Source organism: Papaver somniferum, chromosome 2 (assembly GCF_003573695.1).
Source record: "Papaver somniferum cultivar HN1 chromosome 2, ASM357369v1, whole genome shotgun sequence".
In the NCBI taxonomy this organism is placed as follows: Eukaryota; Viridiplantae; Streptophyta; class Magnoliopsida; order Ranunculales; family Papaveraceae; genus Papaver; species Papaver somniferum.
Window position 1 is genome coordinate 140305693 of NC_039359.1, and position 71002 is coordinate 140376694.

At 36.8% G+C, this 71002-nt stretch overlaps 7 protein-coding genes and 2 long non-coding RNA genes across 17 annotated transcripts in view; 2 read left to right on the plus strand and 7 right to left on the minus strand.

Moving 5' to 3' along the window:
- Nucleotides 1-9536: 9536 nt before the first annotated feature.
- Nucleotides 9537-10680, minus strand: LOC113352080 (zinc finger BED domain-containing protein RICESLEEPER 2-like). Its single transcript, XM_026595951.1, has 3 exons — nt 10015-10680; nt 9678-9939; nt 9537-9556 (listed from the first exon to the last, which is right to left on the minus strand). The coding sequence occupies exons 1-3, from the start codon at nt 10678-10680 to the stop codon at nt 9537-9539; spliced, it is 948 nt and encodes a 315-aa protein (XP_026451736.1).
- A 1600-nt stretch (nt 10681-12280) lies between these two features.
- LOC113349278 lies at nt 12281-17685 on the minus strand. 9 transcript variants are annotated; one of them, XR_003360044.1, is made up of 10 exons: nt 17543-17685; nt 17180-17375; nt 16947-17023; nt 16569-16748; nt 15964-16091; nt 15697-15758; nt 14953-15035; nt 14548-14714; nt 13957-14160; nt 12281-12844 (listed from the first exon to the last, which is right to left on the minus strand). It is a non-coding gene; the product is annotated as an uncharacterized LOC113349278 (long non-coding RNA). The 9 variants fall into 9 exon arrangements; XR_003360043.1 differs by having other exon boundaries at nt 12281-12883; XR_003360042.1 differs by lacking the exon at nt 12281-12844 and adding an exon at nt 13585-13850.
- Nucleotides 17686-21513: 3828 nt separating this feature from the next.
- On the minus strand, nt 21514-22045 carry LOC113354024 (pathogenesis-related protein 1-like). Its single transcript, XM_026597477.1, has one exon. It carries the CDS (start codon nt 22027-22029, stop codon nt 21529-21531), a length of 501 nt encoding a protein of 166 aa, XP_026453262.1. The 5' UTR covers nt 22030-22045; the 3' UTR covers nt 21514-21528.
- Nucleotides 22046-23385: 1340 nt separating this feature from the next.
- Nucleotides 23386-24779, minus strand: LOC113354025 (profilin-2). The gene is made up of 3 exons (XM_026597478.1): nt 24578-24779; nt 24105-24242; nt 23386-23748 (listed from the first exon to the last, which is right to left on the minus strand). The coding sequence occupies exons 1-3, from the start codon at nt 24698-24700 to the stop codon at nt 23614-23616; spliced, it is 396 nt and encodes a 131-aa protein (XP_026453263.1). The 5' UTR covers nt 24701-24779; the 3' UTR covers nt 23386-23613.
- A 7996-nt stretch (nt 24780-32775) lies between these two features.
- On the plus strand, nt 32776-33384 carry LOC113354026. Its single transcript, XR_003361646.1, has 3 exons — nt 32776-32862; nt 32955-33057; nt 33167-33384. It is a non-coding gene; the product is annotated as an uncharacterized LOC113354026 (long non-coding RNA).
- A 5843-nt stretch (nt 33385-39227) lies between these two features.
- Nucleotides 39228-41786, plus strand: LOC113352081 (wall-associated receptor kinase-like 5). The gene is made up of 5 exons (XM_026595952.1): nt 39228-39674; nt 39816-39841; nt 39925-40163; nt 40435-40506; nt 40618-41786. Exons 1-5 carry the CDS (start codon nt 39228-39230, stop codon nt 41784-41786), a joined length of 1953 nt encoding a protein of 650 aa, XP_026451737.1.
- Nucleotides 41787-61364: 19578 nt separating this feature from the next.
- LOC113352082 lies at nt 61365-62538 on the minus strand. Its single transcript, XM_026595953.1, has one exon. The coding sequence runs from the start codon at nt 62358-62360 to the stop codon at nt 61365-61367; it is 996 nt and encodes a 331-aa protein (XP_026451738.1). The 5' UTR covers nt 62361-62538.
- Nucleotides 62539-65309: 2771 nt separating this feature from the next.
- Nucleotides 65310-67284, minus strand: LOC113349279 (putative ribosome biogenesis protein C8F11.04). The gene has a single exon (XM_026593227.1). It carries the CDS (start codon nt 67217-67219, stop codon nt 65648-65650), a length of 1572 nt encoding a protein of 523 aa, XP_026449012.1. The 5' UTR covers nt 67220-67284; the 3' UTR covers nt 65310-65647.
- Nucleotides 67285-67682: 398 nt separating this feature from the next.
- The window catches only part of LOC113349280 (derlin-1-like), a 3684-nt gene continuing 364 nt past the window's right edge, over nt 67683-71002 (minus strand). Inside the window, exons 2-7 of the mRNA XM_026593228.1 lie at nt 69977-70109; nt 69578-69651; nt 69327-69420; nt 69070-69198; nt 68755-68915; nt 67683-68087 (exon numbers count right to left, since the gene is read on the minus strand). Of these exons, the coding sequence (XP_026449013.1) occupies nt 67961-68087; nt 68755-68915; nt 69070-69198; nt 69327-69420; nt 69578-69651; nt 69977-70109 (718 nt within the window). The 3' untranslated portion in view covers nt 67683-67960. The remainder of the gene's footprint in view (nt 68088-68754; nt 68916-69069; nt 69199-69326; nt 69421-69577; nt 69652-69976; nt 70110-71002) is intronic.

Genomic DNA, 71002 nt, shown 5'->3' on the forward strand with positions numbered 1-71002 from the left:
ATAACATTGATGAAGCGAAAATACTTATGCAAGATATTGATTGGCATTCTGGTAAGAATACAACTCCTCGCCAATCCAAAGATGATAAATGGTGTGTTTTTCCTTTGATGCTAAGAGGGCCTTATATTGCTGGATCAAATATTTTTCCTGAGAATCTCGCTACCTATCAACCTTGGGTATTCTCTTGGCCCGAGAAGGAGAAAGAGTTATGTTTCTTCCAATTTCGCTCACTTTATATTTCTTTATTCTTTTGTTCGCTGACCCTTGCGATATTCTACAGATCCAAAAACTGAAAGATAGTTATAACAGGACTGGGAGGACTAGTACCTTGTTAGCTCTTCGCTCATACACATATGAGGTAAGAAATTTTCTCTCATGATTTTAAAAAGTATATTGTTGCTTCAATTTCTTATTTCTATCTGTGTGTGAAGATTATTGCTGAAATAGAAGAACCTGCCAATGTTGCGAAGACTGGTGATAAAGGCAAAGGTGCTCTTCGCAGGGAAAAATCAACTGCTCCTCCTTCAAAGAAAAGAAAAGTTCGTTCTTCTTCTCCTTCAAATATTCCTTCTCTGAAAGTGACAAGGATGATGAGGATAATGATGACCTTGCCGCAAGTGAAGATTCTCCACCTGAATCTTCTATGGCTAAGCTCTCTGGCCTCTTTTCTGATTCTTTGCAAGGAATGGGAGATAGCCAATTCGCCAATACCTGCAAATCTCTCGCTATAATTTGCGATGTCCCTTTACTGGATGGTGATAGTTCTCTTCTTGGAGTTTCTAGATCAGTGACTCCCGATTTCCTGCATTCTCTTAATAGTCTGGTATACTTTCATCCTTTTACTTCTTCATTGTCATAACTTAAAATATCTTTTTATTAATACTTTTTATATTTTCTCGCAGGCCGGAAAAGCTTCTTTCGCTGTTGCCTTAGATCTAGAGAGGAGACGCGAAAATCTTGAAAAGAAGAATCTTCAATTTCGCACAAAGAATGAAGAATTGGAAGCTGAAGTCAAATGTCTTCGCGAGAAAAACACACAACTAGAAATTGATTCTTCTTCATATAAGAACAAAATCTCTAGTCTTCAGCAAGCTAATAATCAGCTTTATGGTACGTTACTTTTCTCCTTTCTCTTCATTCATTCATTCATCCTGTTATTTTATCTTATTTAATTGATCCTTTTTGCAGACATTTATGGTCTTTCTGATGAAGATACCATTCTTCGTTCATTTCCTAATGCCTTGGATAATGATACCCTTCTTGAGCGTCTTAATAATTCTTTAAATAGTTTCTCAAATGATAGAATTTCATCTTTTTCTCTGAATGAGCTTAGATCTAAATTTCGCCTCTTAAAAATTAACCATAGATCTAGTTTAGGTTTAGCCAACCGATTTAAGCGTCTCCTTCTTGATTCTAAAGAGAAAATCAATGAGTTAAGAACTAAAATTAGAGGTCTCACAGATGATAAGGATCGCATCTCTGATCAAGGTGCTAAGGCTCTGGCGAAATTCCAAGAGACTCTTCTTGAAGTTCAACTTGAACGAGATGAAGCTAGCCGCAAGAACATCGAGCTCTGCGAAAGAGAAAACCAAATTCGTTCTCGTCTTTTTATAAGTAATGAGGATGAATTTGCTTGGGCTGCGAAAATCTTAGATGATGCCAGAAAAGATATAGGTGTAAATGTTAGTCTCCAAATTGAGCATATAGCCTTGATTAGAGATATGATTTCTGACAGAGAAGGTTATTAACTCTTCTTCTTTACTAATCTTTTGTTTCTTATGAATTTTCATCAAGTTATTAATTAATTGTCTTTTGCTCGCAGATTCTGAAAGTAGATATCGTGAAAAGATTGAGGAACTTGAATCTGAGAAAGAGTAACTTGCAAAGAATCTTTCTTCTCGCAACGACAAGTATTCTAGATTAAAGAATCAAATCAAGATCACTGTTGCGAACTTTAAGAATGATGCTATGCATTTTCGCAATCAAACTATCCAAATGTTTTGTGACGACCATAGTATCCCTCATTCTGATTATCCTTGTCTCTTGGAAGAGATCCCACATAATACTCCCAGTCTGATTATTTCTGATAGCGAATCTGATGATGAAGAATCTGATGGTGATGAAGGTTCTGATGGTGATAAAGGTTCTGATGGTGATGAAGATTCTGACGCAGACGAAGAAGGGAACAAGTCTGATGAAAATGATGAAGGATCAACTAAGAAGTAGTCTTTGTTTCTTTCTTTGATCCTCTGTAATACTTGTACATTTATTCCTTCTTTCTGTATATTTGTGTTTCTTTCATTTTGACCTGCATTCATTAAAACAATTCTTCCTTGCAATACAGTTAATCAATATAATCATTAATTTTTGAATTTTTGTGTAAATCTATCATATGGAGACAAATAACATTTTATAATTTCATTCATTCCCATACTTGCCTCTGTTATTTGTATCCAAATGACATATTTTACAAATTTTTCTTATTTTGTGCCTCAATTTCGCAGTTAATTATGTATAATTTCGCAATCTTATGCGAAGTGAATTTTGATTCTTTTAAAAATCTCATTCCTGTGTGGTCTTATTTTGCCTTCCTAATTAAAGGTCTTATTATGCCACCTCTTGTCATCGCGACAAAATCGCAGGACGTCCTTGCACTTTCATGCAAAAACCCATTGATCTTGCCTTAACTTTTTCTTTTGTATTGTGGCCTCTTCAGGAATTTTGCGACAATATGACAGGCCTAAATATTCTTGCGAAAATAAAGCCCCATGACATTGCCGTCTTGCGACGAAATCGCAGGACGTCTTCGAAATTTCATGCGAAAACCCATTGATCTCGTCTTATCTTTTTCTTTTGTATCATTGCCTCTTCAGGATTGTTGCACAAATATGACAAGCCTTAATACCCTTGCGAATAAAAAGCCTCATGAAATTTGCGTCTTAAGACACTTATCAGCTCCCTAATGGAGGGTGCCGCCCTTATCTCCCCCCTGGTTGCCCCTTCAAGGAGGCGTACTTCTACCATACAAGGTTAGCTCCTCGCATCCAGTCTTAACAACAAACAGTTGTTTTCGCATCCTCTTATCCCTTTTACCTATAGGGCTTATGGTTACGAGACTGCACCCTAAATGGGGTTTTCTTCAGGCCGAGTGCAGTATAAGCCAAGACTTGTCAAGAATGGCAAGGTACGCTTCAAACGCCCCTGGCACTCTTGACTCAACCGTGTACCTCGGCGCCTTGATCAGATTTTCACTCCTTGGGAGAGTCCTTATTACCTTAGTCGCCCAACCTAAGTCATATGCTTAAGATGAGAATCCAAGATGCCTCTCCTGGATGGGCTTTATTGACCCCAAATCTCCATGACTCAGGTTTCGGTGGCGGTGTAGCCTTTCCCTGAGCCATGCAACAGGTACCCCCTTATATGACGTACTTTAGGTCTTACATTTTCCTCTTGCGAAATTGTATTCGCGAACTAGGGTGTACGCCATAAGGGTTCGCCCCTTTCTCTTTTGTCATTTTTCTCTGATTGTCTTCTGTAAAATTCATTATCTCTGCGAGAGTCTCACACATCATCATATTGTATTTGCATTTCGCAATCTCAATTTTTCCATTCAATAAAATGTATTTTCGAGAATTTTACTTATTGCGAGAATGTCGCAACAAATTAATCATTCATACATTTCTTGTTTTTATTACCTTTGCCATCCTCTGCTTCTTTATTATTTTCTTCTACTGCTTCCTTGATAGTGGTATGTTCATCATTTTTATTCTGAGCTAGCATTAGTTTCGCAACATCTCTTCTTCTTTTCTTTCGATTGCATCCACCATCAACCTCTCACTTCTTTGTGTCTCTTTGATTTTGTGTCGCGAATTTTCCTTCTTGTTTGCTCCTCCTTCGCAAGATTCTATCTCAGTTTCGTAACACCTCTTTCCTTCAACCCAATCTCCCTTTACGATTCCTACACCGCTTGGGTGAGGAAATTTGATGCACTGGTGGAAAGTTGAAGCTACACCTAGAATCCCAGATAGCCAAGGTCGACCAATTAATGCATTGTAGGGTGATTCTACATCAACGACACATAATAAGATTTCTAAAGATATTCCCTTCAATAGAATTCGCATAGTAACCTCCCCTTTAGGCTTGTTAGCAGTACCATTAAAACCATATATCTTATATGTTGATGGTATAAGATCATCATCTCTTCCTCCCATAGTTTTATAAGTATGATAAAATAAGATGTTCACAGAGCTTCCAGTATCGATTAGAATTCTATTAATTGCCCATGAATCTTCAGCTTTATTATCCTCATCTTCTTTCGCTTTTGGATTAATTTCTAATTTTACTACCAATGGATTATCATGAACCTCTTCACCTTCGGGGATTTCTTCTGTGGTAAAAGAAATGATCTGTTTCCGCCATTCCTCAAGTGGCGAGATTTGCGCAATATTCATAATTTTTCTTCCATCGTTATCTCTTGCGAACACTCTACTCAAAACATTTTCATGAAAATCTTCAATTGTCTTGTATGAATGTACGATAGAGTGACAAGATAAATTCTTTGCTTTTGCACCAACTTCTATGAAGAATGTTTCCTTCTTTTTCATCGTGTTTACTTTGTGATGCTCTGGTGGTGGTGGCAATGGTTGAGATTGTGGGTGCCCTACCAAAAAGTGGTTTAGTTTTTCTTGATCTATCATTCTCAGAATAATTCTTTTTACATTTCTGCAATCATTTGTTGTATGTCCATGAAAGTGATGATAAGAACAAAACTCATGACTTCTATGGTTTGGAGGTGGTTCCGTTCCCATGTTCCATGGTGTTGGTATATTCTCCATCAAAATTATAGCTTCCCATATTTTCTCACACTTGCATTTAGAGGTGGCATTTTGATTTCTTCCCATACTACCTTGTGATCTCATTGTCCTCTATTATAGTTTTGTCTTTGACCTCCATAAGTTTCTTGTGGTTGGTCGAGTCTTTGAATCTTGCTTTTTCCATCACAATTGTAGAAATTTATTTCTTCTTCATACTCCTCTTGATCTCGGCTTCCCATAGCCGCCAGTTTCTGTTGATTGTTACCCGTCACTTTCTCTTGTTGTACTTGCGAAGTATTCTCTACTGTGTTTATTAGCTTGGGTAATAAGCTTGCATTCGCTGTTTGTGAGCTGGTGTTCGCAACTGGGTATGATTCCATTTCATTTTGCCTTTCCTCTAGACTAATGTATTCTTATTGAAGTTCTCGCAATTCAGTCATTGTGATCGTATTCTTGACTCTGAAAATTTGGACATACAATAGGTCGGTTGCAAACATAGCATTGATAAATGATAATATAAGATATCTATTATCTACACGTCCAGCCATTTCGCTACACATAGTTCTCCATATTTTAGTCAGGTGCTTCAAACTTTCGCCAATCCTTTGTTTTAATCCAAACACGTCTTCTATACCAGGTCGCGAAGAATTATTACTTATATATGCCCCTAGGAATATAGTCTGCAAATGATTGAAGGATGTTATTGTATTCGTTTGGTAGACCTTCGAACCATTTTAACGCCTCCCCTGTTAAGCTGGATGCGAAATACTTGCATAATACAACATCATGATTTTCCCATTGCAACATGCACCTCACGTAGGCTTTAATGTGTTGAATTGCACAAGTTGTTCAATCAAAGATGCTGGTTAATGCGGGCAAATTGAATTTTGGTGGTATTCCTCCTAATTGTACTTCCCTTGTAAATGTAGTTTTCGCAGCTTCTTCTATAGCTTCATCCAATTGTCTTCTGCCTACTTCTCCTTTATTATTTAGAATTCCTCTCATTTCTTCTAACTCTTTCAAGATTTGTTTATTTACACCTGGATTTTGATCCATTGGTCTTTTTAATTTCGCCTATCTTCTTCTGCGTTCATGTCTTTCTTCTCTCGCGAAATTTTGCATTTCTTCTTCATTATCCTCATCTCGTCTTCTTCTGCGAGTTTCTTCTTCATCTCTATCTTGAATTCACATATGATTATGTCTCTCATTTTCCCCTTCATGATTTTGTTCATTTCTTATTAATTCCATTCGCTTACTTTCAGCCGTCCTCTGTATTCTATCGTACTCTTCATTGATATTACCGTTATTCCGGTTTTGTGTACGCCTTCTTTCTCGATTGTCGTGATTGTTCTGGCGAATTGTCTCCTGAAGCTCTTGTTCTTCCATTTCCGCTCTCAATCTTTCACGTTCGCAAATTAAACGTGCTTGTTCAGCATAATATTGTCTTTCAATTTCTTCTTCAATTGTTTGTTGATTTCTTTGAGTTTCTCTCTCATGTAAAATTCTCCTTCCTTCCTCTCGATTTCCTTCGCCATCTTGATCATTTCGTCCCTGAAGTTGTCCATTCTCTTGATTTCTACCATTTTTCATATCATCAAAAGTTTCGTTTTGTGGAACATAACGATCATCAGTTCTTTCTCTATTTTCGCGATATTCTTCCTTAGGATTTGATATTTCTTCTTGAATATTGTTTCCAGCATTAATTGTGGGTGAGTTTCGCCTCATCTATCTTCTAGTCGATCTTGAATATGATTTTGTAATACTTCTCGATCTTCTACTCTGTAGTCTCATATTTTCCATCCTCAATTCGTGATTTTGCCTTGTTAGATTTGCACGTTCTTCTGCCTCAGCTCTTCTTTCTTCATGTATTCTTTGTCTCAACGTTTCTAACGCTCCAATTTCCTCATCTCCATGAATTATTCCTTCATCTGCTTCTTGATTTCTCTCTACCTGTCTATGGTTTCTGGTTTGCTGCTATTCTTCTACTTGTTCTGGGGAATTCGATTGCCAAGTGTGTATGCTCACCCTATCATAATCTATATTCCTTCCTTGTACTAGTGTTTGTTGAACTGGTGGTTGAATTTGATTTTCTCCATTATTTCTCATTCTAGTAGATTCTCCTATTTCACTTCTTTCTCTCCCAGCAATTCTCTTGCTTCTTCTAATAGTAGTTGGTTGTTCTGATGTAATTCTTCTTCTAGCCATTTCTTCAATGTTAACGAATTGCAAGAAATTATGTAAAATTCTTAATCAATTACTCCAAATCTTCACAAATCTCAATGTTAATCTTCAATTTTTTCTAGAATAATCTTCAATAGTCCCTGTTTCTAGCGCCATTATGTAGTTGCAGGAAATCCTACACTACACCCCTCATATGATTTCATTAACATTCAACTCATTTTTAGATTTACAATCTTAATTTTATTGATGAATCTTTGAATATTCTTACAAGAAAAGATAAAAGAATCAAGAATAAACTCTGCTCTAGACTTTCTCTCTCCTATTTACTTATTTCTTACACAAAAAATATCTCTCTCCCTTTCCTCATAGCTGAACGACTATTTATAGGGAAATACATAGTGGATGACAGCTAATTTGTCCTTTATTTTCGGATATAGCTTGCGACATTCTCGCAACCTTACATGTTAATCTCGCAAACTCTCTAATTTTCGCAGGATCATCACATCTTTCTCATGATTTTAGCTGACGTCGTTTATTATATCGTTTCTAAAATTATTCTGCCGACGTTGTTGTGTTGTTGATAATTTCGCTGAGATATTACAGCTGCGAGATTCTGATCCTACAAAGAACTAGTTTGTAACTTAGGGATTCAGTTTTTTAAGTTATTATTGCCTGTAAACATATAGTCAAAGAGGGGGTAATTAGGATTTCTTAAAGTTTATATGGGTGGTAAATATGATAAGTGGAGGTGGTAATTTATGTGAGTGGTGAATAGAAAAAGTGTGGGTGGAAAATAGGAAAAACCATAAAATGAAATCAAAGACCTATTGTTGCAAAATAACGAAGATTAACAGTAGAAGAATCCTTTTATATTTTTTTTCTCTTTTATCTATTTGTAACCAAGATTTTTGAGGCATCATAGTTTTTTGCATTTTTAGTGATTTGCTTTTAGCTTCTCTACGGTTCTTTATGATGATTTTATCTTTTTGATTGATATTGCAAAGGAATGAAAGACAAAAATGACTCTCAGATCTCTTTTTCTGAGATGAAAGAATTTTTCAGAACAATTTTCTTTATTTTAAGCAACCGGGTGGATCGTCGAAAACCCAGCTGGGTCAGTGGGTTAGCCGTTTGGACCGACCGAGTCACCGGGTTCACTGGATTTTTGAGCCGATTAGTGGATCAAGGGTGACCCAACCCTTTTTTCCTACTGGTTCACCGGTCGAACCGGTCGGTCCGGTCCGTGTTTTAAAACACCGAGTCTACCATGCATATTCCTTGGTCTCCTTGCAAAATCTGAGCGGAGTTTGGTTTCTGATAAATGTTCAACATCAGCATTTCCAAAACCATACATTGGTTCAGTGGATTAGATTCTTGCTGCAACTTTATCCGTAAAAGGATTCTTCTGGCAGATCAGATATTTTCCCTCTTATTGCATGCTTACTTTGGTCTATATGGACAAACATAAATAGTATTGTCCATAAAGGAAAGGATGAAGAACCTAGTGTGATTTTGGCTAGAGACAAATCCATGATGTTGAATCCTGATAAGCCATTTGATTTCAATAGTATCTCGGTAATTGTAGCTCCAAATCAACAGTCAGACTGGATAGCTCCTCTTGTAGGGTCGATAAAAATCCATACATATGGGGCTTGGAATCTTAACTCTCATATCGTGGGTGGCTTTCCTAATTATAGATTCCTATAATATTTTCATATATGCAGACCCCACTCATCTTGGATGTCTTTCAGCAGAAGAAGCTGAAGTGTGATTCATTAGAGACGCTTTGAAGATAGCGTGGGAGAGAAAGGATGAGAAGATTGTTATTGGGAGTGATGTAGCCGTCATCATCGAAAAAATCAAGACGAAACAGTTTTTGGGAGACCAGAGAACCCATTTCCTCTTTCAAGACATTAGAAATCTAATTCCGAAATTTCAATTTCTTGGCTTTGAATCTGTTAATCGAACTTAGGGATGGTCATGGGGCGGGGATCTTGTATCCCAGTCACTGCCCCGTTCAAAAAAAAAAACCCACACCCTCCCCATTACCCGTTTGATCTGGGACAGGAAGGGTATGGGAAAACCCGTACGGGGCGGGTTTTTTACGGGTTATCTAAACATTAAGCTCAAATATGATGAGTTAATTTAATAATCAATACCTAAGTTCAACCAATAATAATAATAATAATTTAAAATTTCAAACTCATAAATTCATCGTAAAACAAGCAAAGAAAAACAAATTGGTTTATAAACGAGCATCACTCATTTTAGTTCTTAATTATTTCTTATCAAGTATCTTCCTCCATGTTGATCACCTCATCGTCTGCTTCAATTTCTTCCCAAAATGTTTCACCATCGAATTTTGATCCACCTAGCCAAAATAAGAAAGTGTATCATATAACCATAATGATGTATTAAATGTTAAAAAAAAACATTTCAATAAAAAGAGAATTTCATTACCATTCAGCATATCCCATAGCCAGTCTTGAGCGCACATCAAAGCTTCCAACGTTTTTGGATGAAGTCTATTACGCTGGACACTCACAAATCTACCTCCGGTACTAAAAGCTGATTCGGAAGCTACCGTTGAAACTGGAATCGCTAAAATATCTCTAGCCATACACTGCAAGACTGGATATTTAATCCCATTTGTATTCCACCGTGCTAGTATGTCAAAATTACCAATCCTAGGTAAAAGATCTTCTTCTAAGTAATTGGTTAATTCTGACTTAACAGTACTAGTAGGAGCAGTATTAGAGACAAACATATCAAACTTTTCCAAAGGATCTACGTCATCGTTAAAACCATGCATCTCTGAAGTGAAAGACAAATCATTTTGGCTAACAGATGTTTCAGCAAATTTTACTTTCAGTTCATACTCCGTCGCCAAATCAACGCATAAATCGCGTACTCGATCAATTTCGATTTTTGAAAAAGCTTGACCCTAAATTTGTGGAAAATAAAACTCAATTAATTTCATCTTAAACCTTGGATCTAACATAATTGCTACGACCATTACTCCATTGATCACAAACCAATACATTTCAAACTTCTCTATCATTTCATATGCCATTTCCTTAATCACACCAACTTTAGATTTATTCCACTCATTTAATGACAATCTAATATCACAAAAATTTGGAAAGAAAAGGTTGGTGGTAGGATATTTTACTCCGTAAAAATTCTCTGTGAAGGTATAGAATATCTTAAGTTTGTCGCACATTTCCTTTGCCAACAACCAATCTTCATCATCTGGCAAACAATCATACTGTGTCTCACGTTGCTTTAGTCGAGCAAAAACATTCTGATACTTAATAGCAGTATTAAGCATCAGGTATGTTGAGTTCCATCTTGTCTCACAATCAAGAACTAACTTATTTATACTCGAAATATTTAGTTGACGGGCGGCCTCTTCAAATTTCTCAACTCGTTTTGGTGTTGCTTTCCAGTAAGCAACACTATTACGAATCAATTCGATTGCTCCTTTGATCCCCTCTAATCCTTTCTTGACTATAAGAGCTAATATGTGTGCACAACAACGCATATGAAAAATATCTCCACCCGACAGTAAGTTACTTGATAATTTTTCTAGGAGAAGTTGGATCATAAGATCATTAGTGGAACAATTATCTACAGTAAGAGTGGATACTTTACCATCGATATTCCAGTCTAGCAGACACTCCATCATGGCACATACATAAACCTAATACAAAATAAAATTCAGATGGTTGATTAGACCGTACTACGTAGAAACTAGTAATTAATCAGTAACAAAATTAATGGTAGTGATTTTTCATTTATGACGTGCATATCCAATGCCTGAAATCATTAAATGAATACGCGTACCTGATAATTCGGCTTTGCAAGATCCACGATTCATCGATGAAATGAGCCGTAATAACCATGTATCCTTTCTTTTGCTTACTAGTCCACATATCAGTAGTCAACGCAATTTTACCTTGATGTTTTTGTAGCACCTCCATTGTTTTAGTTTTTTCTTCATCATAGATTTTAAGGATATCCCTTTTAATTGTGCTCCGAGATACCACCTTAAACAACGGTTGAAGCGGATTTGAATATCGTCTAAATCCGGCATGTTCAACGATGGAAAGCGGATACTCGTGTATGATTATCATATAAGCAAGTTCCTTCCTAGCGAACGATTGATCAAAACTGTACGTGTTAAGCTGACTTCTTCCGTCACTTTTTTTACTCGGAGTGATTATTGATTGTCTTATGTCTTGATGTTTACGTCGAGGACATCTTTTCATGTGTGTGTGTAGATGCTTAGTCACATTTGTGCTTTTTCCTCCTAATGGTTTATGACAATATTTGCAAACTGCTTTGTCTTCCCCTTTTATCTTTTTCTTTTCAAAGTGGTTCCACACTATGGATCTTTTCTTCCCTGAAACTATAGCAATTTCACCTTCGGCATTATCACAATCACGTGTAATGTTTGCCTCGGCAGTTTCACCATGGTCATCATCCATTGGAGAACTTGGAATTCTCTCGACATGATGTTCAGACTGTTCGGATTCACCTCATGTGGATATAGTTGTCATTTTGGGATCACTGTGTAATATACACATAAAGTAATATAATATATATAATAAAGAAAGAAAGCTTAAATAATATAATATAATTAATACAATAATTATATAATATAATATAATATAATTTCTTAGTTTAAATATAATATAAATAATTAATGATGTCTTATACTTTTACGTTTTCTTTTATAATATAATATAATATAATTTCTTAGTTTAAATATAATATAAATAATTAATGATATCTTATACTTTTACCTTTTCTTTTATAATATAATATAATATAATTTCTTAGTTTAAATATAATATAAATAATTAATGATATCTTATACTTTTACCTTTTCTTTTATAATATAATATAATATAATATCTTAGTTTAAATATAATATAAATAATTAATAAAAATATAAAATCCTAAAATGGGAACGTACGGGGCGGGTATGGGGCGGGGACCTAGAATACCATCCCCGCCCCATCCCACTTCACTAATTTTGGGTATTACCCATATCCAACCCCAACTCCGTTTGTACGGGTAAAACCCTATCCAATAGGGGCGGGTACCCACGGGGATGGGTTTGGGTGGGGCAAATGGCCATCCCTAATCGAACTGCAAATAATGCAGCTCATGAACTTGCCAATGGGCTAAGAGAAACAAAAGCCATATGATGTGGTCTGTTCCACCAGACTGGCTTATTCCTTCCATATGTGCTGATCACAGAGGAAATGAGATGTCTAGGCTGTAAGTTCAATCTTTACTTAAAAAAAATAATCTCCGCCAAAGTGGAGATTCTGGGTGCAGATCTTTAGTAAACGAGGCAACCGATAGTTTTCTTTTTTCCGGGTTGTCCTGGACCCCAAAAGAATGACATTCTAAAGAATTTTAGATTTGGGTCATTTGGACGAAATGTGAGCAAGTTGTGTTAGAGTAGCATGCGGCTAATCACAATTATATTTTACTAGATTTTGTGCCCGTGTCTTTTAGCCATATTTTTTATTAGGTGTCGTGGGGTTGCGCCTCGCCCCATCATGATATATTTTTGATTGGGTGTGGTTCGGCTTCGCCTCGCCCAGTCTCAATGCATTTTTTATTTGGTGTTGCATGGCTTTGCCCCGCCCTTCGTGATCCTTGTTGATTAGGAGTGGCTTCGTCCCGCCTCGCCTCGCCCCGTCCTGATTTGGTAAATCTCGGGTTCGTCTCGCCTCGCCCCGTCCTGATTTGAATTGGTAAAGTTCGGCTTCGGCCTCGCCACGTCCCGATTTGATGTCGTAAAGCTCGGCGTCGCCTCGCCTTCCCCCATCCTGATTTGATTTAGTGTGGCGATGTGACACTTAGGATTTCTGATTTGGTTGACCATATTATATATGAAGATAAGATTTAAATTTAAACATGAAGATAAAATTGAGGTGTAAGAGATGCACAATACCAAAAATGTATACGATTAGGTTCCATCATAATCGTATTTATACGGTTCAATGGTGATTAAAAATGTACAACCATTGATAAGTCATGATTTCTTTATTAGTAATATAGATTTGAGAGCATAATTAAGAGTATATTGGTCATAGGTAGTGGTTGAACTTAGGGTGAGTTAATCTTCCAGCCCGTGAATATGACTTCCACTAATCAAAAGTTCAAAATTTATCCACCGCCCAATTCACCATCAGCCATTAAGAAATGAGTTGATAATACTTATATTTAACCTCAACCCGTTCCACATGTATCATGCCCAATAAGGTTTACACGGTCATCTGAAATGCAACTGAGGATTTATCCGGGGTGTATGTAACACCACTAATTGTAAAGAAAAGATAACTTGGAAAGAAAAAGGTAGAAGAATAGTAATATATGTAGAAATTGTAGATTTTGGTGAAAATTTCTTTGTATATAATGGCAACTATCAGTGGCGGAACAGGGATTTGAATCTAAGAGGGGCTTCAAGAAACAAAATTCATACTCAAAAATATGTGGGCTGGCTTCACCATATTAACCAAAAGAATTTGTTTGAGGGTGGCTTAAGCCATCCCATGCTGGGCTGTAGTTTCGCCCCTGGCAACTATGTTTGCTCAAAATATTAAGTGGAAGCTTTTTTGTCTGTGCAGTCAATCCGATAGTCTAGCCTTAGAATTGGTAATTTTAACTTCCTGCCGAATTGGAATTTACATCTCAAACTAAAGGGAATCTGTCGATGTGCAATGAACTAAAATTTTAAAATATCATGCAACTACTTATACCAACTGAAAGTGATCATGGTAATCCCACTGACATGGCCTTCAGAATCCAATAACTCAGCACTACCACCAACGACTTCATTTTTGAAAATATAAAGTGAGAAAACAGAACATTAATGACAAAACATGGAAGACACTTAGTATTAACAGATAACATGCCATTACAGTGAAGGATTATATACCTTTCTTGATCTTTGTATGCACTTCATTGTTTGTTCCTCTGGATTGACCTGCCAAAGGTGTGCCTTCTCCATATTCGATGTGGAAGCAGAAGTGCTTGGGCTTATGACCTGCCAAAGGTGTGCCTTCTCCATATTCGATGTGGACGTTGACTCTGACCTAATTGGCCAGTGGGAACAAATACCTTTAGGCAGCAGTTCACAAACCTAAAAACAAAAAGAAAACAAAAAAATAACTATTGCAGTCAAAATTACACTTAATGCCATAAAATCATTTTGCAAGTAGTAGAGCACACGCTTCACTAAAAAATTAGTTGGTACTGCACTACTGCTATTTCTTTCTGAAAGTTTCAGCATGCCTGATTACTTTCTCTTCAACACAAAAAATATATATGTACTTACAAATAGAAGTTAGTAATTGTAGCCAGAAATAGCTGACATTTTTAAGCGGCTATGATGTTTTAACTTTAAGTACATGAAATTCATATAGTGTGATCAATTAAAGTATTAGATTGAGTTATTCTGAAATGATGGGTAAAGGACACAATTAAGTTGCCTCTCTAAGAATCAAAAATAATAAAAAAGATAATATACCTTGTGAAAAGTTGTTTGAGATTTCTTAGACTTCAAAATTTGAGCAAACCCAATATGTAATAGGAGATATACATATTGCTGCTTCCTGTAAACATGAATCTAAAAGTCTCAAATGGGATTGTGGAAGAAAAATCCATGACGAACCAACTTGCCACTTTGTCAGGTACCTGCAGAAGCATATGTAGACATTTTAAGATCAATTATAATATTAATATTTATCCAAACAATGACTAATTTTTTTCTACATGCGCTATTTGATTACTTAAACACAGCTGTGATTTGCATTATTTGAGTTTATGTTCTTAGAATGCATCATTGAATAGTCCCCACTTAACATATCTGCATAATGCAATGAATTTGCAGAACCTTGGGAATTCCTTGAGATACTTTTCTATTGGAACAAACCGTTGTTAATCTTCATATCGCTACTTCAAGAACCCCTAATCCATCATTGATTAGTTTGTTTGCATGATTTGTATGTCGATCTCCTGAAGAAACAGGTATACTTAAAAGAAAATATATATGAAGTGGATACCTTGTACAGGTTGCCTTATCAAAACCTCTAAAAGAGATGTGTTTGGTGTCAAAGCAGATATTGGATTAAGTTCCCTTTTTCTATGTTCCCTTTCAGCCGTCATTTGTTTAAGAATCCAAAGAAAAATATTATTTTTTGTTTCAGAATCCTATTAATATGTTTTTGTAGATAAGAAAAGCGAGTAAAGGTAAATAGAAAGCCCAGATAACACTGGTTTGATTAAGAATAATCGCCACCTTTAGGCCTAAACCTTGCTTGCATGAGGATAATCCCCCCAACACTGGATCCCATATCATTTTACATTTTTAAGAGACCCGAGAGGTAATACCAACTAAATGATTATGGAATAAGTGTTGGTAGTAAAAAACCTAGGAGAGAACCAATAAATAGGCATAAAAACTAATAGACTCTTCGATTTAATTTCTAGCCAAGGGAAATGGAAGTTTTAAGACATTCTAGAAGTTGCATATTACAAAAATGAAACAACATCTCAACTGAAATAATATCTAAACTGTCAACCTAAGTAAATGACTTGGGTCATAAAAGAACTAAGAGCAACCACTGAACTATTGATTTGCATTATATAATATACAAAAAGAAGGGATTCTACCAACCCATGGAGACTGCTTTGGAACCCATATGGAGCATTTTTTCAAGAATTGTAGCGCATATCAGTCTGTAAGCAAACATCAAGAAATTAGTAGCAGTCTATTGCATCCCTATTGTGTCTGAATACTTGACATAGACAAAGTAATAGACAATGTAGCACTTGTACTCTCAGTCAGGTAATAAGTAAATATCCTTTTATTTTATATCCCATGCATGGATTTTTCTTATACAAACACAGCCTAGAACTGAAACAAAAAAGAGGGTTTCCTAACCTCGATGCACATGATTGATTCCATCGGAAATTAGAGCAGGTTAAGAACTTGGTTTGCTCAAGTGTATGAAACAGAAAGTGTCAAATACTAATACCTAATTGCTTCACTGGATCAATTCGATTACAAACCTGAAAAATTGCAAAAAAAAAAACAAAACACAAAAAAAAAAAAATTGAGCACACCTGCTAAGCAAACAACAAACGCAAATCAGCCCGAACAATTATAACTTCAGGAGCCATCCATTATGGCTGCAGAAAATACCAAAGTATAAACTTTGATGATCCAGTAAAGAAAAGGAAAGAAAAGGAAAGAAAAGGAAAGAAAAGAACTAAGGCAGTACTGTGTTACCTCTCCTTCCCCGACAACAACATTCACATCATTATCTAATAAATCAATGAATAATTATTCTTTGGGTTACAACTTCATCAAATGTAACGCGGGACAGGGGCGCACAGTAGCGGAAGCAAACGTATGATCATTTTATACGAACCTCAATCCAAGTATTTGGGTTAAAAAAACGGGTTAACAAAATGGCCTCCTGAAAACTATAGAATGATACAAACTCGAATACGTAGCTTTTCTAACAGTAAGCTTATTGGCCATACCTCTGCTAAACTGAACTGGGCATATCTACCCCATCCTTAAGGCAAGTTCGTAGCGTACCACCATCACCTGCCAAGGATTCGAGAATGATAGATATAGATACTAAAAGAAAACCCAGATAAGTTAATGGGTGCCCAAATCTGTAGGTCTTTTCTAGGAGTGGAAAGTCTTCCAGAATCACGCTGCAAACAAAAAATGAAAACAAAAAAGATTAGCTAGAACCTTTAGTTAAACAAAGATGTACATGTATGTGCTTGCTGAACTACGGACAATGAGTTGGAGACTCAAACGTTCACGGATCAGTCAAATATTAATCCTGAACCTCTTCTATTCAAAAAGTTTTTTTCTTAGATGTAAAACAGTAGAAGTCTAAAATTTACCTTCAACTTCTTATTTATGTCTTGTGTTCCAATTCCCATCTTAGACCTACAGATTATCTCAACATGATCCCTAGGTGCTGTCAAAATATATATTTACAGGATATCATATGCATACAATGGTACAACGAAAGATCACGATACAACGAAAGATCAAAATGCAATTTCACTCCATGTTCATATCAAATGCAAGAATTAATCTTAAATTAAAACTAAAAATCTGCTTCACCATTTACCTGAATGTTACCACAATGATGCATGTGATCTCCCTTCTCCAGATTGTGCAAGAGTATCACAGACAATTATCACCTTAAATCTGGAGTACAGAACTCCCTTCTCCATATTCCTATAATATAATTGAGCACAGAACCGAATTCCAAGGACATAAACAAAACCCTCTTTTCATTATAGAGCTTACAAATTTCTATCACCCTGCAAATGAAAAAGTTCAGAAAAATTAAAGGTAATCAACCAAAAAAGTAAAATAAAGATTTCCCTAATTTTTACTCAAACCCAAAAAATCATCCTTAATTTTTGAATGAACAAAAAAAAGGAAAGATCAACAAACAGCTAAATAAGTAAAGACTTGATTTTTATACCTTAAATTTTCAGGAAATCAACGGGAAATCAAAAAATCTCAGAAGGATGATGCTATTGCACATGTTGATTTGTTGACGTCGTTTGAAGATTAGGGATAGGAAACGAATAAGAATCAGTCTTAGCTGCTCTTACCAAAACCAAACCCTAATTTCTGAAATTCTTCAATTGTCTTAACTTAATGGGCTTTTTAATAAAGTAACCACCTTTTTGAACCATATTTAATAACCCGGCCGTTTTTTTGAATCTTTATATAAACTGGCCGATATTGACATTTTCCATCCCGTTTTTTCCAAAAAACGGATTTAGGTAGTTAACTGGCTATGTGGCAGTTAACCTGCTAGATAAAAGACGACTTAACCCTCGTCTGAGTTCGCAACCAAACCAGATTGTGACGGTTTTAAATGGGTCTCAGTTAACCTACTAATAAACAACCTGCCACTTTTGATTCAACATTAATTCAAGTCTACAAAAGAAAAAAATATTGTCTTCTTAAACACAAAAAATCAGAAAACGGATCTCAAATCATTTCTTCTTAGCCTTTCCATTTCTCATTCCCTTTCCTTGTTTTATATTCTGAGATACAGATCCAATGCCAAAGAAGTTCTGATAAAGGTTATTTATTGTAGAGGGTGGAGTAGAAGATGGTGTTATAGATGGCAGACTCATAGGTGTTGTGGAAGCTGGAGTAGAAGATGGTGTTGCCAAAGGCTGACTGCCAGGCCCTGTAAAACATTCCCCAACAAATGATGCCGTTCTCTTCTTCTTGTTTGACTTAGCTGCACCCCTAACTCCGGTGGTCTGACTTGGCTCTATGTTGCTGAAGGTGAAGCTTTGTGCATCACATTCAGTCCTTTGCCTCGTTTGCAGTTGGATTAGATCCCACTTCACCACCAGCACATGTTCTTTTGTTGTGGTTAGTAACATTTCCACATTTCCCACACCTCCTTTTTGTCTTCTCAACACGAGGTTCATCATAACTTCTTACCCTCTTGCTCTTGGGTCTTCCTGGTTTCCTACTGTGAGGAGGGTTCAAGATCTTCTTGTTCATGTTTGGGTGCAAGAACAAATGATGTCGTTCCCTTCTTCTTGTAAATGCACTTATATCAATGTAGTTGAGAATATAAATAGGGCATATAGTTACAAATTTAAGAAGAAAAAGTACCTGGACCCATTCACTTTTATCATCTAGTGGTGCAAAAGTTGGTGCATATGTGGCCTTATAGTTCTCCACTGAATAGTAATCACTGCAGTACCTTCTCAAGCAGAGTATGTAAAGGTTAGTGCTAGATACATTTAAGGCCTAGAAATTGCATAAATAAGTTCTGAGACAAGGTACAGATTTAAAAAAAGAGAAATCTTACTTTCTCCATTGTGGCCTTATGCTATGCAATGCACTCACTGCATGCATACAGGGGAACCCCTTTATTGCTAGCATACATAAACCAAGGACAATCATGTTTTGTTTTAAACCTACACTCAGCCTTAATTCTAGAGGGAGCACTTCTATCCAAAATAAATTGACACTTATTAAGAACACAATAACCCCTGAGATGTTTCTTAAATGCTTCCTTATTTGCAAATCTAGTTTTTACCTCCATTTTGCTAGGATCTACTGGAGTAAAAACTTCTTCTTCAGGGAAAAGATCTACATCATGCTCACCCTTCATGTACTGACCAAAATCATCATCAAAGTCATCCATGTAAGCAGGTCTTTCATCCACATCCTTACCTGCACATTCAAGATCAACATCAGTACCATATAATAAGTTACAAATTATAATAAATGAAATCAGTTATAAATGAAATATACCTTTTTCTTTGCCTTCTTTTTCTCCTTCTTCTTCTTCTTCTTCTTCTTTCTCTTCTTGTTCTTCTTCATCTGACCCATACTCAATGTCTTCATCACTGTCATATACTGGAGGAGCTTCTGGATTCTCAATTGGGTGACATTCATCTTCTTTGGTGTTTTCCAGCTGAATATTGTCCACATCTTCAACAAACTTAACTTCATTTGTAGCTTTTGACTGACTGCAACCACTGCTACTAGCCTGAGAATGTTTGGACATGGGCACATCCATGAAACTCAGCTTTCTTGATGCACCTTCAACTGATTTATCCACACTATTTAGCCTTGGGGATCTTCTAGGGGTGGTTCCCTTACTAACTGTCTTCTTCTTTGGTGTAGTCTTTGGAGTCCCAAACACTGTGTCTTTCATCCCCATCCACAAACATATACATCCATCCTCATTTACAAAAGAATCCTCCCAAAAATTATCAAAATCATCATTGTTTAACAATGGCAGTGGTAGACATTCTTCCTTAAACCAATATAAATTAAACTTCTCTTTAACATCCATAGACAAACCCTTATACACCATATACTTAAGTGTCATCAACTCTGTTTCATCTATATGGCAATCAGGAAATACCAAAGTCTCATTCTTTGGATCCGCATATACACTGATATTACTAAATTTGAACTGACTGCAACACAAATGAAACAAAATCAAATATAAACCTATGAAAACCCAATGAAAACCTAATTAAGCAATATTACTTAAAATCAAACACCCAATCACGAAAATTAAACCCCAATTAAACAATAAAAATTTGGTTTCAAATAAACCCTAATTACAAAGGAAAAAAAACAGAAACCCTAAAAATCAATCGATCAATTAAATCAATTAACTATGAATACAATGATTTTCATCATATATTAAGTCACGGGTTTCGTTAATTTTACCTTGATTCAGACAGTTTCAATCCCGGTTTGTACCTCATCTTCATTGTATCACCACTATCTCTGAATCCCTAAATATGTAGAAATTTTCTTCCAAATACACTCTGGTCTTTCACTAACATCTATGTCTTCAACAAAAACAACTTCAATAACATCAGTTTTCTTTTTCTTTTCAAACAGCTTCAATACCTAACCCTAGTTTCAGAACTGGGAGAAGAGAACGAGGGAGAAGAGAGGACGAAATAGAAAGTGTGGTGAGAGATTACACCACACGCGTCTTTAAATGGGCAAGGGCACAGTCGTAAATTCTCGTACCGAGTTTGACTTATTCAACGCAGCTGACCGATCTGGTGGACCCAGGTGTCAACTCTAACGGAAAGGCCAGTTTCTAAAAGAATTTAAAAGCTTGGCCGGTTTATTAATTATATGGTTTGATGCAGGACACTTTATTAATTTGCCCTAACTTAATCATCAATCTCAGTTCTCAATAACCCTTATCAATTTCACCTCCGATTCCCCCTTAAGTTTCATCATCAATTTCTTCTTAAACCCTAAATCACCAAACACCGATCGAAATATCATCCATAAGAACATCAACTCTTTTGTCTATGGCATAACTGGTGGATTAGGAAATCACCGTTCAACGTGGGTTAGGAAATCACCGTTCTCAATAACCCTTTTCTCAGTTTATGACGAAGAAGAAGCAAACCCTAATGTTTTTCTTTTTCTTTGTTTTCGTTTTTTTTTATTCTTTTTTCTTTTGGGATAATAAATAAAAAAAATTCTTTATTTTGCGAAGAAAAAGTCTTGTTTTTCTCTTTTTTGAGGAAAAATGAAACGGAACAATTCTGTGAGAGGGTGACGGTCACCCTTCAACGTGGAGTCTAAAGAGCTTAGGATTTTAAAGGAGTTAGATATGGAAGGATTCTTCATTCGATTTGGTTGTCCATGGACTTTAACGGTATAGCTTTCGTGTAAAACAATATGATCCCACCTTTGGTTATAGTAACTTGTTCTTAACAAAAGACGATTCATTATAATTATAATTAGTATAAAACTATAAAGAGGAAAATGAAAACAATTTTGCAGTGTGTAATTGGTTCAGCCAGATGGATGGGGAGCTACAGGCTCGATCCAACTATCCATCGTGCGTTCCCGGTTGAGTAAAGAAATTGAACCTAGTTAATTAGGGGATCATCAATGAGCGCAAATGATGATCTTCAAGAGATCTATTGGGTTGCTTCATTAGTAAGGGTATTCACCGTCCCAGTTACCTGGAGGATCATATTCGCAAACAACAAACGTACCACCATTTGTGCAAACTATTTTAGCACAACCCACACGAACAGATTCTCTCCAAACTATCTGGGTGTAATGCCCACATTCTTTTCCAATTTTACACGTATTAGCTCCATAGTTATAGTAGGATTTCTCTGCAATCCAAAGCTTTACCAGCTCAACTGCCGTGAAGGTGGAAGTACTCCCCCAGGCAATGTTCTCACCATAGGGTCCATCTGAGTGGATGAGTTTACAATCTCCAGCTCTCAGTTTTGCATAATTCATGGCATAGGTTGCGAGGTTGTTGTCCCAAGTCACCATACCAACGCTTACATTTCCCCTGGCTGCATTATGAGCTGCAAGATAGTCTTGTGGAGTGTTTTGGGCTTGAGAAAAATGGATTAAGAAGGCTAGAGTTATGACCATGAAACTCATGAAAAAAGCAAAACCAAACTTTGTGGTACTCATTTTCTTGATTTATGAAGAGTTAAGATTATAGGTAGAGGAATGATTGTAATACTTGTTGCTGTAGTAGTAGAAGGTTTACTTGATGATTTGAATTAAGGTCATTCGGCGAGTGTATTTATAGAGGAAAGAACAAAATTTGGGTACATGCTAATATATCTTGAATGCATGAATACTGAATTGCTAGGAATTTATCACTTGATCATAACTCATGCTTTAGTGTCTGTTCATGCATTTATTCCCCTAATATTTGGACACATTTAGAGACCATGATCCGAAAAGGCCTTCGGATTCGTCAACCTTAAGACATGAAAACTTTATGAGAGCCAAGAATAGTATGTTCGCGCAGTTCTATATGTTCTATTGCTTTGCCTCATGTAGGGATAAAGTGACACAGTTAGATTAAGGAGAAAATAAACCATTTTACAAAGAGAAAAACATGATCACTTTGTTATGTAAAAGTGATAGAAAAAAATAGAAAAACTGTAATACAAGACAAGACACGTAACTGGCAAATTAAGGTGCACGGTCCAATAATAAGCTCATGGGATATATAAACCATGTTTCCACATGGTTTTTCCATGCCGTCCGTGAAGACTTTTTGTATATAAACTTGCTCAAGAGAAATAGGTTGCTTATTAGACCCAGTTTCTTTTTCTTTCTTTCTTCTACCTTTACTTTTACTCCTTCTCTTCCTTTTTACTTTTTTAGCAATTGGTATGTAAGGGAATGTAAGTGACTATAGAATATGATCGGGAACAAGTAAGACCCATAAGTCATTGGTGGTTTTATGGGAAAAATATTTGATTGCACGTTGTTTGAATATTTTTGGTCTAGCAGCATCACAATTAAGTATGTACACTACGTTTTTAATGAGGAAGGATCCCTTCACACTTTTATTATCACACTATCTCACACGTTAACGTTATTTTTGTGAATAAAAACCAAACCGTAATATATTTGAAGCTAATATTTGTGAGGATATGTTCCTCTTATCAAGTTCTACATGCCTACCAAAAATGAACACATTCTGAAATATAAAACCTCACAATCTACCGGTCTTAATTTCGACGGCCAGAAATTCGTTGATTTTCAACGGCTCATTTTTTGTAGGATCGTAGAGCTATGTAATAGTAGTATATCCCTAAAGTATTAGCTTCAAATCCGTTACGGTTTGGTTTTATTTGTAAAAATGACGTCCAACATGTGAGATAGTGTGATAATAAGAATGTGAGGGGATCCCTCTTCGTAGTTAATTTGAACAAGTTTTTAATTTATCAATTATTTTCTTTGTTGCGAGTATCATCACAACCAACCATACATATATGATGATGTTAGATCAAAAATGTTCGAACAATGTGCAAATAAGAAAACTACCATTTCATATGCTCACAAATGAAAAGGATATATTGTCTGCACAAATTCTACTGCCAATTCAATTTAATGAAGGCAGCATATATTAAGGAAGAATCTTGCAAGCTTAGAGTCGTAACATGCAACAAAATTTGAACTTACAACAAAGATTAAAAACAAAGTACATCCGAAAGACAAAAAGAACCAGAAGAAAGTATGAAATTCATAGACCACCTAAAGGCCTTGTTCAATGAGGTAATCCCCCAACCTTTCCACAACCATGTTGCATTGTCCTGGAGTCATTGGTTCGTCGTACACACCAACGATCAGAGCCTGAGTAGTCTTTTTTACGGTGATACCACCCGCACCCTTTACAAATTATAACAAAACAATACAGCGTACTGTTAGCAAATATTCGTGAGAACGTAACAAACAAACATTTGAAAAGGCTGCTCTCGATAGAAACTTGGTGTTTATCGCGGTTCAATTCAAGTATAATGGCATACAGTCGTAGTAGCATGCTAGTCTGCTCCGTTTAACATGTTGATCTATTTGTGTAAGATTCACAATACTCAGGAGTCCCAAAATCGAAGCATGGAAAATGCAACCGAGCTATAAGCTAGTATAAGAGTTTTGATGTTAAACCCTTAAAGCACGATCCAAAAGATTGTGTGCAAGGAATAGAGAAAAACGCAAATCATGTTAATGCGATTTAAATAGATCACCTTCTTTCCACGGATCACAGCTCCAGGCTCTCCTTGGATTACCATATATTTTGTGCCACCAAGGAATAAGCCGGTTGGGGCAAGGTGCCCTGGTTCATCGAAATCTTTCATTATACCTGTAATGTTCTCCGCCTTAAACTGCAAAATCAGAAAAGGGCACAAAGGATCATCCTAGGTATAACGAGCATTAAAATCATATAAAATCATCTCCACTGATTGCAACAATCCTTGTGAATCCATAGTAAACTTCCTAAATCTAATCCCAAAGATCCCAATCTAAAGTTAGATATGTACCCCATCCCCATGATTTTAATTCCAATACCCAAAACAAATTATAGACTGCAAAAAAAATAAAAAAGATAAATAAAAAAAATAAAAAACGCTATAATTCCATAGACCGTTCATAGTCTATGGAACAAAAATCTGATGAAAATTAGACCTTAAAATGAAAAGAATATAAGAAAAATGAAAACCTCGGGGAACTTTTCACTCTTAGCCCAAACACTTCCATCATGACCAATGATTGCAGCAGCTGTAAGATAATGTCCTTCTGTTTCACACATCAAGTGTTCATCTACATATGTTTGCCACGACATTTTCTCTTCTCTATCTATATATAAATTCCTCTCTCAAAATTCCTCTGTAATTTATTTCTCTTAAGCAAAATGTAGATTTGTAGAGTTCTCAAAATAAATAGCGACAAAAAACAAAAAATAGTTTTTGTTCATTCAAAGTTGAAAACCGTCCATTCAACTGATTTGAATTAGTGGCCATTCAAGTCCCGCCTTTATTTCTGGGAATTCTTACAAGTACATTTCTTAAGACCCATAAATCTTTTCATATTTACATCATCATCACGGGCAACCTACACCCTCAAAATGTTGCAAAATTATATAAAAGGATGGAACAGTTGGGGTAGTCAGGGTTTGGCCTATGTAGAAACACAACAAAAAACAATTAACTAGAAAGAATGCCGGACCAAATCTGTAGGTAAATCTCGCCATTGATTTGTAAGTATGTGGTTCAGTGTTATTCAAAGTTTAAATCAAACCACTCCCGGAAAATGGTTCAGTACTACTGCTAACTCCTAGATTTTTCGATCAAATGTTTTTGATTTAATTCCCCAGCTAAGCCTTTGGAATTCTTAAGATGACTTTGAATGCAACTTTCTCAAATACAACTTGCACCTGTACTTCCAAAATAGTATATCAAAGAGTATAAGCAATGAAATCTTTGTTATCAACATCTTTCGTCCAACTAACACGCCATCTTCGGGTTGCACCAAAGGAAAAGACTTGAGAGTCATAGATGGCTTTAGCAAAAGCACATCTCAATATCAAGTTTCAACATTCATTGTATTACAAAGAGGGCGGTTGATGTTAAATTGTATTCTTCCTTAGGGATTTCCCATGAGCTAGTTGATACTACGAAGAAACACAAATCAGAAAAAGGTCTTCTGGCCCTGAAATTAGATATGTCTAAGACCTTTGATAGGATAGAGTGGTCCTTCCTTAGGGGATTGTCTTAAAGCTCTAGGTTTCTGTGATGATTGGTGTCATTTAATCAACCAATGTGTTTCTACTGTATCTTCCTCTGTTTTGCTTAATGGTGTTCCTGGTGATCAATTTTGGCCAATTAGAGGGTTGAGACAGGGTGATCCTCTGTCTCCTTACCTCTTCATTTTGTGTATGGATGTTTTATCCAAAAATCTTATTGATGCTCAAGAAAAAAACAAGATAAAAGGTATTAAAGTGACTCAGTCTTCCCCTGTTATCTCACATTTATTTTTTGCAGATGATTGCTTAATTTTTATGAAAGCAAATATTAATGAGGTAAGAAATCTAAATACTATTCTTGATGATTTTAGTAAAGCTTCTGGTCAAGCCATTAACTTTGATAAATCTTCCATGGCCTTTAGTAAAAAAACTGATAATCAGGTGAAGCAGGAAATCATTAGAATCTTGCATATTAAAAATATGGCTTTACAAGATGAGTATTTAGGTGTTCCTTTATTGCTGCAACAGGATAAAAGTGAGTCTTTTTCAGGTATGTTTTCTAAATTTGATGGTAGATTATCTTTATGGAAATCTAAACATTTTAATCAACCTGGTAGAACTGTGCTTTCTCAAACAGTTCTTGGATCTATAACAACCCATCAAATGGTTGTCTTCCCTATGCCAAAGAAATTTTTTCTGGAACAAGGATAGTAATGGTAGAAAATGGTTCCCTAAATATTGGAATGTAGTGGCTAGCCCTAAACATATAGGCGGTTTAAATATTAGGAAAGCTGCTGAATATAACAAAGCCCTTCTTACTAAGCTTGCTTGGAGATTAGTTAATGAACATGATGCTTTGTGGGTGCAAATTATGGCCCATAAATACTTCCCTAATTTCAACCCATTGTCTGATTCCATAAGTAGTAATGGGTCTTGGATCTGGAGAGGGATTTGTCATGGCCTTGAGATAGCTAAACAAAACTCTTGCTGGGAAATTTCCAATGGTAAAGATACTAACATCTGGAAAGATGTTTGGATACCTAGTCTGAAAACTCATGTCCCTAGTGATAAATATTCTATCCATATAACTAAGGTTTCTCAATTAATAGATAATGATACCAAAACTTGGAATGCAAATCTGTTATATGCTTTATTTCCTAATGATGTGGTTGAACAAATTCTGAGGATTAGAATACCTTTTATGGGTAAAGATCAACTTAGATGGTTGGGTACTAGGAATGAAAGTTTTACTGTCAAATCTGCTTATAATATTTTATTGCAGGATTCTGAGGTAATTCTTAACACCCCCTGTTATAAATTTTCCCTGGAAAACTTTCTGGAAATTTCAGTTGCCTCCCAAAGTTCTTCATTTTGTTTGGAGGATTATTCAGAATTGTGTCTCTACAAGAGACAAACTTCACAAGGATATTAGCAATATTGAACCTACTTGTCCTATGTGTAAAAGTGTTGAGGAATTTTGTCGACATTTTCTTATGGATTGTCCTGTCTCTCAAAGAATTTGGTTTTCTATTGACCATACTATAGTACCTTTGCCTTTAAGTTATAACATTTGTTCTTGGTTAACATATTTGTTCACTGCTAACAATTTCTGGGAGGCTTCTATGCAGGCTAGAATCAGATATATGTGTTGTATTTTTTGGTGTATATGGAGAGAAAGATGTGTCATAGTTTTTGATAAGAAGCAATTAAACCTTACTAGCTTTATCCACTCTGTAAGAGACTTTATTCATGATTGTGAAAATGCAGCAATGTCAGTGACAAGGACTACTACAGTAAATGTATCAAGTACATGGAAGGCTCCAGCTGATCAATTTCTTAAATTAAACTTTGATGCTTCCTTTATATCCATAAATCAACCAATTGGCTATGGACTAATTCTCTGAAATAATGCAGGTGTCTTCTGTGGAGCAGCAGGAGAAAAGGGTAAAGCAGTAGATGAAGAGAAGGCAGAGGCTATAGCTGCTTTTGAAGTTATGAAGTGGGCTAAAGAAAAAAATATACAATCTCTGGAGTTAGAAGGAGATTGTATTAATGTGGTCAATGCCATCAATGGTAGTTTAGGAGCAATAAAATGGACAACAAATAATGTTGTTCAAAAATGCATTTCTATTTCGAAAAACTATCCAAATTGGTCATGTATTCAGGTAAAGAGAGATGCTAACAGTGTAGCAGACTGTTTAGAAAAACACTCGAGAATTCATAATGGTAGTTCATATATCAATCCTCCAAATTTCTTGCAAGAAAAACTAGATAAGGATAAAAACAATGTATCAGTTCAGTAATTTTTAATGCATTCCCTTTTCTTATAAAAAAAAAAATCAAAAATTTTCTTCTAACTTCAAAGGAAAATTTTGATCCCTGGCCGGCATTGCATTAAAACCAACCAACTTCTTTTATTTCATCATTTCTATGACATAAGTAATATGAATATATAAGCAGACTTGACAGAGACAAAGCCTACCTATCCATTTAATGGAGTCTAGTCTTGGATATAATTGACCTGGCTGAGTATAACCAGTCCCATGTCCATTCTTTTTCAGATAATATAAAAATTACAGTATAAATCAATCAAATTAAAATGAATTTTAACTTGACCAGAAATAGTGGACTGAACAATATCCAAGTAATAGACTTTATATTATCCTCTTACCTTATTTACTTTTAGGAGATTATCTCCATTTACTTCGGTTGTAAACACAAAAGATATTATCATGGTTTTATATATATTCTTGCCTAGGGGAACATTTCTCCTCAAGGGAATTATCATCAAATCCAAGATGGTATCAGCCCCTTACGATCCTATTTTCTCTAAACCATTAAAATCAATGGCGACGGAACCATTGAAGCTCACAGACATTGCTGAGGCATATACTTCTATGCATCTACATCAACCTGATGACGCTTTCTATACGGATACTGGTGCTACCTCGCATCTTACTGCTGATTCAGGTACTTTACGTAACGTTTCCAATTCTAGTACTGTACGGTCTATCTTAGTTGGCAATGGCAATAGCATTCCAGTTACTGCTAGTGGTACCAATCTCATAAACCTCCCTTATCGCACCCTTCAACTCAAAAATACTCTTGTTGTTCCCGATATTATCAAAAATTTAGTTACCGTTCGTAAGTTCACCACTGATAATCGTGTGTCTGTTGAGTTTGATCCATATGGTTTTTCTGTGAAAGATCTGAGTTCGAGGATGATTATCCTTCGGTGCAATAGTTCCGGGGAGCTCTACCCTATCACCAACTCTGTCGTGCCACCAAAAATATCGTCCCAGTCTTCCCCCATCTCTCTTGCTGTCTGTTCGCCAGATATTTAGCACAGCCGCCTTGGTCATCCCGGCAAGACTGTTTTAGATGTTCTTCGTACCAATAATTATATTCATTGTAATAAGAATCAACATTCTAAACTTTGTCATTCATGTCAAGTTAGTAAACATGTTTGATTACCTTTTTATGAATCAAATTCCAATACTTTTGCACCATTTGATATCATTCATAGTGATTTATGGACATCTCCATTACATGTTGATACCGGTTTCCGTTATTATCTTATCTTTCTAGATGATTTCACCAACTATCTTTGGGTTTATCCTTTAAAATTTAAATCCCAAGTCTATGAAAAGTTTTTGGAATTTCGTTCTCTTGTTCAAACCCAATTTGAGCGTAAAATTAAATGTTTTCAATGTGACATGGGACGTGAATTTGACAACCCTTCTTTCCATAATTTTGCTCGTACTGATGGTCTTATCTTTCATTTTTCATGCCCCCAAACTTCCTCTCAAAATGGCAAGGCCGAACGCATGATACGCCGTGTCAATGATATCACCCGCACCCTTATGTCCCACGCTTCCGTTCCACCAAAATTTTGGGTATATTCTCTACTTATGGTTGTTTATCTTCATAATATTCTTCCCACAAAAATCTTAAATTTTTCCTCTCGTGTGTCTATTCTCTATCAACGCCAACCAACATATCACCATCTTCGTACGTTTGGTTGTCTTTGCTATCCAAATCTCTCCTCACAAACTTGTCCCCGCTCCACTAAATGTGTCTTCCTTGGTTTTCCTCCCAACCACCGTGGATACCGCTGTCTTGATCTTACCACAAATAAGATCATCATTTCCGGTCATGTGACTTTTGACGAGAACGTTTTTCCCTTCACTGATCCACCAACACCCTTATCCGAAAATGAAACCTCTTCTTCTCCACTTCATTCCCCCTATATTTCATACAATCCTCCTCCCACCAATCCCACTGTCACCTCTTCCTCACCCACTTCACATCCCTACACACCGCCACACCGGCGTCTTAACACTTCCGCCTCTTCACCTTCCCCAGCTGAAACATTTTTCCACCTCCAGCTTCCACTGTCCCCCTACAGGCCACCGTCCACCTTCTTCCTCACCTACTGCACAACAACCTGTCCCCACTACCACTACATCCCAACATAACAGAGACAATCTTCCACCTCCTGCTTCCAATTTTCCCCCTACAGACCACCGTCCAACTTCTTCGTCACCTACTGTAGTGTCGCCACCTCCAGCTTCGATTCTCCCTTCCACGGACAAACGTCCACTCACTCCAATCCCACTACAGAACACCGACCACCTTCTACCAATCCCACTGCAGACCACCGTTCTTCCTCACCTACTTCACCGTACCCTGTCTCCATTCCCACTCCCATTACTTCCCAGCACAATACCCTGCCACCTCCTACTTACACTCTCCCTTCTACAGAAAATCTTCCCGCTCCCTCTAATCCAACTACCACTCCCACTACAGTGTCACCCTCAGCCACAACACCTTCGGCTCCTACCATACCTACAACTCCCACTCGACCTGTCACTCGTGCCTCCCGTGGTATTTTACGTCATATCTCTCATACTCCCCCTTCTCACTTGTATGTTCTTAGGGACATAAACTAGAATGCTGCCATGAAAGACGAGTACAATGTTATGTTGAAAACTAATACTTGGGAACTTGTACCACGACCACGTGATGCTCATGTTATTCGTTCTATGTGGCTGTTTCGCCATAAATATAACGCTGATGGATCCCTACAGCGTCACAAGGCTCGTCTTGTTGCCAATGGCAAATCTCAACAAATTGGGGTTGACTGTTTTGAAACGTTTAGTCCAGTTGTTAAACCTGCTACTATTCGTACTGTTCTCACTATTGCTACATCACGATCTTGGCCCATACATCAACTACATGTCAAGAACGCTTTTCTTCATGGTGATCTAACCGAGACAATCTATATGCATCAACCTCCAGGATTTGTTGACCCTGCTCACTCTGATTACGTATGTAGATTACGTAGATCTCTCTATGGCCTCAAGCAGGCTCACAGGGCGTGGTTTCAGAGATCTTTCAAGTTTATCACAGGTTGTGGTTTCCGTGATAGTGTATGTGATCCCTCACTTTTTGTTTATCAATTAGGATCTGAAACGACATACTTACTTTTATATGTTGATGACATTATTTTGACTGCCTCTACCGATGCTCTCCTATGCCGCTTCATTGATTTGATGAAGAGAGAGTTTGCTATGTCTGACCTTGGTCCACTACATCATTTTCTGGGTATCACTGTTACTCGTTCCTCCTCAGGATTATTTTTGTCTCAGTCATTATATGCACAGGACATCATCGCGCGTGCCTCCATGACAAAATGTAATCCAGTGGCTACTCCGGTCGACACAGATTCCAAGCTCAGTGCTACCTCTGGCCCGGTAATTTCGGATCCCACTCTATACAGAAGTCTAGCAGGTGCTCTTCAGTACCTCACTTTTACTCGTCCAGATATTGCATACGCAGTTCAGCAGGTATGTCTATTTATGCATGATCCCCGTGAGCCTCACATGCATGCTCTCAAGCGAATCCTTCGCTATCTTCAGGGCACCATCAACCACAGACTGTTTCTCTCGGTCTCCTCTATCTCTGGCTTAACAGCATACTCTGATGCTGACTGGGCGGGTTGTCCTGATTCTCGACGATCGACATCTGGTTTTTGTGCCTTTCTTGGTGACAATCTCATCTCTTGGTCCTCCAAGCGTCAAGCCACAGTCTCTCGATCCAGTGCTGAAGCTGAATACCGGGGAGTAGCAAATGCGGTTGCTGAAACAACATGGCTTCACCATATCCTTATAGAGCTCCAACTACCTCTACGACGTGCTACTATTGTTTACTGTGACAATGTAAGTGCGATATATATGTCTGGAGATCCTGTTCAACATCAACGCAGCAAACATATGGAGATTGATATACATTTTGTTCGTGAAAGAGTCCGTATTGGTGCCATTCAAGTCTTACATGTTCCCTCTGAGAACCAATATGCTGACATCTTTACCAATGGGCTTCCTCGACAACTATTTGTTCGCTTTCGTTCTAGTCTTAGCGTTTGTTCCTCGCCCGCTCAGATTAAGGGGGTGTAATAGACTTTATATTATCCTCTTACCTTATTTAGCTTTAGGAGATTATCTCCATTTACTTCGGTTGTAAACACAAAAGATATTATCATGATTTTATATATATTCTTGCCTAGGGGAACATTTCTCCTCTAAGGGAATTATCATCGAATCCAAGACCAAGTTTTCTCAATCCGAAAACTCTCGTCCTATGTTCCTTCAGGAACATCCGATGTTGCAGCTGAATTCCTATGTAGGCTTTGGAGTTTGGACCTATGGTTGGTTGCTGGTGACCTCTCATAAAGATCAGTGAGGTGGGTTTCTGAATTTATGGCACCCATTTACGCAGAAATAGTCTTGGTGACCATAACTCTAAATTCTAACCAGCACTTAGTACGGCATAGAGCTGGCAATCCGAGCCAAAACCCGCGGGTTGGCCCGTCCCGTCCCGTGAAAACCCGCACCCGTCCCGGATCGTAACTAAACAAGACGGGCGCGGGTTGTATATTTAGTGGCTTGTGAAGAAACGGGTTAACCCGGCCCGTACCGTGAAACCCGCGGGTTAACCCGGCTCATTCCCCACCGCTACGTGTCACAGTAATGTAAGCCTGTTACGTACGTGTCACAATATCTTGTTTCCCTCATATAAAAAGTTAAAAACGAAGAAGGAAACCCTAACTCCCTAAGCCTAAGCTGCTGCGGCCTTCATTCTTCCTCTAATCCTCTTCTTTTCTTCTTCCCTGCTGAGTCTTCTGAATTTGATGGCAGGTACGAATCACAGTCACAGAACAACAAATTGAAATCTAAAGATCAAAGTTTAAAGGCTAGCAGGTAACAACAACATACTTCAAAGTTTTACCCAAGATTTTTCTCTTCACTATTTCCAGATATCATTTTTTGTCTCTGAAATTTTCGTGTAACAGCAGAAGAAGATCGATCTCATGTATTTAAAGGTTCACTGTAAAGGTTAACTTCAGATCTCGTGTTTGAATTTCGGATTTCATCTTCTTACAGTTACAATCAAAAGTAAGTTTTCTTTTCTTTTCTCGTAAATATCATCAAAATAAAACATGGGTTTTGGCAATCAATTGTTAATTTCTTAAATCTAACCCCTTTACTTTTTTTATTCATCCAGTCTACCGAGAATACTCATACCAGCAGATGAAATACTAGCATTTTTTCCCCAATTCTAATTTTATTGTTGGTAATCTCTGCTGTAGTTTGCACATAGGATATTTAGATTCTTTAATTGGTAATTTTGGTTGTGTTTATCGATTTGTCCCCCACAATTTATCTGAATACTCTTGTCTCTCTGTCCTGCAACTTAATTACTGTTTAGTGATGAACAAAATCTCATCTGTAACCTTTCCATGGAACTCAGGGGGGACATCAAGCACCATCTTTGATTAAATCTACTGGGGAGAGAGTGAGTCCTTTTGCCTCCATGTGTTGTTATTGCTATCAGTTACTGCATCTTTTTCAGTTCAAGTTATTCTTCAATGTTCTGTTTAGCTGTATGATTTGGTTGGAATATTCGACTATATCAGTAGTGGAATTTGAGGTCTGAATTTCATTGACATTAGGTTTATATATGATGAACTATTAGGTACGATACTGGTAGGTCAATTTTTTCTGTGATGTCTCTTTCTCTTAGAAATCAATGATACACCTGATGAAGATAGCTTTTACACAAACAACTAATACAAGTGACAAATTCTCAATAGATTGGTAGTCTATACTTTTTAGTCACCAACACAGCCAGCAACATAAATAGCACCACCACCATCAGAGCATTATGCTTAGAAGAAGAATTGTATAAATACTTACAACAGATTTAGAATTTCTGAAATATGGTTAGGTTTCAATAGACAGTTGATTTTTTATGGTAATACAAGCCTGAGCTCCAATTGTATAAATACTTGCAAGACTTGCAAATCTGTACACAATTTGACTTCTTTATCTTTTATGGTAATTTTCATTCTTTCTGTACACAATCACCATCTGATCGTGTGTTTGGGTTGCAGGGAAGAATACCATTGCTCTTTTTTCCAGCCTCGGGAGAAGTAGCACCAATCTACAAGTACACTACACTAGTACTGGTTTGTTTGTACCTCCTGTTTATTCATCTTCTTATTAATTTCATGTACTCTTTAAGAAGATAGAGAGATCCACATATTTCTGTTTGGTTTTGTGTTTTTTTTGGCAATTAATATCATGTTCGGATCTAGGAAAATGGATATGATATTTGTTTCGGTACATTTTATCATGTTTGGATGTTGATGGTAAAGCTCATAGTTGTAGCACATCGAGTTTAGGTGCTGTAACTGCTGTTTATATTCGGCCGTCTCGGATAAACTCTCTTGTTAATTTCTTAGTTATTTTTTTGGTATCAAGGGAGAATGTAATTGTGTAGCATACGGTTGGAATGTGAACATGGTGACTGGTGATGCTTATGATATGTGCTTGCTTCCATGTAAATCATGAAAACTCTTGGAAACATGTGCATGAACATCATTATTGCAGATCTCAGAGTTAATGCATTTTTGTTGAACTATGTTTCTTATAACATTATTATTAAACAACAATATTGCAAGTTTGGTTGGTCAGGTCAATGTATCATGATGGTTGTATCTTTTCCCCCGTATAATGAAGATCAATTGGTTGTTTCCAAAACTGAGTTTAGGTGATGTTTATCTTCCTGATCATGTGAACTTAGAACCAAGGCTGTTAGTTATGGGATCTTAGTTGGCCGATTGCTATAATAGTTTTGTTGGATGTACATGTATATATATTATTCAATTTCTGTTTATATAATTTTCACGTTTCCGAATGACTCTTTGACTTGTTCTTTGTGGCTCCATCCATTTCAGGATGTCAAGTGTACAAGAACAAGAGTTACCAGAACCAGACCATTACAACGATGTTATGAGTGGTGACGGTCAAGATGATGATGATGATGCTGAGATGCTAGATTCTGTGAATGAGGATCCAACTGTTGGTTGTGCACCTACACCAGTTGCACGTGGAAAGAAAAATAGACTTAGATCCGAAGTTTGGGAATTTTTTAAACTTGTTAAGTATAAAGATGGTACAACGAAGGGGGTGTGCAAGGCTTGTAATGTAGGATATAAATATGAAAGCCAAAGAGGTGGAACCTCAGCCATGAAAAGGCATAAGTGCCTTAAACGTCAGTCTATGGATGTAGGGCAGATGATGTTAGCAGCTTCACAGAATAGCCAGTTGTCTACCCGTCTACGCAAGATTGATCAAATGAAATTACGGGATTTGTTTTCAGCTTTACTCATTGCAAGAAATGTTCCATTTGCTTTGGTGGAGTGGAAAGAATTTAGGGATATATGTGCTTATTTGAATGATGACTTTAAACCAATATCAAGGAATACTGGGAAAGCCGACGTGGTAAAGAAACATAAAGCACAAAAAGAAGTTATTCGCAACAGATTGAAACTTGCTCCAGGTATGATTCAAAATTGCCTTTTCCTAAAGAATTTATGGATATATGTGTTTCATTAATATGATGTGCTAATGTGTATGGCTTATCCTTACAGGTAGGATATGTCTAACATCAGACATGTGGACTTCTGTAACAACTACTGGATATATAAGCTTAACTGCGCACTATGTTGACCAAGATTGGATATTGCAAAAGAAGCTTCTGAATTTCTGTCCCCTTCCACCACCTCATACAGGTAAATCCCTTAATTTTATTTCTTTATTATCTTAAATATAATTTCATGTTAACTTTTCCCCTTTCTACTTCCTCAAACAGGTGAACACCTTTCTTCCAAGTTATTTGCAATGATAGAAGATTGGGGAATTGAAGACAAGGTATCCAACATCACCTTGGATAATGCTGCAAATAACGGAGCTTGTGCTGGAATTATGAAGAGTAGACTTGTTGCAAAGAAGATCTTGTTGAATGATGGAAAATACTTTCATGTGCGTTGTTGTGCTCATATCTTGGCTCTTATTGTAAAAGAAGGACTTACGAAGATTGATCCAGCTGTGCTTAAGATTCGAGCGACAGTAAAGTCCCTTAAAAAGTCCCAAGTAAGAAAACAAAAGTTCTTGGACATTGTTGGTACTTTAGGAATGTCTGGACTTAAAAGAGGTATTCGGCAAGACGTAAAGACAAGGTGGGATTCCACTTTTATTCTGTTATAAATTGTAAAGTTAGAGAATTGTATTAATGTTTTTTTAGATACTCACTGAATGTTTGTTTTATGCAGGTGGAATTCAACTTATCTTATGTTAGATAGTTGTATCTTGTATAAGCCAGTTTTCTCTCATTTGAAGTTGGTGGATTCAGACTATGAAGACTGTCCAACTAATGAAGAATGGGAACAAATTGAAGTAGTCACAAAGTTTCTCAAGGTGTTTCATGAACTCACAAAGATATTTTCTGGTAGTAAGTATCCTACTTCCAATCTGTATTTTGAAAGAATTTGTCAAGTTCAGGTGTTACTAAAGAAAGAGAGCAGAAGTAATCTTGAATTCATTAGGAACATGGTAAAAGAGATGCAAGAAAAATTTGATAGTTATTGGAAGGAGTTGAGTCCTATATTGGCTATGGCAGTTGTGTTAGATCCTAGATCGAAAATGAATTTTGTGAAATTTACTTACTCCAAGTTGTATGCTGATGAGAGAGAATTAGAACGTCAAGTTAATAAAGTCCATAATAATATAAAAGCACTTTTTAATGAGTATTACACCCTGTCATGTTCAAGAGCTTCCAACAGTTGTGCAGCTCAAAATTTGGGTGTTCAAAATGGTGGGAATTTTGTTGTCCAAGAAGGGAGTGACTTTTTTCAGGTAATTTTAAAGCTTACTTAACTCTAATTCATGTTAGTGAACTGTAATTATTTCTCTTCCTTTAGATTACATACTTTAGTGAACTGTGAGTTTTGGATTCACCGTTTTTGGGGATTCTTATGTTCTCTTGGTTAAACTTGATTACATACTTTGTTAGATGATTTTCCTTTAGATTATATACTAAGAATCGACAAGCTATTAGCTGAACGTTTAGGTTCTCGTGTCAGGAACTCCACCCATTGGAAGTGTTCCACACTTTATAGAATGTCTCAATATAGAGATATTGCCTCCTGCTCTAAACTAAGATGTATCATGTTTGTGGTCATGAGTAGGTTTTACTAATCAGTGAAATCCCTTAGGATGTAAGTTTAATGCCACATTATGACGATGAAGCTGTTTTGCTGTGCAGTCACATGAGTGCTTTACATTGTTGGATTTAGCTTGTTTTCAACTGTGGATGTAATATGTGATGGCGTTAGCTTGTTTTCAACTGTGGATATAATATGTGATGGTGTTAGCTTGTTTCTAAGACTTTTAAGACTCGTATATTCATAGTTCACCCACTTCTAGGTTGTTTCATGCAGGAATATGTTGCAACACAGGAACGTGGTGGTAATGTATTAACTGACTTGTCAGAGTTAGATGAATATCTTGGCGAGACGTACAGAGGTTGTCTAAATTCACTCGACATCCTAAATTATTGGAAGAACCATGAACAACAATATCCAGTACTTTCAAGAATGGCAGGGGATATTTTGTCAATTCCTATTTCAACCGTCGCATCGGAGTCTGCATTTAGCATTGGAGGAAGGGTGATTGATCGATTTCGCAGTTCCTTATTACCTGAAAATGCTGAGGCGTTAATAACAACTCGTGATTGGGAATATGGAATTGGTAAGAAAATCAGTAATATTGTATTTATTGAATGTCTAATTCCTATCTATAACATTGGTTGTTTTTATCCATGTAGGAAAAGAAGATATGGATGAGGACAATGTGATTGTTGAAGAAGATGTATTAGGATTTGAACCTGACGCAGTGGAGGATGGGGCAGTGGAGGATGTGGAGGAAGTAAGTTCTTATGCGTCTAGTTAGTATGCGTACTTCTTCAATATAAAGCGGGGTAATTATGCAAATTCCATGTTTTTGACTTGAATCTTTTTTTTGCTTGGTTTATTTTTTCTTGAAATTACAGATTCATATTGAATAGTTGGAGCAACTCAAAGAGAATGTTTTTTGGACAGACAGTTATTTATCACTTACCAATGTCTCCAGTTTGCATAGAAAAGAGATTGGAGATGTTTTTTTTGACAGTTCACACTTTTTTGATTAACCACACAATATATATTTTGTGCAGGAAGTGGTTATTAATATGGTACAGTCTCGGAGGTTTATTTTCATTGTTGGAAACTATGTTTATTTTCATTGTTGGAAACTTGGAAATATCATCATGATTCATGATTCATGAACTGTAAGTCTGTAAGTTGTAACTAAAGTACTTAAGTACTAAACTACTAATGACTAGTATAGTAGTATCTGTGTTTCTTTAAAGGCAAAATTAGTTTAGTTTTGTAATTTTGAGTTTTTGAATTGATATAAAAATGAATTGGATGAATGTTAGGTACTTAGGTTGTAGGAAAGGAACTTTAGATGGGCTGAATATGGCCGGAAATAGCCCAAAAATCGGTTTCTGGCGAGTTAACTCAACAAAAACCAGTTCACCCGTGAGCACCCGTGAACCCGCGAGCTTTACCCGGGACGGGCGCGGGTAGGATAAATGACCACCCGTGAAGAATTTCAACCCGCGAGCTCAGGCTGGTATTAACCCGTAACCCGCGGGTTGATCACAAGCCAGACCCGTCCCGCCCGTTTGCCAGCTCTAGTACGGCACATCTAGATATATTATGTCATGAGGCTCATTTTCTAAGTTTTTTTATTGTGTCATATATTTGTGATTTGCCAGTATCATTACCAAATTTAGTCCAGACAAACCCATTAATGCATCAAATATCTTTTTTTTTTGCTCGGTCAATGCATCAAATGTCATTGATATGGATCAATAAATGGGTTGATTTGTGCTACTCGGAATTGTCAAAATAGTCTAGTTAAGTCTAGACTTTAGACGGTGCATACTCAGTCAAGCGCAGTAAAGGTAGCTTTAATTTGTTTTGAACTTATACCGTTTAGTATTCATTTATTGCCATCCACTTCCAACTATATGATGTGAACCATAATATTGTTACCTCACATGATATATACACGATGGCCTGCATTATCATTCCACATCCACACTGACAACTAGTCCCACTACCGAGCTTCCTTCTCTGCTTGCATTCCATTTTGTCAACTAAAAAAAGTGAATCACAATGGCTAGAATGCTTTCTTCTCTTCTTATCCTTCAAGATCTTCAACGGTTCATATTTTCAGTGATGATCATATTTTTATTATCGTCTATGTCAGCTTCAGCATCAGCAGCATCGATGAGTAGTACACACACTACGAGTAATAGCAGTATTTCTAGACAGGGTTGCCAAGATAAATGTGGGCGTGTAAGCATTCCATACCCTTTTGGAATGGGTAGTCCAAATTGTTACCATGACAAAGCATTTGAGATCACATGTACCAGCCAAATTCCATTCATTAAACTAAGTCCAGCTTCAGCTCAAGTTGTAGAACTCACAATGGACTATATCCGATTCATGGGATGGTCTCTACCAAATTGTTACAATAAAGAAAGTGGAAAAAGTGAAGGCTCCATTAACCCCAGCCTTATTTGGCAGAGGATTCACCCTTCACTTTCTCAAGTAATCCCAGTAAGTTGTTAGCCGTGGGTTGTGATATCGTGGCCTACATTCCTCTGAAAAACACAAAAAATTATTCAAGCAGTACTACTGGGTGTTCATCAATTTGTAGTACTTCTTCAACTGTCGTTTTTAATTTGACGTCTTGTACAGGTGGTTACGGTTGTTGCCAAACAGATGTACCTACGGGACTCAAATCTTTTCTAATTCAAGTTGGGAGTATAAATACAATAAATAAGACTTGGACCGCTAATCCCTGCAGTCAGGCTATTGTTGTTGACAAGGAGTTTACTGGGGATATTCATGGCAAGATTAACCCAAATGGAACGACCGTACCTATGATGTTGGATTGGGTAATTGAGAATGTATCATGCGAAACAGCTCAAAGGACTTCTTATGCCTGTGGAGAAAATAGTGTTTGTATGGAGTTTATTAACGGTCCTGGCTATCGTTGCAACTGTGAAAAAGGATATACAGGAAATCCTTATCTAGGATGTCAAGGTACAAACTAACTTTACCTTTAGGTTGTTTGACTAATTTCCTTTTCACCACTTCGGCCATTTTCGAAAAGACCAAGAGTGAATCAGTGAGCCTGTGGATGATATATGATGAATATATTTTAATTTTATTTACTATATTTTTTGTAAGCTAGATTTCTAACGTGATGAATGTGGCTAAGCAGATATCAACGAATGCAAGGAAAGTACTTTATACCAAGAGGGATCCACTTGCTCTAACACACTAGGAAGTTATTTTTGCGATTGTCCTCCAGGTTACCACGGTGATGGTAGAGCACTAGGAGTGGGTTGCACACGTGACAGTGTTATTATGGTGGCATCATTAGGTTTATCATCTCTGTTAATTAATTAATTAATTATTAGCTGGGCGAAGATAATTAAGATCACCTCATAGTATAATTTTGCAGCCTCCTAAATTGCTTTCTTGGTCCTTGCAGGTGTTGGAATCGTAATCCTTGCAATGGTTTTAATTGCAATTGGATTTTGGTTGTACAATCGAGTTGCAAAAAGAAAGTACAGACATTTGAAAAGAAATGGTGGATTGCTATTGAAACAAAAGATCACTTTTAATGGTGGCAATATTGAGAACGCATCCAAAATCTTTCGTACAGATGAATTAAAGAAGGCTACCGATAATTTTAATCCCAACCGTATTATCGGCAAAGGAGGTTTTGGCACAGTTTACAAAGAAATGTTATCAAATGGTAGAATAGTAGCAATTAAAAAGTCTAAACTTGTGGATGAAAACCAAGTTGCTCAGTTCATCAATGAGGTTGTCATTCTTTCTCAGACTAACCACAGGCATATAGTAAAACTGTTAGGTTGTTGCTTAGAAACCGAGGTTCCATTGTTGGTTTATGAATTTGTATCCAATGGCACCCTTTCATACCATCTTCATGGTGGGGATAGCAATGAATCATCAATTTCATGGAAAGATCGGTTGAGAATTGCATGGGAGATTGCAGGAGCACTAGCATATTTACACTCCGACGCTTCCACACCGATACTTCATAGAGACATTAAACCAGACAACATACTACTAGATGAGAATTACAAGGCTACAGTTTCCGACTTTGGAATATCTAGATCCATTTCTATGGATAAAACCCACTTAACTACAATGGTGCAAGGAACCTTGGGTTACTTAGACCCAGAGTCCTACAATTCTGGTCAATTCACAGAGAAGAGTGATGTTTATAGTTTCGGAGTTCTTCTCGTAGAGCTTCTAACAGGCCAAAAAGCTATTTCATTAATGAGAACTGAACAAAATTTAGCATTTCATTTCCTATCATCAATGAACCAAAATCAATTGTTTAGTATCTTAGAAGACCAAGTTGTTAGTGAAGGAGATAAAGATGAGATTTTTTGTATTGCTAATCTTATAAAGAAATGCTTAAAGTTGAATATCAATGAAAGGCCAATTATGAAAGAAGTGGCAAGTAGTCTAGATGGCTTGATAAAGTTTCGAGGAGAACAAAATTGTCACCAGCATCCGACTTCCACTATCAGTGCGTTTGACGTACAAGGTTTTGAAACTGGTTCATATATCTTTAGTGGAAATTCAACGGATTTTGAGAGTGCAAATTCAATATTTAGTGCAATGTAATATATGGTATAACTAGCTATATGGAACTTATGATCATGTGTTTGGGGTTGTTTTTCTTATACCTAATTCTTTAAGCTGTAAAACAAAAACAAAACAAGAAGAATTATATGGATGTGGTTACCTCTATTAGCTAAATGAATTGTGATTTACCGCCTTGCTCCATCTATTAATATTTTAATTTTTAAACACTATGAACAAGCTTCTATATATATGAACATCAAAGGGTTTTAAATCTTCAAAACAAAAGAATCTATGTACATGATGGCAGCTGTGAGTATTATTTGTTTCTGATTTCAGCAACACCATCTCCAGGAAAGCAGCTCCCATCATTTCTTTACAGATTTTCATCTTCCAGTACTGTCTTTACTAGAAACAATTGAGCTATATATTATGATAAAGGGGGAAGGATGGTACACATTTTTTTTCTTTTTCGTGAATTGTTGAGATTTCTTATGCCATTTTGAATAAGTCCATTTTTTTTTCTGTGTAGAACATCATGGTTGAATTAGTGAACCCGGGGGGGTGATCCCTTTATTGATTGTGTGATGAATTTCGTCCCCGAACGCCTCAATCCTTCAGAAAGAAATTCATATGCTAGATTATCATCTGCTAGAGCTAGAAGTTGGGCCATTTTTGCATGTTTTTAGGGAGTTAAAGCTGATGTGCTTGTAAGAATCTCACAGCTGCCCTTAACCAAAGTTGGATCTCTCGCAAACACTGGAAGAGCCACTCATTTTTCCTTTTCTGACTAACCTCAGTTTTATTTAAAAAACCCTAAACCGACTGGAACTTAACTTCAGCCGTCCGCACACCACCAAAATTTTCTCTACCTCTTCTTTCTCTGCATGTTTGTGTATCACCATGAACAAAAAATCCCGACGCGGATCGAGTGACGAGGACCGGATCAGCAATTTGCCAGATGCATTAATTCATCACATATTTTCTTTCATCGGTACCATATATGCTGTCCGAGCTTCTGTTTTGTCGAAACGATGGAGGTATATCTGGACTTCTCTCCCAACTTTAAGCTTCAAACACCCTATAAAAAAACTGCACAGACGGAGACGACACAATTCCATTAATCGTACAGGTTTTTTCAATGTAGTCGACAAGGTAATAAATCGACAAGGTAATAAACCTCCGTGATAATGAGGTACATGATATTCAACGATTACATCTTGTGTGTGATAAACCTCATAAACTTTTCACCACTCATCTTGATAGATTGTTGGAAAAGGATTAATAAAAAAATATTTTTTTAAAGTTTTAGTAAAAAATTATAATTTATTGTTTTATTTTGTGAATGAAACTTTTTAGTCCCATATCGTGGAGTTTCCAATTTTTAGTAGTTTTAAGAAACTATATAAACCTTTTAGTCCCACATCGAGGAGTTTTTCTTCTTAAGTTGTATTTGTCAATTATATAAACAAATTCGCTATTTTTGTAAAATCTATGGGAAAGGGGTTGCTCTATATTTAGAGGGACCCCCAAGGGAAAAAAATATTTTATATTGTTGTCTCAAGCGTTCGAGATTTTCCTTTATGGTTTTTTTGGAGTTGCCAAGCTCAAGTTGAGCATCTACTACATATGCTAGTAGTAGGTGTATTAGGGTGTTTTATCCTGGAGATATCCGTCCTGTGAGGGCTATAGCATCACTCTTGAGTGTAGCCGGGCGCTAATGTCTTAAGGGAAACGTGTTGAACACGTGACTCACTCTATTTTTCCAAAGTTTTGCCTTGTTGCTGTTGCGGAGATATAGGGAGCTCATTCATTTCATCAAATCGATCACTTCCATTATAAAGGAGCTAAGTATCAATAACTTTTGCTTATTTGATTTTTACTTGTTTTTGATTATTGCACCCAACAATCTTAAGACATTAGTATTCGTAATAATAAAAAAATGGTTGGTTGGTTTGTGAATCATGGATGTTAATTGTGGAGTGAAAAACAAAAACGAATTTTTGGTCAGCTGTATAGTTTCGTGTTTATCTCTTAACCTAGAAGGAATTTCGATGAACCCTTTTGACACAAAGTAGTAGACATCCTGATAGTTACCCACGTAAAATTTCAGAAATTTTGGAGTTGTAAAAGTATTTTTTTGATATTTTACAAAACTGAGAAACGTTCCTGAAAAATTCTGACAAGCAGAATTTTGTTGTTAACTAAAGTAGTTTTTATGGGGTAACCATGAGTTTTTTGATATGGTGGTTTAAACGAAGTTTATAAATCTAGATATTATTTTCAAAACTCATATTTTATCTGAACTAAGGTTTGTGAGATATGGTGTATTAGGTGATTGGGAAATTACCGTGTTCGTGGTCAGAGTATAAACGAAGTTTGTGACATGAAATTGAAAAGGAACATGGCTACCAAGCGCATGTGGATGAACACAAGTCTTCCAAAGCTGACAAAGGCGAGAACATCAAACACAACTCTAAGCATAGTCTTCATAATAAAGGTATGTTTCGTAAAACTGAATCCGGCATTACTTTAATTAAGGGTGATTGTTATGTTTGTAAAATTCCTGGCCATATGGCAGTAAAGTGTAGACAACATAAAACCTTAATAAGTAAAAAGTTAATGCTAATTTAGTTGAAACAAAATGAACCATGATGTCGGAAGTTATTTTAATAACCAATGTGAGAGACTGGTGGGTGGACTCTGGAGCCACTAAGTATGTTTGTTGAAACAGAGACCTGTTCACCTCTTATCAGAGGATAAGGGATGTCGAGAAACTATATATGAGTAACTCATCTGCGACAGAGGTTGCATAAAAGGGAAAGGTCGAGCATAAGTTCATATCTGTAATATTCTCACACTGAATGAAGTTTTCATGTTCCGAGCATATGAAATAATATTGTATCTTGTTCTCTTGAAGATGGTAAAAGATTGAAGATCTTAATTAAATGTGGAAAACTTGTTATAACTAAGGGTATTGATTTTTTAGGCAACAGTTATAGGACTTAGGGTCTATATAAGTTTGAAGGAAAATCTGATGAAGTGAACATAGTTGATTCTTGTGCTTTCTTTTGTGTGTCTTTGAATGTTTTGCATGGTAGACTTGGAACCGTAAAATTATAAGTCAATGTATAAACTACCTAGCATAGGTTTCGTACCCAAATTTAGTTTGGATCTTGAACACAAAAGTGAAATGAATATGCTATAAAATCTTTTAGCACAAATGCTCATAGTAATACTAATCCCTTAGAATTAATTCAGTTAGGCCTAGTTGACATGAGTTCAACCCAAAACCACTATGGTAAAAGATGGTTTATAACTTCCGTAGATGATTTTACGAGGTATTATCTTGTATAATTGCTTAGGGATAAGGATGATGCCTTAGAAGCCTTAATATGTATAAACTTGAAGTTGATAACCAATTAGAAGCCTTGAACATATTAATTGTATCCTTAAGGAGATCATAATTACCATGTTGATTAGTTCAGGATTACCTGCGGTCTTGTGGGAGGAGGAAGTCCTCTTAACTAGTATATCCTGAATATAGTACCCTTAAGGATCAGATGAAACTCCATATGATTTATGGAAAGGTATATGACCTTCTTATGAATATGTCAAAGTGTGGGGGTGTTTGACTAAGATTGTCATTCCTCTTCCTAGAAGAACTAGATAGAAACCAAAAATGGTGATTGTGTCTTCATATAAGGTATGCCGAGTATACTTCTACATATAGATTTTTGGTTGTGTGTTCTGATTTTTCATACTTTTGGTGTTATTTTTCTGACTTTGTTGTGAATACTATTACATAATCTAGGGATGTTGAGTTCTTTGAACATGTTTATTCTTAAAATTGTACCTCATTAGAGATGTGTTGTTGATCCCCTAGATTTATTTTCAAATAGTCAGAACTTATCTTAAAGGAAGATGAAGTTAAAGTTGAGCCTAAGAGAAGTAAAACAATTAGACTTGAGACTTCTTATGAAGCCGACTTCATAACATGCCTAGCGTAGTCTAAGCCCTGGACTTGTAAAGAAGCCTTGATATCTACTGAAACCCCATTCTGGTAAGAAGCTTCATTTAGTGAAATGGACTCAGTCCGTCGGAACCTGACTTGGCAGGTTTATAGTTTACCTCCAGAGAGTAAGACCATGAGATGTAAATGAGTCTTTAAGAGGAAACATTAGGTATATGGAACTGTAGAAAAATATTAGGCTAAGTTGGTAGCTAAAGGCTATAAACTAAAAGAAGGTGTATATTTCCTTGATTCTTATTCACATGTGACGAGATTTACTTACGTTGAGATGCTAATTGTTATTGCTGTCATAAACAAATAGAGATACATCAGATGGATGTTAAGACAGCTTTTCTAAAATCGTGAATTAGATAAAGAAATTTACATAGACCAACCTGAGGACTTTGTAGTGAAAGGTTATGATGACAAAGTTTGTAAGTTGAACAAAATTTTGTATGGTTTATAAAATAAGCACGTAAACAGTGACATGGAAAATTTGATCATGTGATAATGTGTAGTGGATTTAAGTTAATGAATCTGAAAAGTATATTTACAAGTAACTTGTTAAGGATGCATGTGTGATTGTATGCTAGTATGTTGATGATATGCTTATACTTGATATAAACATAGATGTGATTAATTCCACTAAAAACATGCGCTGAATGAGAACGTTGACTTGAAAGACTTAGGCCCTGTTGATGTAATCTTAGGGATGAGGATTAGAAAATAATCTAACATATGTAGTCTTAGTCATTCTCATTATTTTGAATTTGTGCTTAAGAGATACAATCAGTGTGATTGTAAGCCTTCTTGTACTCCGTACGATTATTCTTGTAGACTCAAGAAAAAAGGGTAATGGAGTATCTTAACTTGAATACTCAAGAGTTATAGGATGTCTGATGAATTTAATGAACTGTAAGAGTCCAGACATTGCCTATATTGTGAGTAAGTTAAGTAGATATAATTATAGTCCAGAGCAATAGCATTCAGATGCACTGAGTAGAGTATTATGGTACCTAAAATACTCTATTACCTTTTATTTGATTTATCAAAGGTATCTTGCTGTCCTTGAGGGACTTTATGATGTAAACTGGATAGTTGACTCAGAGGAGTCTAAGTCTACGAGTGGATATGTTTCACTCTAGCATCAGTGTTTGTTTTTGGAAGATTTACAAACAAACATATATTGCTCAATTCATTATGGAATCTGAGAGTATTGAGTTAGATAAAGCACGAGAGGGGGCCGAGTGCCTAAGATGTTTTTTAGAAGACATTCCTCTCTGGCATAGACCTGTGCAAGCTATATCTATACATTGTGTTAGCCAAGATATAATAGCTAAAGCTGAAAATAACTAATCTGAATCGGCGTTATTTCCATTGATTGGATAAAGTCCAAGGAGAATATCGCGCAATCTTTGACGAAAGGTTTATCCCAAGAGATAGTTAGAAATGCATCGAGGGGGAAGGGGCTTAAGCTCATAAATTAAACTTGCCATGAAGGATAATCAACCTTGCTGACTGGAGATCCCAAGATCAAGGTTTCGAATGAGACAACTAATTTTTGGTGGGTAAAGGTAAACACTATCAGAGAATTTTATTCTCTGTCCCTTCCCTATGGTGTAGACGTGATAGTGTGACTGCATGTGAAGGATGACTTTTAAGAAGTCTTAATGAGTTCTATAGTTTCAATTTATGATTGAAGTGGGGTGTAGCAATAACACTATTTATGGAAACTCACCTATCTGAATGAGGAAGTGGGCCGCTTCCTATGAGAATATGAGCTTTGATTCTCTAGATAATTCTGAGAAACAGGATATGTCCAGGGCCAAATTGGACAAAACGACACGAGCTTGGAAGCAATCTTGGAGACCCGTGGTTGTTATCACGAATTACATCAAATGCTAGCAGTTCAAGACATAATTCACTGTCTCTACCAAGTAATTCCGGTAATATCTCACTAAGCAAAGGTTCAAGACCTCATGGACACCTCTGCCTAAAATGGTATTTCCTGCGCTTTTTATGTGATTTTCGTTTTGATGGTTTTGGTATTACTGGAACTTAGGACCTAAAGGTCACTAAGGGTTCACTAGTTCATGCTTTTTCACTTTGGTAAAAGATACCTATAGTCTCACCATGTGAGAACTAAAGATGAAAGCTCTCAATACTATTATGATTTATGCAATCCATAGTATGACTCTGGGGTCAACACACTTTTGTGTGAGGGAGAGGACGTAGAAATGACTAGTATGATTTCAACACTTGCACGATCAGTCTGTTTGGATCGTGAGGTTGGGATGTTGATTTACCAAGATCTATCTGTGTTTTCATGTTTTATTGAGTTTTCATTCATGTGGGGGATTGTTGGAAAACGATTAATAAAAAAATAATTTTTTAAAATTTTAATAAAAAAATATAATTTATTGTTTTATTTTGTGAATGAAACTTTTTAGTCCCACATCGTGGAGTTTCCAATTTTTAGTAGTTTTAAGAAACTATATAAACCTTTTAGTCCCACATCGGGGAGTTTTTCTTCTTAAGTTGTATTTGTCAATTATATAAACAAATTCACTATTTTTGTAAAATCTATGGGAAAGGGGTTGTTCTATATTTAAAGGGACCCCCAAGGGAAAAAAATATTTTATATTGTTGTCTCAAGCGTTCGAGATTTTCCTTTATGGTTTTTTCGGAGTTGCCAAGCTCAAGTTGAGCATCTACTAATGACAACTGCAAGATGAAACTTAGCTTATATAAAGACAAATCTCTTTATTGATGTTTAGAAAATCTCTCAAAACTAAACACAAGCTCTAATCTTGCTCATATGATCAACCACAACTTTGGTGATCATATATATATATAACTATGAATTCCTTTTCCTAGTCCTATTAACTTACTACATGTCTTTCCTTTTCTTAGAACTAGATGACTTCTAATTCCCTTAGGATTACATCAATTTCCTAATCTTGTCCTGACCAGCTTGTTAGTGACTTCTACGTTGAAGTTTAACCAACATTCTTCCCGTTAAGCTTCAACCTTACCCGTGACAAATCTTGTACTCCAATCAATTGTCTCATTTCTTCAAACTTGATCCTAGCTAATTCCTTTGTCAATATATCTTCTTTATGCTCAGTTCCTGGTATGTGTTCAACGTTAATGACCTCCTTCTCGATGCATTCTCGTATGAAATGATACCTTTTGTGAATGTGTTTCGTCTTCCCATGAAACACTGGATTTTTAGTGAGTGCAATTGCAGACTTATTATCAATCTTGATGAGAACTTTTTCAGGTTCTCTTCCTTTGATTTCACCCAACAGTTCTTGAAGCCATATTGATTGTTTATCTGCTTCTGTTGAAGCCATAAACTCAGCTTCACAGGATGAGAGGGCTACAATGTCTTTCTTCTGTGAACACCATGTAATATGTGCTTCTCCTAGATAAAATATATGACCAGTTGTACTTTTTCCATCATCTTGGTCAATATTATGACTGTTGTCACTATACCCAACAATTCCTTTTGATTCTCCTCGACCATACTTCAATCCATAGCTGATTGTTCCTCTTAGATATCTCAATATATGCTTTATTACATCACCATGAGACTTTCGTGGACTCTGCATATAACGGCTTGATACTCCCACAAATAAATCCAAGTCTGGTCTTGTGTGTAACAAGTATCTAAGGCATCCAACATTTCTTCTATAACTCGTTGGATCAATCTCAGCTTCTTTTTTTGCCTTTGAAACTTTAAGTCCAAACTCCATTGGTATCTTAGTTGGATTACAAGTTTCAAGTCATGCTTCTTTCAGAATTCTCCTTTCATAAGCTTCTTGTTTAATTTGAATCCCATCTACTCCTTGATGGACTTCTATGCCAAGGTAATAAGTGAGTTTTCCGAGGTCTGACATCTCAAACTTTGATGACATTTCTCTCTTGAACTCATTGATCACCTTAAGGGAGTTTCCAGTCAAAAATAGATCATCTACATAGACTGCAATCACAAGAAGTGTTCCCTTTTCTTCTCTTCTGTATACTGATGTTTCTTTAGAGCACTTAACAAATCTGATTTCTCTTAAGATTTGATCTAACTTTGTATTCCAGGCTCGAGGAGCTTGTCTTAGACCATATAGCGCTTTTGATAACTTATAAACCTTATGCTCTTGTCCTTTTACTTCAAAACCTTCTGGTTGTTCAACATACACATCTTCTCGCAATTCACCATGTAAGAATGTTGTCTTAACGTCTAAGTGGTGAATTTCCCATGAGTTTGATGCTGCTTCTGCTATTAAGAGACGAATTGTCTCTAGTCTAGCAACTGGTGCGAAAACTTCATCAAAGTCTATGCCTGATTCTTGAACGTATCCCTTAGCTACAAGTCTTGCCTTATATTTGTTGACAGTACCATCATCATTCCTTTTTATTTTGAAGATCCACTTAAGACCAATCACTTTTACCCCACCTGGCTTATCAACTAGAAACCAAGTCTTGTTTCTGTTGATTGAAATAATTTCTTCTCTGCATGCTTGTGTCCATTTAGTCGAGACCTTTGATTCCTGAAAATTCCTTGGTTCATCATTAACAGAAAGTAGCATAATCTCACATTCTTCTGCAGCTTGAAGAACATAATCCTCCAGATACTGTGGCTTTTGTATCTGTGTTGTTGATTTTCGCAGTGGAATGGGTTGAGTTATTTCATCGATCTCCTCCTCTTCTTCTTCTTCTTCTTCTTCGTTATTCTCAGTGTTTTCATTATTCTCTTCTTCTTCTTGATTAGCATCATTGTTTCCATTGGTTTTGCTGATTATGGGTCCTTTGCCTTCATCAATTACTTGACCCCATCTCATGTGAAACATTCTTGGATCCCTACTTGGTCCATCATTAGTTTCTTTCCTGTTCCAGTTTGCTTTTTCATCGAATACCACATCTCGACTCACTATTACTCTTTTCGTTGTTGGATTGAATAATCTGTAAGCTTTGGATCCAAGCTCAATTCCTAGATGCACAAGAGTCTGAGATCCATCATCCAGTTTCTTAAGAGTTGCAGAATCAACTTTTGCGTATGCTTTGCAACCAAACACTCTTAAATGATCTATGTTTGGTTTTCTCTTTCGCAAACTTTCATATGGAGTTATGTCTTTCAGAGCTTTCGTAGGTATCCTGTTTATTAGGTATGTGGAGTGTCGTACAGCTTCTCCCCATAGATAATTAGGTACCTGCATAGCCTTTAAATAACTTCTTGTCATCTCCATTAGAGTCCTGTTTCTCCTCTCCACCACTCCGTTTTGTTGTGGTGTATATGGTGTTGTGAGTTTCCTTTTGATTCCATTTGACTTACAGAACTTGTTGAACTCTAAGGAAGTGAACTCTCCTCCTCTATCAGTTCTAAGCATTTTGACCTCCTCTTTTAACTCTTTTCCTAGAGAGGTTTGCAAAAAAGAAATATGGTGTGCAGATGATAAAATTTCAGCTAAAAACATAATAGAAGTTCTATAATTGCGTGTATACTCAGGCAACTTTTGAATTGTCAAGGCATTGTGGGCTTCTTGACAATTCCAGGCCAGGTAATTCATAATGGAGGCGAGCAGTGCCTCTGGCCAGTAGCTCGCAGAGTAGTAGAAGTGGCATGTCCATCAGTCTCATCATCAAGAGATAGATGCCAAGCCGCAGTGGTCGAGTTTCCTTGGGAGGTGGTACTGGTTGTATGGATCTTTGTTTCTTGTTGGGATCGGTGTTGAGTATCTGTGCCATCATTTGGCTGAGTGGTGTGGCCAATATGGACTGAAGATTGCGGTTTCCTTGTCCTGGTAACTGGTACTTCATGAGATGGTTGGGAGGGACGGTTGGATTCCACATTCAGGTTTGTTAGGGACATGAACTTCCTGGTCTTTGGTGGGGGTGGTGAAGCTCCAAATTCGGGAGTTGGTTGGATGAGTAGATTTTTTGGTAAGCTCTTCCTCGACTTTCTTTCTTTGCGTTTATATGTTTTTACCGGTGTATTTGTTGTTGGTGCAGAGTTTTAGGCAGTAGGAGTAGTCGCTGGGGATGCAGTCGTGTTTTCTATCTCTTCCATGTAAATGTGGGTCATCTTAACATGCGGGTTCCTATTCACATCTATGATTTGTAGGTTCATAGTGGCATCATTTTTCTGCAAAAAATTCACCAGTAATTGAGAGAAACTGAGCGAGAAATAAGTGGAGAGAGGGAATAACTTGATGGATGCGGGCCCTGTTGTAGTTGGTTGCACTTTTTGTAGCTCTCTGATATGGAAAGGCGATGATGTTGGGTTTGTATCAGTTGCTTTTCCTTTGCCTTTTTCTGTAGTTGTCTTGTTGGCTCGATCAGACCCAGGCCCAAGTTCATCTTCGTCTGCAATTGGTATCGGGTGTTGTGGTGTTGGATGTGAAACTGGGTCGACAGGTTGAGCGGGTCGGGTAAAAGGTGATCTGGATGGAGGATTTGGGTGAACCGACCCGCTATCGTGGGCCATATCCAAAGAGCTTTCAAAAAAGACATTCTTTCGGCTAGCAGAGTCCTAACTTGGTGCAGAGACAAGAATAGTTGATGGTGAAGCTTCTGTGTCAGAGATAATGACAGGCTATGTAGGTTCCTTGGATTTTATTGGGAATGTAGCAGCAGTGTTTTTTTTTGGGGGGACTGGGTTCCAGTTGAGTCCTTGATGGGTCATTGCTGGGGCTAGTCTAATTGGGATCGGTCTTGAAACGGTGGTCAGAGGTGGTGGTGGTGATGGATGTGCTAATGGGTTTTGGATTGGATTTTGTGGAAGGATAGGGTATAGAGTGGGATGAGTATCATGACTGGTAGGGTATGGTTGAGTGGTAGATTTTGAAGCTCTGGATGGCATGTTTGATGGTGAAATTTGAAGGAAGTTTAGGGTTTTGGGTTGCGGGTTTTGAGCTTTCATTCTACTGTTAATACGGTGGTATGGGAATTTTGGAAACTGTGTGTCCATCAGTGCATGATCTGTACTTACAAATTTGGTACATTCTCTTGCTATGTGGCCAAGGAAACCGCAACGATAGCAGATCATGGGTAGGTATTTGTAAGCCAGTTTAATCCAAGTTGGTCTTTCAGAGTTGATGAGAATACCTGGGGTAAAAGGCTTGTTGAGGTCCATTTCTATTTTTTCTCTTGGAGGAGATGAAAGAACATCAACTTCTAGTACTGTTCTGACATTCTAAAGTAGTTGTTTAATGGAAACTTTGTCGACCCAGAATTTCGGAACATGCAAAATCTGCAGCCAAAAAATAGCAACTAGAAAACATTGATCAGGGTTAGCAATGAACTTTTCATAGTCTTCAAACAATATCACCTGTTCAGAGATGATCCTGGTTTTATGTTCAAGAATCATCTTCTTATCAACTTCGTGGTTCATGATTAGTTTGAAAGCTTCAAAATGCGAAATAGTTTCTAGGTGTTTTACTTGCATGGAGCTCTAGTGATTTCTCAGTTCTGATTGTAAGGTGGAGTACGAGAACTTTCCTGACAGAACTTTTACTGCCAAACAGTGTCTATGGTGGTCCTTCATGAGATCTTGCATCCTTTCAGTTAGTTGGAAAAGGTAGGTATCTTTGTATTTTTTCTTTGATGATGATGGTTTGCTTAAAGTTGAGGATGATGGGAGTTCTTTTGTCTGATCTTGTAAAGGTTTTTGTAGTTCTTTTTGAAGATTCTCTTGATTTGGGTGGTTGGTGTTTGGTTCTTTTTGGAGAGAGGATGAGGATGAGATAAAGGAGTTTGAGGTAGATGAAGAAGATGCTGAAAATATGATTTTGTTGATGGTACCGATGGGGGAAAGTAATGGGTTGGGCGGTTCGACGGCTGCATCATGACTACAGGGTCTTGGAATGGCTGAAATTTGTGGGGTGTTGTGAAGCTTTTCAGGCATGATGAGGCCGGATGTCAGGGTGATTGTTGGTTGTGTTGGGTTTGTTGGAGGTGAGTTATTGGGTGGTTTACGCGGTGGTTGAAGATTCATTGGATAATCAGTAATTAATTAAAAACCCTGGAGGGATAGTGGGTGAGAGCAACGAAGTTTTGTACTTAGAGGAGCAACAAAATCCCAATAAATCTAGTCTAGATTTCCTTCTTACGAGTACAACAAAACTGACATGAAGGATTCTAACACTCAGTGTATAGAATGATTCTCTAGTATTGGTATGAGTAAGAACAAGATGATATAGGTGATATGCGGATATTTGAGTGTGCCTCAAATCGGTCAAAACTCGGCCGCCAGGGTCAAAGAGAGAGGCCAACGTTACATTTCATTTTAGATGTTTATATTTTATTGCGTTTCTTGTAACACTGGAAAATCTGACATATTTATCTTAACCTCCTTTTTGTTTAGAAAACCCTAATGTTTCCGTAACTTCTGTCTACACACCACCAAAAAAATTTCTTTACCTCTTCTCGGCGCCTGATTCTGTATCACCATGAAAAGAAAATCTCGACGGAGATCGGGAAAAGAGGATCGACTGAGTAACTTACCAGTAACCAGATGCATTAATCCATCACATATTTCATTTCATCGATACGATATATGTTGTCCAAGCTTGTGTTTTGTCAAAACGATGGGGACAAATCTGGACTTCTCTCCCAACTTTATACTTCGAACACCCCAGAAGAGAACCAAACAGTTTCATTGATCGTAAATCTTTTCTCAGTGTAGTTGACAAGGTAGTATCCCTCCGTGATAATGAGGTACATGACATTCAAAACTTTTATTTTGTTTGTAAACATAAACCTCATCAACCCTTGACTGCTCATCTGGGTAGATGGTTACTTGCTGCTGTTAGAGCTAATGTCAGAGACATTGATGTTGATACTCTTGATTCTGATTATGATGATGGTGATATTGGTACCCTTGATTATGATTCTGATGGTTATATTATTGATCATATACCCAGGTTTATATTTACTTGTAGGACATTGAGAGAGTTGAGACTCAAGTGTATATTTAATTTACCCTACTCTATACATTTGCCTAGTCTGGTGCAATTGCAACTTGAATATATTTCATATGAGAAAGTAGCATCGATTAGTAGGTTACTCTTAGGTTGTCCTAATCTCGAAGATTTGGTTGTAGTTTTGAGCTATCCTAGAAGTACTCCTAGAAACCACTACGGGAAAAATATACATCTACAACTGGAGATTTACAACTCTTCACTAAACATCGTAGAAAGTCCTATGTTTTACAACTGGTTTCAAAGAAAGAGTTGTCGTATATCATCACTGCCAACCCTTAGGAAACAAGGGGTTGCGCTAAGAAAACAAACGAGAACTCCTTAAGCAAAATAGTTGTGACGACATTTAGCTATAACAACTCTGTTCCATAAAGGAAGTGACTAAGCCTATCACAATTTTTACAAGAGTTGTTGAAGAAAACCAAAATATGATGATGAAAAATAGTGTTAGAGGGGAGATTCGAACATAAAACTACTGCATGGAAGTCTAGATCATCAACTATCCTTAAAGTTCACAAGTTTTGATTTGTTTTTATTTTTTTTAATAAAAACGTATAACGACACTTATAAGTGTTGTTGAAGTAAAAATATAGAATGTTGGAAAAAATGAGGTTATAGGGGAGATTCGAACATGAATCTACTGCATGGAAGTCTAGCTCATCAACCATCCTTACTGTTCATAATTTTTGGATTTTTTTTTAATAAGAATGTATAACAACACTTATAAGTGTTGTTGAAGTAAAAATATAGAACGTTGGAAGAAATGAGGATGGGGGGACTTGATCCTCATCCTCCTGCATAAAAGTATACACCACTAACCATACCTACACTATCACATGTTCTGTTAAGTTTGTGGTTCTTTAATACACTAACTTTATGACAACCCTTCATAAAAGTTGTAAAACAAAATGTAATGCTCAAAAATAATGCTCAGGTGACTGAGCCGCAAACAGCGCGAAGCCTTCTCTGTAAACAATCACATACATGCCTTCTCTGTAAACAATCACATACATGCCTTCTCTGTAAACAATCACATACATTTTTCTCTGTAAACAATCACATACATTCTTCTTTGTAAGCATTGGCATCGCATAAGACAAATACTTCTCAAACTGCTCTCCTATTGCTTGGAAAAATCTGGCACATTCTGCAATCACAACAACTTCACCAAAGAGGGTTAAGTTCAAAATGTAACTTCCCTTCTAAAACCATATAACTCAAATTTCAAAACACTAAGTTCCAAAGTCAACACATATCCTCAGTGGATTACTGATCGATCTGGGTAATAGACCCTTTAGATGGAAATGGATGGTTGTGATGAAAGTTTTTCTACATCCCTTTCCACAACTCTTAAGAAAAGTCGTCGTAAGGATACGAAGAATTTTTCTCACTTCTGCAGAATTTTTCTTACTTCTGCCAAAAATATCTCACTTGGGCAAAAAAATATTTTGTTATCCGGTTCTGCAAAAAATTTCTCACTTCTGCAAAAAAAAAAAAAAAAAAAAAAAAAGTTGGGTTAAATCACTAACTTAGGGTTATTAAGATTGGTAGAAATATCCGAAAACTTTTCCAGGACCAAAATCGTGAACCTGGAAGTTCGAAGTTATTGAGAATATTCTCATGGAATCTTACCAGTAAATGGTTGGATTCATCGTTTTTGCGAACTTTCAGACTTATATAGTAGTCCGCTCCTGACCAGGTTTAGATCTCGGAGCCATTTTCTTTCTCGATGTTGACGAATTTTTGTGTGTTTAAGGTTTCTGAGAATATTCCTATGGAATCTTACCCATGAATGGTTGGATTAATCGTTTTTGCGAACTGTCAGACTTATATAGTAGTCCCCTCCTGGCCAGGTTTCGATCTCGGAGCCATGGTATGCATAAAATATGCCAAAATAGGGTTTGTTTAAGGTTTCGGGAAATATTCCAGAGGAATGTTACCTATAAATGGATGGATTCATCGTTCTTACGAAGTCTCCGACTTATATTAGTCCACTCACGGCCAGGTTACGATCTCAGAGCCAGGGTATGCATACAATATGCCAGAATAGCTAGGGTTTGTTTACGGTTTCGGAGAATATTCCGAAGGAATCTTACTTGTAGATGATGGATTCATCGTTTTTACCAAGTTTTCGACTTATAGTACTCCACTCACGGCCAGGTTTTGATCTCGGAGCCAGCGTATGCATACAATATGCTAGAATATGGTTTGTTTAAGGTTTCGGGGAATATTTCGAAGGAATCTTACCTGTAAATTGACGGATCCATCGTTCTTACGAAGTTTCTGACTTATAGTAGTCCACTCACGGCTATGTTTCGATCTCAAAGCCAGGGTATACATACAATATGCCAGAATATGGTTTGTTTAATGTTTCGGGGAATATACTCCAAATGAATCTTGCCTGTAAATGGATGGATTCATCGTCCTTAATTACGAAGTTTCCGACTTATAATAGTTCACTCACGTCCAGGTTTCGATCTCAGGGCCAGGGTATGCATACAATATGCTAGAATCGCTAGGGTTTGTTTAAGGTTTCGGAGAATATTCAAAAGGAATCTTACTTGTAGATGATGGATTCATCGTTTTTACCAAGTTTTCGACTTATAGTACTCCACCCACGACCAGGTTTTGATCTCGGAGCCAGGGTATGCATACAATATGCCAGAATATGGTTTGTTTAAGGTTTCAGGGAATATTCCGAAGGAATCTTACCTGTAAATGGACGGATTCATCGTTCTTATGAAGTTTCCGACTTATAGTAGTCCACTCACGACTGGGTTTCGATCTCAAATCCAGAGTATGCATACAATGTGCCAGAATAGTGTTTTTTTAAGGTTTCGGAGGATATCCCGAAGGAATCTTACATATGAACATATGGATTCATTGTTCTTATCAAGTTTCCGACTTATAGTAGTCTACTCACAGCCAGGTTTTGATCTCGGATCCACTTTATTTCTCTAAGTCGCCATAAAAGGGTTTGCTTAAGGTTTCATCGTTCTTACGAAGTTTTCGACTTGTAGTAGTCCAAGTTTCGAGCTCGGAGCCACTTTATTTCTCGAAGTCACCAGAAAAGGGTTTGTGTTAAGGTTTCAGAGAATATTCCATGGAATCCTACCGAATATTGGTTAGATTCGTCGTTCTTACGAATTTTCCGACTAGTTTGAAGTATGAACCCTCCTGGAGCTTGTTGGCTCAAAGTTTGTATGTTGTTATACCACATTTGAAGTTCGAATCAAGACTAAGCTTCATATTTATCTATTTCGATGATGTATAATGGTAAGTTTGAAGTCAGAACCCTCCCGGAGCTTCTTGTCTCATAGTTTGTATGATGTTATACCACATTTGAAGTTTGAATGGACACTGAGCTTCATATTTATCGATTTCGATGATGTATCCAGCTAAGTTTGAAGTCAGAACCATCCTGAATTTCGTGGTCCATCTCTAGTAATCTTATAACCTGAGTTTACCAGTGTGAACTAAAGCTACTTCATGACCTGGATGACTTGTCAAAATTACTTCATGACCTATGCGACTAGTCGAAATTCAAACTGGAAGAACAAAGAGAAAGAACAAAAACACAAAGAGAAATCACAAAGAAACACACCAATTATCAAATTCATTTTTTCATTTTCCCGATTCATTCTTATACATTTTCTGGATATTTTTATATCAGAATGTCGATAACAATGTCATAAATTTATTAATATTTTTTTTGGATTTTTTTCCATGTGGAAGGTTGATAATTAAACCAAAAACATGAGTTCGTACTAACACAAAGAGAAAGCACAAAGAAAACACACTTTCCTTGATCCGTATGACACTCTTAAATCAAATCTTTACGTCCAAAAATATTGATAATCCGTATGACACTCTTAAATCATATCTTTCACCGTCCAAATTCTTATACATAAATAAAAGTTTTTTTTCTCTCACTTCTCTTCACTCACTTTCGTTTCCTCTCTTACCTTCCGTCTCTCTAAAACAGAAGAAAACCCTAACTGTCGGATGAAAAAAAACTCCATTAAATCTATCGGATTTCAAAATTTCAACAAATCTATCAGATTCTAAGAAATTGGATCTAAATAAGAAAGACATAAACAGATGAAGAAAATCATTTCCTCCATTTCCTCCTCTTTTCTACTCCGTTCTCTGTCTGATGTGATGACTTTCAAGGGTCTGAGGTGATGTTGATTATGGTGGAGAAATGATTCGAAGAAGGTGATTGTTGCTGATTTTCGTGGGAATGATTCAAGATGAGTATGGGGGTTTTGAGATTGAAATCAAGCCGAGATGTAAATCGTTGCTGCAGCTACTGTTAAGAAGATGAGAAACGAGTGATGAATAGAGAGGATTGAATAGGGTGGAGATTTTGTCATTGCTACTGCTACATATCGAGGAGAAGAGAAGGATTACTCTGAATAGAAGCTAGGGTTGGTGTGATTCGATTTGACAGTGACGATTTGAAGATCTGTTGGTTTCCATCAAGAATAGAAAATCTAGGGTTTGTGTTTGATGTTGGTTTGTGATGAAATGGATGGCTATTTGAGAGTCTGAGAAGGAATTTATGATATTAATGGGTTTTTGCAGTAATGAATTTGAAGTTTCAGCCAGTGGTTGATTTGTTGGTGGTGATACCAGATTGGGTGACGGTGGAATTGAGATGGGTTTATATGAATTTGCAAATGTGGTTTGTGGTTCTGCTGAGTTTGGTCCAGTTGACTGGTCCTTTTTTAAAATATATATTATTGTTTGGTCCTGTAAATTATGGTTTGGTCCTGGGATGACGTCATGGATGATGTAATTGTCATCTTGTAGTGGCAGAAATACCCTTTTGGGACCATTACATCATCCATGATGTCACCCTAGGCATATATACTCAATTATCAAGAGAGATGAAATCATTTTCAGATTTACTTTCTCTTTCATCTTCTTTTCTTTTTCAGATCTACTTTTTTCTCTCTCTCTTTTTTTTTCTTTTCTGCTGCAAAGAAAAGATGAAGATTTAAACGAGCTTTTCTTGAAGATTTCTAGGTTTTTAATCTGCTGCTACTGTTGAAGTTCATCTTCGTCGCTGTTGTTGCTGAAGATGTAAACGAGTTTTTCTTGAAGATTTGATCTGCTGCTGCATCTATTGAAGATGTTGAAGACGACGATGAACCCAATCTGTTTGATGAAGACGACGACGAACTCATGTTTCTGCTGCTCGTGTTGAATATGAAGATGAACTCTGTTTTTAAGGTTTTTTCTACTGTTGTCTTGATAAAGAAGATGATAAAGACGATGATGTTGCTGCTGCTGTTGAAGATGACGATGTTGTTAATGTTGTTGAAGAAGAAGAAGATTTGTGTTTTTTTCTCCTCTGCTACTGCTACTGCTGTTGAAGATGATTAAGACGATGAAGATCTACAGGTTCACTGTGAAGGATGAACTGATATCAATGTTTGCTGCTGATAAAGATTGAGATGAAGAATTGAAGATGAAATCAGGTTCATTGTGAAGGATGAACCGATATTTTTGATGTTTGTTGCTCGTGTTCATTGTGAAGATCTTGATTTTTTATGTTGAAGATCTTGATTTTGATGATGATCTTGATTTTTAGATGTTTGCTGCTCGTGTTGAAGATCTTGAATTTGATGTTTTTCTGCTGGTGTTGAAGAATGATGAAGACGATGAAGATGAAGTTAGGTGTTTATGGATTTTTTTTGTGGGTTCATTTAAAGAATGAACTCTGATTTTTATGGATTTTTGTTGTGGGTTCATTTAAAGAATGAACTTTGTCTTTAGATCTTGAATTGCTAGGTGTTCATCTAAAGAATGAACTCAATTCTAGGTTTCAATTAGTTAGTTTTTGATAGGTGTTCATTTTGTCGAATGAACTCTGTTTTCTTATAGGTTCTATCAGGTGTTCATTTGAAGAATGAACTCTGTTTTCCATATAGGTTTTATCAGGTGTTCATTTAAAAGAATGAACTCTGTTTTTTGTCATAATAATGAAGTTTTGTGTTGTGTTCATTTTACAGAATGAACTCTATTTTCATATGTGATTTAGTTTGGTTTTATTAGGTGTTCATTTGAAAGAATGAACTCCGGAGTTCATCAGACAGAATGAACTGCTACAAAAAACAAGTAAACAGAATTTTTTAGGTTTTTATTAGGTGTTCATTTGAAGGAATGAACTCGGAGTTCATCAGACAGAATGAACTGCTATAAAAAATAAGGAAGAATTAACACGGAAAGATACTTTGGTCCATTTAATATCTTTAAATAATTATGGACCAAATGGAAAAGGTGATTTCTAAAAGGACTAAACAGACATGAGACCACCTAAAAAATGACCAAACGATATTTTTCCCTTTATTTTATTTGTTTATTTTTGGTGCTAGAATGTCTCAGAGCTATGTTGTGAAAGGCGTTATCTCAGCGTCTCTTAGGCGCTAAGGCGGCACTATTTTTACTGGGCGCCTAGTAGTGACAAAATTACTGGGCGCCTAACAGTGACAAAAACATGCGGCTTTCATAAAGTGGGGCCTAGATGACGCCTCTAGGGGCCACCCAGGCCAGTGCGCTGGGCGCGAAAGTGGCATCTTTTCAACCAAACAAATTTTCGTTAAGCTATGAAAGTTAATTAATATTCTAAAACCAGCACCCCCATACGCCTGGGTTCTTAACTACCACCCCAAAGCAAATCTGACCATACATGCATTTATATATATAGAGAGAGGGGGTACCATGCAGCATTTCAAAAACACTACCCTTAAAGTAGTAACTGTAATCATACACCAAAATAATCCCCAAGGCCAGCTGACGCGATTCATCAACAGCTCTAGAACGGCAGGAATAGTAATATGCCCGAACTGGAGCCACATTTTCGTGACTAAACTTCTCAACCAATTCCATGTATCGGTGATTTAACTCTTTTACTTGATGGAATCCGATATCATCATCGAAATCCACTGGCCCAGAACTGTGAAATCTTGTTACAGCCAACTGAAGATCCTTGTATAGTAGAGTCACGCTTGATGACTTTGGGTCCCTGATCCTATCAGAAAGATACTTGATCAAAATATCCTTCTGACCGTTTTGTGATAAACTAGTCTTTCCAACCCCGCCCATTGATTTACTGAAAAATGCAACACTCTCATCGTCTCTAAACAACGGCATCTCCAATGCAGCATGAGCATTAATACTAGCAGTAGGTGCAATACTTTCTCTATGACGATCACCATCACTAGTAATAATGCCTTTCTCTGAGCTCTTTTTTACTTTCTCATTGGCTTCTCCAGAGTTCATCATCATTTGGTTAGTTAGTGCGGCAGCTTCAGCTCCAACTCCTGTATTGTAACTACTACAGCATCCTCTTTCTGCTGTTAACTGATCTATTTTCTGATTCATATCATTCATTTTATCCAAGAGCTGTTCAACATCACACCAAATAGCTGTCTGCACATCCAACTGAAAGAATCTAATCAAGTTATCATCCAATTCCTGTAAAAGCCTTGAATACTTACTTTTCAAGTAATAATTCCAGGGCTGAACTTTTGAACACTTCTTTACTAAATATTTTCCTTCTCTTAGTTTCATCATCAATTTGTTTACTTCAGGTGTATCAACTTGATTTATTCGTTTCATTTCTTCAGCTTTGAGTATCACTTTTTCTAGTGTGGAATTGAGCCGTTCCTAGTAGGGTCTGAAACTCATCGCGTTATCTTTCTCCCGAAGAACTGCTTTCAGCAATTCTGATACTACTGCCCCAAGCACAGCTCCTCCTACTAAACCCGCCATTTTTAACAAAGTATGGAAAGAATAAATTTCCTCACGCAGAAAGAATAGAAATCTGAAGTTTCATCTGTGCAGAAGCAAATATGAATTTTCCTGTCAACACCGGAAGTCTTCGTTAATGCTCAACCAACCAATTTGTTTTTCAAAGATAAGATGTAGGTTTAAAAATTCGACTCTTCATTATAGTTGAAATGTAAACCCATGGTCTCTTTCAAGATTTATGCACACGCATACTGTACTAATAATGTGGAGGAAGCTTACCGCTGGAAAACGAAAGAAGTTAAATGCACCACAGCTACTACACAATATAAGGGGTTTGAAAATTCAAGCTTCAATCCAATACTACATTTTTCGAATGAATACTGTCGTGCAAGCAAGCTAAGATAACAGCCCCAGTTGATAAGAACCTCCTAGATTGCGTCTAGCTACATGAATAGGAGCACCTAGTCCAGTTAGAAGAGCCACAACAGCAGGCAAAATTGAATATTCAGAACTTTAGTCAAGAGACTTGATATCAAAAGAAAACACCAATTTATTTCAGCCTCTAGTCCAAACAATTGCCATTCAGATTCGTATTGCTTCCACACTTAGTCCGGAATTCTTCTTCCAAAAAATTTAAATATACCATACAGATTATAAAACTGGGTCTAAGAGGTTTAAGACAACAAAGTCTTTCTCTGACACCATTTCCAATGTTCTCTGAAATGGACTAAACTACATAATGCAGAAAGAGACCAGGATAAGTAACCACTTTTACATAGACAAGCAACAATAAAGAGAAGACATCAAACCGAATGTCTCTTTCAACATTTCTGCACATAACGAAACTTAACTAAAAGATCTAATTCTACCAAACAGTAAAATGCGAGCTTCTCCAAACAAACAAATCTTAATTCATTTTTTAAAGCACCACCATCATTTCAACACGGATTTCATCTTCCACTATCTATACTAAAAGAAAAAAGGTAGCTACACTCTGACAATGGAGAAAGGATGGTACATTTTATACTCTGAGCCCATAACTTCTTCCTCTAAAAGCTACACTAGTTGTCCTATCACATTGCGAGTAGGTTGGCCATTACTGCCATATGCTTGATTACTGATCTTCAACTGTACCACGATTTGTGCCTATAATATACAAGTTCAGGATAATGCAGAGAAAAGGGAAGACATAAAATAAGATAGTTCCCAGCTTATAGATAAAGCCTTTACTTCACCTAATCTTTACTTCCCAGCTTAAGATAGTTCAATGTAGAACAAGATTATGGAAAACAACAGATTGATATTGCAGGAGAAAGCAGCAAGACTCTTAACTTTACTTCTACCCTGTTTCTGAATCTAAAATAAAGCTCGTCAGACACACTGTCACAACACAAGTCCCATGGAAGAACTTCACCTAGTCTTTGGCTACCTAACCTTGGTTCATGATCCATATTACCTTTAAGAAAACTTCAAATCACAGGCATTCTGCATATATATTGGATAATAAAGGAGAGAAAAAATGAAGTGGAACGGATGTGGAAACAGAAAATTGCCAAAGGATACACACAGTTCAGAGTCTTCAGATAGTTTCTGTACCTAGCAAGTGGATGCAGAACTGTTAAGAAATAATACTGATGCCCTGCTATGATACCCAGCAGATTGGGCATGAGCGGCAAACCAAAAATAACATCCAAAATTTAGGAGGCCATCCATCTAATATTGATTTAACTGATTGTCATATAAATATAATGACGGAAAGTCATTCTTCTGAATATATATGACATCTTTCAGATGAATGAAATCAAAATCTAAATATCAAGACACAAGTAACAAGAAATAGATATCTAATAACAGCAACAACTCCGAAGTAGAAACCGATAAGATCACCACTTGAAACATAACAAAGTTTCCCGACTCCGACTGAAAGCATATATATGAATAAGACACACTCTATCCAGTGATGTTATTGGAAGTTAAATTGCAGCACTATAAAGAGTGATATTCGTAAGGCACATGAATCATGTGATGGAAACAATTTGGCTATTTAAAAATAATCTAATCTAAAGCTATTGAGTTTTGATTAAGCAAAGAAAACATCACAACAAAATACTAAAACTTAAAAACTGCAAGTAAAAAGACTTCCATACGTAATCATACTTGATTCTAAAGAAGTCTAGATGGCAGGCAGGAGGATCTCCTCAGCAAGCTCGTCTCTCAAATCTCATCAAAACAGAACCAGACACATCTCAAGCTTTTGTTGTTCTCTTGCTCTTCTTAACCTTCGCCTTCAACTCCCCACTCTCAGACTTGTCAGTTTTACTAGTTTCCTTCTTCCTCTTCTTGGATCCACTAGCTTGATATTGCAGGGGAAAGCAGAAGACTCTGACCTTCACTTCTACCCCTTTCTATGAACCTAAAATAAACCTTTTCAAACAGTCTTAATACAAATCTCATGAAAGAACTTCACCTAATCTTTGGCTATCTAACCTTTGTTAATGATCCTAATTCCTAACTATATAACCTTTACAAAACGTTTGAATCATAGACTTAATATAGACTGAATCATTAAGGAGAAAAAAATGAAATGGAAACAGATGTCGCAACAGAAAATTGTCAAGCTATACACATAGATTGGAGTCTTCAGTATGTTTCTGCCACTGGTAAGTGGATGCAGGACTATTAAGATATAATACAGATGCCATGCTACGATACCCAGCAGATCAGGCGAACTAAAAATAACATTTGAAAGTCATTCTTCTGATTGTATGTGACATCTTTTATATGAACGAAACCAAAATCTAAATTTCAAGACACAAGGAAAATGAAATAGGCATCTTTAAAGTTTCCCGACTAAAAGCATATATGAATAAGAAACCCTCCATCCAGTAATGGCAATTGTAAGTTCAATTGCAGCACTATAAAGAGTAATATTCGTAAGGCACACATATTATGCTATTCAAAAAAAATCTACTCTAAAGCAATTGAGTTTTGATTAAGCAAAGAAAACATCACAACAAAATACTAAAACTTAAAAACTGCAAGTAAAATGACTTGCACGCATAATCATATTTGACCTTAAAGAAGTGTAGATGGCAGGAGGATCTCCTCAGCAAGCTTGTCGTCTCAAATCTCATCAAAACAAAACCAGACACATCTCAAGCTTTTGCTGTTCTCTTGCTCTTCTTAACCTTCGCCTTCAACTCCCCATTCACAGACTTGTCAGTTTTACTAGTTTTCTTCTTCCTCTTCTTGGATCCACTAGATAGGGAGACATCATCAGCAACTTCATTCTCGACATCTCCATCATCCTGCTTCCCAATTGCAACCTTCTTCACCTTAGAGGACTTGTTTGGTTTCTTGTCCTCGTCAACAACTTTCTCTTTTGTCGAACTTCCCATCTTCTTTTTCTTCTTACCCACCAATTTAGCACCCAATTCAGCATTTGCATTCTCCTCCTCGTCAGATAAATTACCCAAAGCCTCCTTAGAAGACTTGTTTGGTTTCTTATCCCCGTCCACGACTTTCTCTTTTTTCAAACTTCCTACCTTCTTTCTCTTCTTACCCATCAATTTAGCATCCAATTCAGCATTTTCATTCTCCTCCTCATCAGATAAATTATCCAAAGCCTCCTTAGAAGACTTGTTTGGTTTCTTCTCCTCTCCCACAACTTTCTCTTTTTTCGAACTTCCTCCCTTCTTTCTCTTCTTGCCCACCAATTCAGCATTTTCAATCTCCTCCTCATCAGATAAATTATCCAAAGCTTCACCAATATCATCATCCATATACCTAACCTCATGAATTCTTCCCTTCTTAGACCCTTTCTTCTTCGCAGGTGTAATCTTCTTCTCTTTCACCTCCTCTTCTTCACCTTCCTCTACCGATTCCTTCTCTTCCAATTCCTCAACCTTCTTCAAACCCTCAATTTTCAAACCCAAATCAGGAACAGCTTGATAAACAGGTAATGCTAAAGACTCAGACATTTTCAAATGAAACGAACGAACATTCGCCCATTTCTTCGGAACAATCTCTACAACACCATCAATCGCAGCGGCAACATTCTCAACAATTTCATCATTTTCCATAGAAACCCTAGCAATTTTAATAACACTACAAGTACCAGTTCTCAAATAAAATAGAGCTGAGGTACAAGCATTCTCAATCTGTTGTTTCCAATTCTTATGTGTCACTTCAATAGGAACAGGAATTTTCTTCTTCTTAAAAAATTGCTTACCTAATAGCTTTGGAAGCAATGGGATAACCCTTTTATCTGCAAAAAAGAAATCATAAGAATCGCAAAGCTTTCGTTTCGCTTCGAAAGCTCGATAATCAGTCTTGAGTTTCGAAAGCTTGAGCACTTTAGAGATTGGTATATTTTCCTCTGCGATTTTCTTCTTAGCAGCTTCAGATGTGAGAGTTGATTTAGAACGGTCATCAATGATTAAACAATGTTCTTCAGTAGAATCAGATGGATGAAGTGAATGGGATAATGGGATTTTGTATGGATTTGTTCGGCCATTAGCTGGGATTTTCTTTAGGGTTAGTACTAGGTATAAGAACTCATCTTGTTCTATGAGTTGTGGAGTTCCATCTTTTGATCTTGTTTTGTTCCATTTTTTTAGAGCTTCTACTGCTCTTCCAATGGTTTCAGGTGTAACCCTTGATGGATTTAGTGGTTTAGGAGGAATTTCTGGTTCAGATGAAGAAAGGGTTGTTGTAGAAGATGACATTTTTTGAGAGAGAGGCGGAAGAGGCTCTGTGAAGAAGAAGAAGAAATAAGTGTTTCTGACCTAAAACCCTAGAAAAATCTCCTTTTTAAGTTGGGGGTATTTTCTTAATTTAGTGGGCTCAAACTTAAGAAAATTAACGTTTCAGGGGGTGTAAGAAAAATGGCGAATTTTATGAGGTTACCCCTATTAGCTAGATGAATTTGTGCAAAACCCTTGGTCCAATGTATTACCTCGGTTTCAGAAAAAATGATACCTTCGGTTTTGACAAAAGTTAGAGCAAAAGTTAGAGCAGAGGGCCATGGGCCACTTCTTCGCAATCAGAAAAAGTGATACTTTCGATTTTGGCAAAAGTTAGAACAGAGGGCCATGGGCCACTCGCAATCACTTTTCATCAAACGGAGGGAGTATTACATTTTTAGCACTATACAATGGCTGAATTTAAAAGTACATGGCAAAATTCATAGATGTTAAAAAAATTCTTGAACTCTTTGAAGATTTGGGAGATATAATGTAACAACTGAACAAGCTTGGGTGAGCTAGTTAGTAGTTTTCTGATTTCAAGAGTTTAAAGAGTTTAACAACAAAAAAATCATCTAGTATTAGTTTCTGATTTCAGCAACCCTATCTCCAAGAAAGCAGTTCCAATCATTTTTCTTCATGGTTTTTCTTCTTCCATTGTCTTTGCGAGAAAACATTGAGATAGCTAAGGACATTCTGATAATGGAGAATTGGATGGTGCATTTAATCGATCAGCCGATGACTTCTTCCTCTGAAAGCTGTACCAGCTGTTCTTTCACGTGGCTGAGTAGGTTGGCCGGTATTGCCATATGCTTGATGACCGATGCTCCACCGTCTCACGATATTGTGCCTATCATTTACAAGTTAAGGATAATGCAGAGAAAAGGGAAGATATACAGTATGATAGTTGCCAGCTTCGAGATAAAGAATTTACTTAACGAACAATGCAAAAAAAGATCATAAATGGAAAACAACAGATTGGTATTGCGGGAGAAAGCAGCAAGACTCTAAGCTTTAACTTCTACCTCTTTCTTGAACATCAAATTAACCTCGTCAGAGACACTGTCACAGCACAATTGCTACGGAAGTACTTCACCTATTCGTTGGCTACCTGAACTTGGTTAATGATCCTAATTGTATAACCTCTAAGAAAACCTAGAATCATATATTTCATTTTGCATATACATAGGGTAATTCGTAAAACCTTTACTGATCAAACAATGCATAAAAAGATCATCAATGGAAAACAACAGATTGATATTGCAGGAGAAAGCAGCTAGACTCTTAACCACCCCTTTCTCTGAACCTAAAATTAACCTTATCAGCCGCACTGTCACAACACAAGTCTCATGAAAGAATTTCACCTAATTCTTGGCTACTTAACCTCGGCTCATGATCCTAACAATATAACTTTTAAGAAAGAGAATAATAGGCTTAGTTTTGCATATAGGTTGGATAATACAGGAGAAAAAAATGAAGTGGAACCGATGTGGAAACATAAACTTGTCAAAGGATACACCCAGTTTGGAGTCTTCAGATAGTTTTTGCCGCTGGCAAGTGGATGCAGAACTGTTAAGAAATAATACACATGCCCTGCTATGATACCCAGCAGATCGGGCATGAGCGGCGCACCAAAGATAACATCCATACCGAGCATTGCCCACGGAAGATAAAATGCCTGAATAGACGGTCAAAATAAGTAAAACATGCAACATCAGCGTATGATGTACTTCATAGCAACCTAGTTGTCATTTTTTACTTTTCCTTGTGACTGTTATCTAACTAATCTATATGCATATGAAGAAATATTAAATGAGGCAGATCAAGCTTACCTTGAGAGTCACAAGACCGTAGAGGCTGATTTGAGCATTTGGAAATTCTCTGCTCCATACATAGAGAAGCATGTATACCAGAGAAATTCCAAGAAAAGGATTCCAGAATGGGGGAATGACGGATAATACCTAACAATCAAGAAAAAGTAGGATAAAATTATTTTGGTAAGAGAGAATGAAAACGGGTGTTCGAAGATAAGGTAAATGGTAAAAATACTACAAATTGAAATACAAAGATGGAGAAACATAACACAGACCAGTAATGACAAGGAGCCTAATATCATCATCCAAAGAAAATCTGCAGTACGCCGTGCATATGGACCTTGCTCTAGCTGGACCCCATATCTTGCTCTACAGAATTACAATTTACAATGGCAGTCCATCAGTATAATAGATTCACCAATACTTGACTTCTTTTGTAACTAATGTAGCTATCCTTAATAGAGGAAAGACATAGTATTTGCATTTAAAGACATAAGAATCTGACGGTGGAAACGTATTAACTTACATCATTAGGAGACGAATCCCAAAATTAATAGAAAAATGCCCAAGATAAAAGAAATTTGTCACCAGTCTCCACACCTGTGGTCAAATATAACAAAATTTGTAAGGGTAAATAAACAACATATATAAAAGGGAAAAGGGGATCGTTAAAGAATGACTTTTGGGTTGAATAGAACTATGAGCACTGAGGTAACTAAAAGCATGTATGCTCGCCATTTGAAATTAACCGAAGCACTCAGCCATTACTTAGTCATTTAACCACATGAAAGTGATGGAGATTCTCGGATGTTGGAAAAAATGGGGATGGAAGCCCATATACCACCATGAATCAGTCTTATGACAATAGTACTAAGAGCTTACTTCAGTAAATGTCTGGAAACTTGAGAAGAGACAACAATTGTACCTGAAGCCGCCAAACTTCAGGATAAATTAGAGCAATAAATGCAGGGCTAAGCAGTCCCAACTGAGATAGAGTAGTAGCCGCCAAACAGATGGTCCCATAAGCTTTGGTAATAGGTGGGAGTGAATTATAGTATCTGAAAATGTAAAACATACATGGCAAGAGGGTGTCAGCAAAGCACGCATAAAATAAAGGGATTCACTATTTTCCAATATAACATAATATGCATCGTCACAACTTCAATAAGTTTCCCTTGTAACTATTTCTTTTGTAAAAAGGATAACAACGACCGTAGAAGTGGCAGTCAAATATAAAAGTTCAATACATTCACATGGCACCGTAGATGAGAGTCAAGAAACCTCTGTATGGGTTTCCATGTATCTAGAAAATTTTCATGCAGTTGTTTGTCAACAGAGGATCTATGTTTATAAGTACAAAAACAATAACCTCAGGGAGCAAAGCATTGCACATAAAGTGTTCCATAAATTCCCCATCGGAAACGATGTGCGGCATATCAATGAGATAAACCATCTAAAACTAGTCGGCTTGAGTTGGGCATGAAGCCTCCCTCACAAAAATCGGCCACCAGATTGAATTTACTCCATGACAGCCCATCAGTAACAATTTAGAGTCAGATTTTAAATATACTAGTTGCAAGGGCATCATCCCCTCTAACGAAAGTGTATACTGGATTTCCTATTGTTGACGTAACCGAAAGATATAGAATGATAAACCCACATACTGATCTTTTTCAAAAATCATTGTTGATATACCAATCCTCCACAAAAACTCATTACATACGAGCCCCAGAGAACAAATTCAGTTTTTAATCATACTCCATACTTTCAAACACTGTTCCATTGTTGATCATCAACAGCAATCTATACCTGATTTCATAAACTCAACTAAAACTAGGGTTTCAAATTTCGCAACCTCAAATACTTATAATCAACCTAAGCATTGTCGTTCATACCCACAACGGGATTTGCTAACTGAATACATAACCTCTATCAATCGACACTATCACCT

Bases quoted from the DNA above. Each gene is read 5' to 3' on its own strand.
- LOC113352080 (XM_026595951.1), bottom strand. From the start codon at position 10,680: ATGGAGTGTCTGCTAGACTGGAATATCGATGGTAAAGTATCCACTCTT. The intron at 9,940-10,014 runs GTAATGGTCGTA...CCACAAATTTAG, and splicing joins ATTGGTTTGTGATCAATGGA to GGTCAAGCTTTTTCAAAAAT. The intron at 9,557-9,677 runs GTAATTTTGACA...ATCAGCTTTTAG, and splicing joins AGATCTTTTACCTAGGATTG to TACCGGAGGTAGATTTGTGA.
- LOC113354024 (XM_026597477.1), bottom strand. From the start codon at position 22,029: ATGAGTACCACAAAGTTTGGTTTTGCTTTTTTCATGAGTTTCATGGTC.
- LOC113354025 (XM_026597478.1), bottom strand. From the start codon at position 24,700: ATGTCGTGGCAAACATATGTAGATGAACACTTGATGTGTGAAACAGAA. The intron at 24,243-24,577 runs GTTTTCATTTTT...CTGATTTTGCAG, and splicing joins AGAGTGAAAAGTTCCCCGAG to TTTAAGGCGGAGAACATTAC. The intron at 23,749-24,104 runs GTGATCTATTTA...TAATTTGTAAAG, and splicing joins CTGTGATCCGTGGAAAGAAG to GGTGCGGGTGGTATCACCGT.
- LOC113352081 (XM_026595952.1), top strand. From the start codon at position 39,228: ATGGCTAGAATGCTTTCTTCTCTTCTTATCCTTCAAGATCTTCAACGG. The intron at 39,675-39,815 runs GTAAGTTGTTAG...CGTCTTGTACAG, and splicing joins CACTTTCTCAAGTAATCCCA to GTGGTTACGGTTGTTGCCAA. The intron at 40,164-40,434 runs GTACAAACTAAC...ATTGTCCTCCAG, and splicing joins TCCTTATCTAGGATGTCAAG to GTTACCACGGTGATGGTAGA.
- LOC113352082 (XM_026595953.1), bottom strand. From the start codon at position 62,360: ATGAAACGAATAAATCAAGTTGATACACCTGAAGTAAACAAATTGATG.
- LOC113349279 (XM_026593227.1), bottom strand. From the start codon at position 67,219: ATGTCATCTTCTACAACAACCCTTTCTTCATCTGAACCAGAAATTCCT.